This window comes from Trachypithecus francoisi, unplaced genomic scaffold (assembly GCF_009764315.1).
Source record: "Trachypithecus francoisi isolate TF-2019V2 unplaced genomic scaffold, Tfra_2.0 Lachesis_group4, whole genome shotgun sequence".
NCBI classification, from domain to species: domain Eukaryota; kingdom Metazoa; phylum Chordata; class Mammalia; order Primates; family Cercopithecidae; genus Trachypithecus; species Trachypithecus francoisi.
This window is the reverse complement of record NW_022681469.1, coordinates 16,922,530-16,994,618: the sequence shown is the minus strand read 5'-3', so window position 1 is coordinate 16,994,618 and position 72,089 is coordinate 16,922,530. Positions and strand designations below refer to the sequence as shown.

The 72,089-nt window shown below is 39.5% G+C and overlaps 3 protein-coding genes across 3 annotated transcripts; 2 read left to right on the top strand and 1 right to left on the bottom strand.

The window, feature by feature from the left end:
* Nucleotides 1-29,672: 29,672 nt before the first annotated feature.
* Nucleotides 29,673-30,750, top strand: LOC117073004 (putative olfactory receptor 9A1). The gene has a single exon (XM_033193491.1). The coding sequence runs from the start codon at nt 29,875-29,877 to the stop codon at nt 30,748-30,750; it is 876 nt and encodes a 291-aa protein (XP_033049382.1). The 5' UTR covers nt 29,673-29,874.
* Nucleotides 30,751-40,497: 9,747 nt separating this feature from the next.
* Nucleotides 40,498-41,429, top strand: LOC117073208 (olfactory receptor 9A4). The gene is given in 2 exon segments (XM_033193780.1): nt 40,498-41,092; nt 41,095-41,429. Coding segments are annotated over 2 exon segments (930 nt in total).
* A 1,453-nt stretch (nt 41,430-42,882) lies between these two features.
* Nucleotides 42,883-62,513, bottom strand: CLEC5A (C-type lectin domain containing 5A). The gene is made up of 7 exons (XM_033193214.1): nt 62,252-62,513; nt 61,637-61,735; nt 60,763-60,822; nt 59,320-59,388; nt 51,246-51,382; nt 47,222-47,328; nt 42,883-45,738 (listed from the first exon to the last, which is right to left on the bottom strand). The coding sequence occupies exons 2-7, from the start codon at nt 61,713-61,715 to the stop codon at nt 45,624-45,626; spliced, it is 567 nt and encodes a 188-aa protein (XP_033049105.1). The 5' UTR covers nt 61,716-61,735; nt 62,252-62,513; the 3' UTR covers nt 42,883-45,623.
* Between the last annotated feature and the right edge of the window lie 9,576 nt (nt 62,514-72,089).

The following is a 72,089-nucleotide window of genomic DNA, read 5'->3' as shown; positions in this document are numbered from 1 at the left end:
TAGTGGCTTATGCCTGTCTCAGCTACTTGGGAGGTGGAGGCACAAAAATCCCTTGAGTTCAGGAGTTTGAGGTTGCAGTGAGCTGTGATCACACCACTATGCTCCAGACTTGGTGAGAGAATGAGGCCCCATCTCTAAAAATAAATGAATAAATAAAATAAAAGTTGTTTTCTTTGTGTTTACCTAGGAGATTATGTTTTACATCCTCAATTTATAACACTATGGTTTGTATTGATACCCATTTAACTGGAATATCATGCACAAACTCTAGTCTATATAGCTCCAATCTCCTCTTTCATGTTGTTGTCATAAAGTATATCTTTGTCTATTGCATAAACAAGAAAATAGATTTATAATTATTTTTAATTCCTTTGTCTTGTAAATTTTGTATGAAATAAAAGGTGGAGTTACAACAACCAAAAATACAATGAAACATTTTTATATTCATCCATGTAGTTATCTTTAGTTGAGATCTTTATATACTCATTAACTTTAAGTTTCTGTCTAGGGTTCTTCCTCTTCAACCTGAAGGACTCCTTTTAGTATTTCATGGAGGGAAGATACTGGTACCAAACTCCCTTAACTTTCGTGTATCTGAGAATGTCTTAATTTCTTCCTGTTTTTTTGAAGGATGGTTTAGCTGAACACAGAATTCTTAGCTGAAAAATTTTTTTTCCTTTAAGCATTAAGTATACTACCTTACTACTTTTAGCCTACATAATTTCTGATAAAAAACTGACAGTTGATCTTATGAGAATCCCATGTATGTGACAAGGTGCTTCTCTTTTGCTGCTTTCAAGTTTCTCTCTTTGTTTTTTGACTGCTTATAATGTGCCTTTGTGTGGATCTCTAAGTTTCTCCAGTTTGAGTTCGTTGAGCTTCACTGATGTGTAGATTCATGTTTTCAACAAATTTGGGAAGTTTTAGGCCATTATTTCTTAAATACTTTTTACGCACATTTCTCTTTGTTTCTTCCTTCTGGGGTTTCCATTATGTGTATGTTCAAGTGCTTGATGGTGTCCCACAGGTACCTTAGTCTGTATTCACTTTTCTTCTTTCTTCTTTCTGCTCCTCAAACTGGATAATAGCAATTGTCGTGTCTTCAAGTTTGCTGATTATTTCTTCTAGCTTAAATATGCCATTGAACCTCTTTAATACATTTCCCACTTTATTAATTATTATACTCTTTAGCTCTAGAATTTCTGTTTGGTACCTTTTTTTCTATTAAATATTTTTCTCTAAACATTTTTTAAAACTTATTTATTGACATTCTCATTGTTTTCATACATCATTTTCCTGAGCGCCTTTACTTCTTTGTACCTATTTTTCTTTAGTTCTTTGAACATATTTAAGACAGTGATTTAACGCCTTTGTTTATTAAGTTCAATACTGGTCTTCCTCAGGGATGGTTTCTGTTGATGTTGATTTATTTTGTTCTTTTGAATGGACCATACTTTCTTATTTCTTTGAATACTTTGTGATTTTTTTGTTGAACCGTAGACATTTGGATATTATAGAGTCACAATTCTGTAAGTCAAATTATTTGTCTTCCCAAAAGTTTGTTGCTGTTTTTTTAATTGTTGAAGCCTTTTTTTAATTGTTGAAGTAGACATCCACTTGTTTAGTGATTTTTTAATACTAATTTTGTAAAGACTGTGTTCCTAGACATATATGGTCATTGAAGTCTCTGTTTCTTTAGCTGTGTTTAGCTAATGTTTTTGACAGAGATTTCACTGAATTCCTGGAACACAATACAAAAAAACAAAACAAAACAAAAGCTTCAAAAGCGAACAAACAACAAAAAAGTCAAAACACAAGTAAACAAGGAAACAAAAAATAGAACACCCAAACAATCTCCTTCATCTTAGTAGGTTGACTCTGTGCTGGTGTAGTTCTCCAGTACGTAACCAGGCTTAAACTGAACCTAGACGTCAGTCAAAAGTCAACGGTTAGGATCTTTTTTGATCTTTTCTGATAATGTATTTTGCCCCTAGATAAATGTGTGATTTTCTAAATTTCCCAGTATAGATTGTTTCTTTTGAGTTCCATAGTTTCCCAAAGAAACTTTCCCTGACATTTCCCCTGAGACTTTAGATAGTGTATTATATGTCTCAATAGTAATCTTTTGCCCTGCAGAATTTTTGTTTTACGATATTCTTACACAATGGCTGCCACTTTTTGCCATGAGTAGAATCTGTGTTAAGTGAAACAAAGATTAGCACATTGTTCCAGTCCTTCAGGTAGTCCAGACAGATTAGAATAGACATACATAATACTTTGTGAATGAGGTTTGCTCTGCACCCTCTGGAACCAGAGAGTGATACAGGGGATATAGGCTGTCATTTTCAAGACTGCTGGTGAGGTGGGGAGAGAGTGGGCAAAGGTAAGTAAAAACACCATGAGGCTTTCCTAATGTTTTTGAGTTGTGTTTTTTTCTTGTATCAGTGTTCACTTGGTTGCTAAAAAACTGAATATTTTCTGAAGTTCTAATAAAGTTGATTTTGGGAGTTTCGGGTTGTTTTTGTTCAGTTAAGAGTCAGGAGCTTGAAGCTGCCTATTCCACTATTTTTTGATGTTACTCATTCCTGGCCTACATCAGGTTTCTCTAGAGGAAGAGAGCCAATAGTATATGTGTATACACACATGCACATGCACACACACACATACACATACACATATGCTCCCTTTCATATGTATATGAAAGGCAATTTATTAGGGAGAATTGGCTCACATGATTACAAAGGTGAAGTCCCCAAATAGGTTACCTCCAAGGTGGGAAATGAGAAAAGCTGGTAGTGTAGCTCAGTCCCAGTTCAAAAGCCTCAAGACCAGGGAAGCTGACAGTATAGCTTCCAGTCTGAGGCAGGTTGCTGGTGCAAGTCCTAGAGTCCAAAGGCTGAAGAACCTGGGGTCTGATGTTCAAGAGCAGGAGGAAAAAAGACATCTCATTCTAAAAGGGAGAGAGAAAAAGAAAGAGAGAGGAACGTAAGAAAGCTGAATGTCCCCCTTCTGCAAACTTTATTCTAGCCTCACCCATGGCTAGAATAAAGCCTTCTCTTCCAGTCCACTGACCCACATGTCAGTCTCGCCTGGAAACACCCTCACAGACACTCCCAGAAACAATGCTTCCCTGTCCATCTAGGCATCTCTCAATCCAGTCAAGTTGACACCTGTGTTAACCATCACAGAGAGTGTAGTCTCTGTAGGGTTAAGTGGAATTAGAGAGATGCACATGAGAGAGTGCAGGACTGACTTGACCTGTTTATAACCAGGACTTAGAGCCTAGAGAAAGACAGCCTGGGTTTTGAGAAACTCTTGATGAGGGAGATTTCAAGTTTTCCCGTTACTCAAAACTTTTAAGAGTTCTCAAACCTGATTTGTCTCAGGAGACAAGAGCTGAAAGTTTCTTTGGTGTTTCCTTCACTGCATCCCCAGGGTTTCTCTGAACTAACTTTCCTTAGTGAATAATACTCCTTAGGGATGCATTGCAGAGTGAAAGAAGGAGGGAAAGAGAAAGAGGGAAACAGTGGGGCATCCCATGGCATTATGATTTCTAGACTTTCTCCTCAATGTTTGTGTGAAATCAGTTTTCTCTTTCACTGAGAGTGAAGAAGCAGCAGCTTCCTCTGGCCCACAGAGCAATCTCAGCACTAATCAGTCAGGAAGCAGCCTGGGTCGAGTCCTAGGCAGCCATTCAACTTTTTACTTCAGGGTATTTCTCTGGAGGTGAGTGTTTTCCAGGAGTTCTGCTCTGTGAAGGAGAAACTAGGAGAGGCTCAGGATGGGAAGTTCTGGGCTTGTTTGCCCTATAGGACGAGGATATTCAGATTTTAAAGAGTAATAGACTCATCTTCAAATTCTTCTTGCATAGCAGAAAGCACTTTCAAGGATTCTCTGACTCAGTGCTTGACATAGGCACAGGTCGTTGCTATTGTTAGAACCATCATCTCTCCTTTCTTTTCAGTGGGTCCCACGTAAGCAGAGATGGTGGAAATCAGACTGAGTTCTTCCATCAAGTGGGTCCTTGTTACCCAAATATCATTTTACAAGAGGTCTCACAGCCAGGTGCGGTGGCTCACACCTGTAATCCCAGCACTTTGGGAGGCTGAGGTTGGCAGATCACAAGGTCAGGAGATCGAGACCATCCTGGCTAACATGGTGAAACCCCGCCTCTACTAAAAATAATAATTAAAAAAATAGCCAGGCGCGGTGGCGGGCGCCTGTAGTCCCAGCTACTCAGGAGGCTGAGGCAGGAGAATGGCGTGAATCTGGGAGGCGGAGTTTGCAGTCAGCCGAGATTGCTCCGCTGTACTCCAGCCTGGGTGACAGAGCAAGACCCCATCTCAAAAAAAAAAAGTCTCAGAGAGAGTACTGAATGATGACTGGGCAGTGTCTCATTGAGGACAGAAGGGAGAGAAAGCAGCTGCCTTCAGCATTGACCGTAGCCAAGTGTGCCTAGGCTCTGATCATAGATTCATCCTTTAATTGATGAATTCATTCAGAAATAGTGCTAGATCGTGAGACACAATCAACAAGGATGGCAATCTTCTTGCTTTCATGGTGCTTACATTGTAAAATTAGTGACAGAAAGTAAACAAAAAGAAAACATATAATTTCAAGTGATGAAGGCTAAAGAGAAAAGTAGATCTTAGTGAGGAGATAGCGAGTGAAGGGTAGTATGTGTTTTTTTAGACAGAATGATGAGGACAGTTTACCTGAACTTGGACACTTAAGCAAAGACCTGAAGGAAGTAAGGGATGAAGCCCAGAAACTCTAAGATACTCAGGAGATGGGGTCTATTTTATGTTAGTGACAGCTGACTCTTTAATTTCTGGTATGATTTTGGGAGAAAAATGTGATTGTATAAGGAACATTGTAAAGTTGGTTCTGATAGTTTATGCTGTTTTCTTTTATTCCTCTGGAGGGACAGGAGCTTGGAGCTTTCTAGTCCAATATTCTGCTCACATCACTCACAGTTCCCTGCCCTGAGGATTTTTAATGTGTATCTTGGAAACTTTTATGGAGGCTTCTGCTTGTGAACAGCTTAGTCTTTGAAGGGCTAAATGGATTAAGAAAATGCATGTAAGAGAACATGGGGCTTACTCGAAGTGTTTGATACTAATCAGGACTCGTAGCATAGAGGAAGGCAGCGTGAGTGTTGATATACTCTTGACGAGGAAGATTTTAAATTCACTCAATATATAAAACTTTTAAGCATTCTAAGACTTGATTGGCCTCAGAATAGAAGAGCTGAAACTTTCCTTTTTCTCTCCTTAACTGTGTCCCCAGAGTTTCCCTGAACTAGCTTTCCTCAGTGAATAACATTCCTCAGGAACACAGAGTGAAGGGAAAGAGGAAGGGGGAGAGAAAGAGTCAAACAGTGCAGCATCCCATGGTGCTGTAATTCCTAGACACTTTCCTAAATGATTGTGTGAAGACAGTTTCCTTTTTCAATGAGGGTTAAGGCAGCAGCAGCTTCCTCTGACCCACGGAGCTGCCTCAGAACCTATCAGGCAGATCCAGAGGGCCATACAACATTTCACTTCAGTTTCTTTCTTGAATGTAAATGCCTTCCAGTAGATTTTCTCTGTGGAAGAAAGAGTGAGTTTCAGGACGGGATGGGATGTTCTGAGTCAGCATACCATCTAGAACAGGGACACCCAGATCCTGAATTGTGGGCTAGTGTAGCAGCAGAGTAGATGGGCTGAACTCCAAATCCCTCCTTCATAGCAGAGATCACTTTCATCTCTTCTGTGACCCAATGCCGGATATAGCACAGCTCCTTGCTGTTGTCAGAACCATTATCTCTCCTTTCTTTTCAGGTGGTTCTAGGTAAACAGAGATTGTGGAAATTGGACTGAGCTCTTTCATCAAGTTGGTCCTTGTTACCCGACTGTCATTTTATAAGAGGCCTCAGAGAGAGGACTAACAGATTACTGGGCATTGTCTCAGTGAAGACAGAAGGGCGAGAAAGCAGTTTCCTTCAGCATTAGCCATAACCAGGCCTGGAAAGGCTTTGTTTGTAGATTTTTTCTTTAATTGATCAATTCATTGATTAATTCAGAAATAGTACCACCTCATTCTGTATGAGATACAGTAAACAAGAACAAGAACAATACATTTCTTGTTTTCATGGTGCTTACACTGAAAAATGAGTGACAGAAAATAAACATAAGGTAAACAAATATTTTCTGGTGATGAAGGCTAAAATGATAAATATATTCTAATGAGAGTGAAGTATAGTATGCATTCTTTTAGAGAGAATAAAGAAGAAAGTCTCCCTGAGCTTGGACACTTGGGCAAAGACCTGAAAGAAGTAAGGAGTAAAGTCTACAAGTCCTAAGGTGTTCAGGATATGGGGTCTATTTCATGTCAGTGACAGCTGAATCTTAAATTTCTCATATGATGTTGAGAGAAAAATGTGTTTATAGAAAGAACATTGGCTTTGTGACTTCCCAAATTTTCTGTTAGCCTGAGATCAGAGCCGTCTGTATTTGAGACCTGGGCTGGACCCAGGTGTCACACTTGGTGGCTTTGCCTCCCTGATGGATCCAGGGCTTTGAGCACTCCTGGAGGCAGGAGATGTTGAAATTGAACCTAAAGTCTCTTGTTTGGCAGCCCCAGTGTGAGGTCAGTGTGGGACAGATAGAAGCTGAGGATAAAAGTCCCTCTTATGTATCCTGTCTGAATCTTTCTTCTCTCACAATGATGAAAAGAGTTGTCAGAGTCTTAAAGAGAGATGACCAGGCTCAAATCAGCCGAGGTGCTGGCTGCCTGCCTTCTGTGAGAAGACAACATTCACTGAGGACAGAGGCAAGGGAGGCTTTCATCCCCAAGACAGGGAGGAAGAAAGGAGTAATCCATCCTGGGAACCAACTGACTAACAGATTGAGAGATACTCAGTCCTTGCCCTCGAGAATTTTCAGAAATTTCTCTGGAGAGTTCCCTACTCTCACCAACACACAACAATGACGATGAAGGTAAAGCAAAAACTTTAAAATAAACATCCTGTAAATGGAACCTACATTCTGATGAACCAAAGAAACCAAGAATCCAGCTCAGAGGCATTGGCCAGGAAAGTTGTTGTATAGAACATGACACTGGAGCAGGAACTTACAGGACAGAAAATACGTGGCAAACGAGTAATTTCGGACATTTTAGATGGAAGGGAGTTAGTGGTAGAAGGGAACACACTGTGGTCTTGGAGGCTGACTGCTGGCTGTTCAGAGTGGAGCAGGAGGCAGGTGAACTGAGCATTGAGGGGTGCAGTGGTGCATGCTGGGATGGGGGACAAGATCTCATGTCTACGGTATGACACTGGGGACTGGGATCATCTTCGTGGCCAACACAATTTTTCTCACACATTGTGCATATTTAGAGAAAGTACCACTAACCATATACAGGGAATAGTAGAAGACGAATGCCTAACCATATACAGGACTAACCATATACAGGGAATAGTAGAAGACGAATGCCTACCCTTCTAGTCATGGTGTGCAGCCTGTGAGCAGGAGGGGGAATTCAGAACAGTTTCTACTTCTGTTGGGACAGGAAACCATATTAACTCTCTTTTGTTTTCTAGATTTCAGAAGGGAAAAGCACTCAGAAGTAAATATTGAGGAATTACTCTAGCACCGTTGATTTTTTTCTCTTAGGCTTCCCTGGCTCTCAAGAAGTACTCCGTATCCAGTAGCATCGCTGCTGGTTTTAGTGGTGGCCCCTTTTCTGAACCCTTTCATCTTCACCCTGTGGAATGACAAATTCATACAGGCCTTTGGAGATGGCATGAAACGCTGCTATCAACTCCTCAGAATTTAGCTCTGTCCTGGGGACAATCCTCATCGTGGACTTCAGTAATCTGAAGGTACTAATTTAAACCTAAAATGACAGTTCTCATCATCAAATAGTTTGTAATCTACAAGAGATATTTAGGGTATAGACAGTGCTTCAATTTATTATTGGGTGACTTCTATAAGGGAAATCAATTTATTCTTTTTAATGTATATAGATACATGTCCCAAAATAAATATGACAAGTATAAACATCTGAAATACACGAAGATTTTAGAACTCTCAGACTGTGAATGGAAAAACAAGAAATGTGTGATTTATCTGATGTCTGCTGTAGTAATCTGATTCTAGATGCCAGAATTATCTTCCCCTATATTGCCTTGTTGTTTCATGGTGTATTCTCATTGTGTAACCCTCACTATTGTGTCTCTCAGTGACTTGTGGTCCAGCCTCAAGCTTCGAACTTTCCTTGTAGTTCCTGCCTCAAATGTCCAATGGTGACAGTAACTTTCTATGGGTTTTCTGACTGGCAGTTGTGAGAGTGAACTCACTCCCCCACCCTGACTGCTTAGCAATCTTCAGGATGAATGTGTGTTGATACAGGTTTATCCCTATTTTGTGTACCTTCTTAGGCATAGATGAAAGGATTTGGAAATAAACTTTTTTTTAAACTAATGTCGCCAACATCATTATGGCAGCCTTAAATGAGGGAGCACGATGGAGGTATGTTCTGGAAGGCGATGTGATAAGGGATAGCTGGCTTTGCTGTGTCCTTGGGCTGAGGGTGGATTGGAGAGAGGGCAGAGGGACAGGTGGCCTGTGGCCTCTTTTCCTCTGTCTCACACATTCTTCACTCCTGATTTGGTACATTCACCCTCCGCGTTCCCTTTGCTATCCCACTTCCTGCTCAGTTTCTTTATTAATTTCATTTATTCTCTCTCTCTCTCTCTCTGTTAGTACCAGATTCATTTATTTGTTCCTTCCCCCCTTCATTTACTCACAAAAACTGAGTTTACCAAGCCACCTTCTAGCTCCACATTGAGTTCCCTTAATCCTTATATCTCAGTTTCTGTATTGCCCCATCATCTCCCTTGTTCCTGTCATATCCACTATTCTCAATTAATATTTCTGTATTGCATGACACAGATTTCTTCTGCATTCTTACACAAGTGATTACACATGTTTGGTGGCAACCCAAATGGACATCAAAAGGTGACTACTCATATAATTTATGGGACTTTCATCCAGTTGAACATTACATAACTGTAGGAAGAATGAAAAAGTTTTGTCATTAAAAGAAAGTTCTTCAGGGTACACTTTTGAGAAAGAAGAGCAAAGAGTAGACCAATTTGTTTATGTGTTACCTTTTTGTAAGAACAAAGCAAAACTGTTTATATTTCTATTTGGGTATAATTGCATGAAGAAATGCCTAGGAGGGAAACCAGGAAATCAGTTACCTTGGGGATGTGTTGGTGGGAATTGTATTCATGGGAATAGTCTGTGAGGCAGGCTGTTTATGATACAGCTGTGTACATTGCTGTCACTGCTGCTTCATAATAATGTGTTACCAACTCAAAGATAAAAGACATCATTCTGCTTCTAATTGCCAAGGAAAGTGTGCTTGCTTATCCAAATATCTGACTGTAACAAAGGACATATTTTGACAGAAGAATCTTTAGTAACTCTAGATAGTTTGTAATGTTTCCGCAGAGCTGAGTAGTGGTAATGGGAGAAGAATAAGGGAGAAGAGATGGAGCTTCACATTTCTCTCATTCTGAGGCCTTCACTACTTTTGTAAGAATATACTGTTTGAATATTGCGGGGGCTTCTTTTAATTATCTTATGTGTGTTGAAATTATCTTTGTCCAGTCTGTTTTTTGTTGAACTCTTTGCATCTTAATGAAATCGTCTGTCATATAGAGGTATTCATTTTGCTTTTGTCCAGTTAATTATTACTTTTATGATATATATTTCTGTAATCATTTAAAAAGTTTTTATCTGTTCAAATGATTTAACAAAAGTCCATTGTAATATTTACATGCCCTGACAGGGCAGACGTAATACAATAGTTTTTATTTTAATAAAGAGAATAATGGGAAAGCATGTGCAAAATTTAAAAAAATATTTTCAGTAATCATATTGATGGAGATAGTATTCCAGGATGGTTGTGAGTATAATGTGAAATAAAGGAAATGTGTCCTTTATTTCAAATAAATATGGAATATTCTATTTCTTAATATATTATGGAGGAGCTTAGGTAAATCTCTATACATGGGCAGACTCAGTGCATGTGCTCTCTCTCTTTCTCTGTCTCTTACTCCTGGCTCTTTTCATTGCCATAACTTAGCAACACTGGCCAATTCAATTACAATGAACATTCCTAGGCCCATATTGTAGTTTTGCAATACAATTTCCTGGTAAGAGAAATCAGGGCTTCTTGGAGAAATGACTGATTTCTCATCTAGGATGGAGAATCCACAAGATGAACTTGAAAAATCATATCATACCAGATATGAAAGATTACTAGGGTCATATTAGAATATTCAGGACTCAATTAGAGGAGACTTCTACTGGCCAAAGATGAAAGAAGTTGTGCTTCCAACATATCAACTATTTTTAAATGTATGAGTTCACAATATTTAAAAAAGTAATCACCTTCCAAAGATAATATTTATTATTCATCAGACCCAAGCTTCTGTGAACTTACCAACTTATAGAAAAATATGTAGAGAACAGGAATTGGGAAAATGCAGATTATAAGAATTCTACCATAAAAACACCTGAGTTTCTCAACAAATAGATTGGAAAGAGGTGAAAAGGCTATAGAGAGAATCTGAAGATTAGATGTCAAGAACGTGTCAAATTAAAAAATGTAGAAGACTAAGCTATACTGTGTGACAATTTAAACTGGAGTGATAAAATCTTTAAGGAATACAAATAAGTGATTACTTAAAGGTAAAGATTATCATTACTTCTGAGGATGTCATGAGTGAATTGGAATAGGACACATGAATGGGCTTCTGGGGTTGCTATAAAAGTTGTAGTTATTGATTCATGGGGTGGTTGCAAAATAATTTCTTAAGCTATACATGTGTTCAGTGTAGTGTTTCTATATACATGTTTCACTTTAAAATAAAATGATTTAACCTTCTCTATATATTCTAACAGTTTCAATTTCTGATTTTGATATTTATTTAAAAAATAGGTTATTATTTATTTTGAGATAGGTTAAAGGTTGATGACGACCTGGACCTCTAGAAATCACAGCCTTAGGCAAGGATTAAGGGCTAAAGGCTTATTTGTTGGGGGGATGCACTTCTACTATAGCAAAGGAAAATGAAGTGAGACAGGAAAGCATGGTAAAGAATGCAGTATGATGAATAACCATGTGACCATTGTTTCCTGATGATTAGCTGATGACATAATTGTCTATATAGAAAGCCTCTAAGATTCTACCAGAAAACTCCTGTAAGTGATAATATATTTTAGCAAGGTTGAAAGAGACAAGGTCAACATGCAAAAGAAATTACTCACAATGAACAATTGGAATTAAAATCTATAAAATAATATCATTTTTGATATCTCCAAAAAAGAGAAGTACTAGGTATGAATCTAACACATCCTGGATTGGATTCTCCATTCATGGATTGGAAGATACAAGATTGTTAATATGCTAATTATTTCCAATTTCATTAATGGATTCAGGGCAATCCCAACAAAATTTTAGCAAGCTTTAATGCAGATAGTAACAAAATAATTTTAAAATTTATAAAGAGAGGCAAAAGTTACAGAATGGCCCAAACAACATTGAAAAAGAAGAACAAAGAAGACTCACATTACACAATGTGAAGACTTTTAGTAACGTTACAATATCAAGACAGTGTGGTGTTGCAAAATGATAGGCATATAAGATTAATGAAAGAGAGTAGAGAGCCTAGAAATAGATCTAAACAACTGTCAACTTAATTTCTACAACATTGCAAAGGAAATTCAGTAAAGAAGGGGTAATTTTTCCAAAAAACAGTGTTAGAATAGTTCAATGTTTCTATGCAATATATATAAAATATGTATAAAAAAGAAAATATGCACCATGGAATATTACACAACCATAAAAAAGAATGAGATTATGTCCTTTGTTGCAAAATGGATGGAGCTGGAAGCCATTATCCTAACAAACCAACACAGGAACAGAGAACCAAATACTGTATGTTCTCACTTACAAGAGGGAGCTAAATGTTGAGTACATGTAGACAAAAAGAATGGAACAACAGTTATCAGGGCCTACTTGAGGGTGGAGGATGGAAGAAGGGTCCTCACCAAAAACTACCTATTGGGTACTATGCTGATTACCTGTGTGTTGAAATAGTCAATACACCAAACCCTCATGACATGCAATTTACCTGTGTAACAAACCTGCACAATGTACCCCGAGCCTAAAATAAAAGTTTTCTAAAAAAAAAAAAGAATTTCAGCATGTAAATTGTGACTTACCTAAAATTAGATAAAATGACTTTGATGTAAATGCAAGATTATGAAACATCTAGGAGAAAATCTACATGACCTTAAGTTTGGTGGCTAAGTTTTAGATAAAATACTAAAAACACAATGAATAAAAGAAAAACAACTGTCAAAATTGAAAACTTATGCTGTAGGAAAGTCACTATGAAGAGAACAAAAAGATAAGGCACTGGCTGGAAGTAAATATTTGAAAATCTCATATCTGATAATTTGTATCCAGTACATTCACACACACACACACACACACACCTGGAAACTCAATAATAAGAAAATGAACAGCTCAATAAAAAATTATGGAAAAGATCTAAATAGATATATCCTGAAGAAGATGTCAGGTGATATGTTTTCACATGAAAAGACACTCAATATCATTCGTCATTAGGGAAATGCAAATTAAAACAACAGTGAGATACCACTATAACCCTGTTAGAATAGCTAAAATAAAGAGACTACTGACAAATTCGAAATGCTGAGAAGGATGTGTAGCATCAGAAACTCTCATTTATTGCTGCTTGGAGTGCAAAATATTTAAACCACTGGAGAAGGCAGTTTTGATGTTTCTTGTATAGTTAAACACAGACTTCACATACAAGGCAGTAATTTTGCTTGCAAGGTATTTCCCCAAGGGAAGTGATAATTCAAATCAGTGCAAAAACTTGCACATGACTATTTATAGAAGATTTATTCATAATTGTCAACAATGCGAAGCAACCAAAATGTCCTTCAATAAGTGAATGGTTAAAGCAATTGTAATCCATTTATACAAAGGGAATACTATTCAGTGATAAAAAGGAGAGAGCTAATAATTTTCATTACAAAATGGATGAATCTCAAATGAATTTTACTAAGTAAACAAAGCTATAGCAAAAGGCAACATATTATATGATTCAATTCTAATGACAACCTATAACAAAGGAGAAAGTTATAGAGATGAGAAAAAGATAAGCAAATACTTTTGTCTTTGAGATATGTAAGGAAGAAGTATTTGACTAGAGAATTATAGAGGGATTTTGGGGTGATGGGATTAACTTATGTGATCATATATATTATGCATTTGCCAAGCTCATAAAATTTTACAGCAGAAAAATAAGCTTTGACGTATGGAAATATAAAAATATCAGAGGAAGCTGGGGATCTTAAGATAGAATGCAGACTGTGAAAGAATAATTTTTGTGTGATATAACATCACTGAAGACTGGGGGGGAAAATAGAACTGCCTTAATTAACTTTGGAAAAGAGTATTTTGATGAAAACTGTAAGGCAAAAAGTAGAAGAACTATACACCATCACTGTACTCTCATTACTAAAGTTGATTCTAACAGAGAAAAGTGTTAACAATTTTGAAATTTCTGTACATGTAAACTGGAGTTCAACAAGTACAAAAAGGGTTGCGGATGGCAATAACCCCACTAAGAAGAGAAAAGTTAAAGAGATGCAGGCAGAAAAGGGCAGAATGCACCATGTGGTACTGAATTAGAGTCAAAGACATCAGCTGGAGCTCATGTTTAGCTTGATATAGAGGCAGATGGATAGATATGAAAATTATTATAGATACATATATTTAGTTCCTAGATCTGTCTGCTGAGGAAACCTAGAAACAGTAATTATTTCTCTACCTTGTGTTGGGATCTGGTTTTGTAATAATACCCAATAACATAAACCAGGGCTCCTTGGAGATGTGGCTGATTCAGGGTCTCAACAAGAAAAATCAAGATAAGGCTGGAGCATCTACAGAAATGCTTTTCAAAACAAAACTGGCACAAGACAAGGATGTCCTCTCTCACTGCTTCTATTCAATATAGTGTCAGAAGTTCTGGCTAGGGCAATCAGGCAAGAGAAAGAAATAAAGGGTATTCAATTAGGAAAAGAGGAAGTCAAATTGTCTCTGTTTGCAGAAGACATGATTGTATATTTAGAAAACCCCATCGTCTCAGCCCAAAATCTCCTTAAGCTGATAAGCAACTTCAGCAAAGTTTCAGGATACAAAATCAATGTGCAAAAATTACAAGCATTCCTATACACCAATAATAGACAAATAGAGAGCCAAATCATGAGTAAACTCCCATTCACAATTACTACAAAGAGAATAAAATACCTACGAGTACAACTCACAAGGGATGTGAAGGACCTCTTTAAGGAGAACTACAAACCACTGCTAAACGAAATAAGAGGACACAAACAAATGGAAGAACATTCCATGCTCATGGATAGGAAGAATGAATATCATGAAAATGGCCATACCACCTAAGGTAATTTATAGATTCAATGCCATCCCCATCAAGCTACCACTAACTTTCTTCACAGAATTGGAAAAAACTACTTTAAAGTTCATTTGGAAACAAAAAAGAGCCCACATTGCCAAGATAATCCTAAGCCAAAAGAACAAAACTGGAAGCATCATGGCACCTGACTTCAAACTATACTACAAGGCTACAGTAACCAAAACAGCATCATACTGATACCAAAACAGATATATAGATCAGTGGAACAGAACAGAGGCCTCAGAAATAACACCACACATCTACAACCATCTGATCTTTGACAAACCTGACAAAAACAAGCAACGGGGAAAGGATTCCCTATTTAATAAATGGTGCTGGGAAAACTGGCTAGCCATATGTAGAAAGCTGAAACTGGATCTCTTCCTTATACCATATACAAAAATTAATTCAAGATGGATTAAATACTTAAATGTAAGACCTAACACCATAAAAATCCTAGAAGAAAACGTAGGCAATACCATTCAGGACATAGGCATGGGAAAGGACTTCATGACTAAAACACCAAAAGCAATGGCAACAAAAGCCAAAATAGACAAATGGGATCTAAGTAAACTAAAGAGCTTCTGTACAGCAAAAGAAACTATCATCAGAGTGAACAGGCAACCTACAGAATGGGAGAAACTTTACAATCTACCCATCTGACAAAGGGCTAATATCCAGAATCTACAAAGAACTCAAACAAATGTACAAGAAAAAAACAGTCCCATCAAAAAGTGGGCAAAGGATATGAACAGACACTTCTCAAAAGAAGACATTTATGCAGCCAACAAACATGAAAAAATGCTAATCATCACTGGTCATTAGAGCAATGCAAATCAAACCCACAATGAGATACCATCTCATGCCAGTTAGAATGGCGATCATTAAAAAGTCAGGAAACAACAGATGCTGTAGAGGATGTGGAGAAATAGGAACGCTTTTACACTGTTGGTGGGAGTGTAAATTAGTTCAACCATTGTGGAAGACAGTGTGGTGATTCCTCAAGGATCTAGAACTAGAAATACCATTTGACCCAGCCATCCCATTACTGGGTATATACCCAAAGACACATGCACATGTATGTTTGTTGCAGCACTGTTCACAATAGCAAAGACTTGGAACCAACCCAAATGCCCATCAATGATAGATTGGATTAAGAAAATGTGGGATATATACAACATGGAATACTATGCAGCCATAAAGAGGATGAGTTCCTGTCCTTTGCAGGGACATGGATGAAATTGGAAACCATCATTCTAAGCAAACTATCACAAGGACAGAAAACCAAACACTGCATGTTCTCACTCATAGGTTGGAGTTGAACAACAAGAACACATGGACACAGGGCGGAAAACATCACACACTGGGGCCTGTAGGGGGTGGGGGCCTGGGGGAGGGATAGCGTTAGGAGAAATGCCTAATGTAAATGATGAGTTGATGGGTGCAGCAAACCAATGTGGCACATGTATACCTATATAACAAATCTGCACATTGTGCACATGTACCCTAGAACTTAAAGTATAGTAAAAGAAAAAGAAAAAAAATTCACAATAAAAAAAAGAAATGCTTTTCAAAACAAAAGGTGGAGCATGTCAAAGGGGTACAGGACCCAACCTGAGTCTCAGTTTTAGTCCCTGTGGGATGCTATAATGGAATACTATAGACTGTATGGCTGATACATAATAGAAATGTACTTCTCACAGCACTTGAGGCTGAGAAATTCAAGATTAAAGCACTAGGACATGTGGTGTCTGGTGGTGGTAGAAGGGGCAAGGGAGGTCACTGGGGTATTTTTAATAGGGTCACTAATCACACTTATAAGGGTTCCTTCATCATGACCTAATCACCTTCCAAAAGTCCAACCTCTGAATGTCATCATCTTGGAGACTGTGTTTCAAGAATTTGGGGGGAACACAAACATTCAGTCTATAGCAGCTCCCAATGGCCAAAGCTAGAAAAATTTAGCAAATTAAATGATGCAGTTTGAATAACTTATAATATACTGATTTTTATAAATATGTAATATAAATGAATGAATGAATAAAGAAAGAATTTAAGAAATTACTTTTCTTTTTCAGAACTGCTTTTGCTATTCTCTAACCATTGCCTTTCCATGTAAATATTGAAATTGGTCTGTAGGTATCCACTAAAAACTTGCTGACATTTTGATTAGGAATGTATTGAAACCTTAGATCAAATTGTCTTAAAGCCTCACGGAATAGGATTCTTTCAATTCATGTGTCATTCTAAATGTTTACCCTGACCGCATGGTCGAATGGCAATCCTTTGGTGGTATGAAGTCAATCCCTAATTTTTTCTGTCTCCCATACATGTTCTAAGTCTTATTTTAATTTAGGCATATTTATCTCTTCTCCATGGCATCAGGCTTCCTCACAAGTCTTCCATCAGTGTGTGCCAGTGACTTTATGCTTAAATCTTATATCTTTCTATTGCCATGACAGCAGTGTACAAAACTATCTAACAGGTTTTACAACTCCTCAGAAGCCATGTTCATTTATCAGATCATTATTTTAGAATTGTCATCCATTTTGGTTCCTATAGCTTCAATCCAAAGAGTTAACATTGTTTTTGAATACCATGCCTGATGTCATCTTTTCCACTCAAGTACACTATCAGTGGTTAACAACTCTGAGCTTATTATAGACTCTGCATCAGAGGAGTCTACTAAACTTGGAGTCTCCCTCTTCAAAAGAACTGCCTAAACAGTTACTTTTATACTCACATACTCATTTTTATATGTAAATACTTATATTTTCTATTAATAACCCTTGGACTCCAAACTAAAAGGAAACAGCTGAAACCAAAGGGACACAAGAAAGTATCTGTATAGCTCATGTATAGTAAATCTACCTTCTGTACTATCTTCCTTTAGAAAATTATTTCCAGAATTTTCATTGTTCATTTTCTGTTTAGGTCATAATCTTCTATGCACCATGTCAAATGATCTTATATTAGCAAACAAGTAAGCAGAAGCTCCCAGTTTTTCAGATCACAATATGGACCTACATGGACAGTAAGTAGTCATAACATAGAACACGTTTTGATTACATGTATCTTTCACGTGTGTATCTGTGCTATTGTAGTAAATATAAACAGAAGTTTGTGTAAAAATAATGTTGAATTTGTGGTAGTTTTTGCCAAGAAAATGTTTTTAACTGTACTTTCATCATTAACTGTGATGTTTTAACTATATTTATATTTTTAATTTAAATATTTAAAAATCATAATCATATAGGCATAGATAAAAAGAATTTCAAGTAATTGTAAGTGATTGATATAGAAAAATGGCAGATTGTTTCTCTTTCCCATTTTTTTTTTTTTTTTTTTGAGACGGAGTCTCGCTCTGTCGCCCAGGCTGGAGTGCAGTGGCCGGATCTCAGCTCACTGCAAGCTCCGCCTCCCGGGTTTACGCCATTCTCCTGCCACAGCCTCCCGTGTAGCTGGGACTACAGGCGCCCGCCACCACGCCCGGCTAGTTTTTTGTATTTTTTAGTAGAGATGGGGTTTCACTGTGTTAGCCAGGATGGTCTCGATCTCCTGACCTCGTGATCCGCCCGTCTCAGCCTCCCAAAGTGCTGGGATTACAGGCTTGAGCCACCGCGCCCGGCCTCTCTTTCCCATTTTACTCATGATACTACTCTTCAGAGTCAAACACTTCCAACTATTTTTTTGGTACATATTTAGTAATAATATGCTTATATAAATATTTCTTAATTTATCAATTTTATTCTTTCTGTAATTAATAAGTTACTTATTAATTTTTAACTGCAATTCCTTCCCCCCTCCCCAAATAGTTCTACACACATCCTAAACTTAAACCTAACAAAGCTCTGGCTTTGTGTTCTGTAGGCCTGGTATAGAGCTCTTGTCCAGGGACATCCATTCACAGTTTTCATGCGATGGCTTTCGTTTTACCAACTTTTCTGTCTTCTTTTTTGGTTTGCTTCCAAGTTTTGATGAAGCAGAGCTTCTAGCATCTTTTTCTGTTGCTACTTTTAGGATCCTCTCTTTATCTTAGGTCTGCTACTGATTATAGTATGTCATGGGGTATCTCATTTGGATTGAATCTGATGCTTCATATCATATACTTAGATAGTTACATCTTTCTCTAGGTTTGGAAAGTTTTCTGCTATTGTTTCTTAAATACTATTTATACCCCTTTCACTTTCTATGCCTTCTTTTGAGTCCTGATGACCCATACTTTTGGTCTTTTGATATTATCCCATAAGATTTTAAAATTTCTTTTCATTCTGTTTTTTACTTGTGCTCTGTATTGTTAAATACTTTGAGTTCACACATTATTTCTTCTGTTTGACCAATTCTGCTGTTGATGTTATGTATTGTGATTTAAAACTTAGTTTATTATATATTTCAGCTTCAGGATTTCCTTTTTAATTTCTATTTATCTGTTAAGTTTCTCATTAATTTGTATATTGTTTTTCTATATTTTCTTGAGATTCTGTGAGCTTCATTAAAATAGAAACTTTGAATTCTTTGTTAGGCTGTTCTTCCAGCTCCATCTCTTTAGGTTCAGTCAGTGGCACCTTATTTTGTTCAATGGCACCTTATTTTGTTCAATGGCACCTTATTTTGTCTGCTTAGTGATGTCATGATTCTCTGATTTTTCTTGACCTTGTGGCTGTGTGTCGATGTTTGTACAGTGAAATACAGATTTAACGCAGTCTTCACAGTCTGCCTTTGTTTTCCCGTGTTCTTCAACAGTAAGCTAGTTTTGAGAGATTCAGGGCAGGTTTACTGGTAGAGTCCCTGTGCTTGTGATTGCTCCATCTGTTGCATCACTAGGGGGTGCTCTAAGGCCAGGCTGCCACAGAAGGAATCCCATGGCCGCTGAGGTTGATGTAGCCTTGGCTCTCACTGAAATCATATGGCCATTGAGATTTGTAGCACTGAGGCCTGACCAAGACCTGTGGCTTCTATGGCCTACCTTTTCTTAGGATTGCCTTGGCTATTCAGGATCTTTTTCTTGGTTCCCTATGAATTTTAAAGTAGTTTTTTTTCCAGTTCTGTGAAGAATGTCATTGGCAGTTTAGTAGGAATAACACTGAATCTATGCGTTGCTTTAGGCATTAAGGCCATTTTAATGATATTGATTCTTCCTATCCATAAGCATGTAATGTTTTTCCATTTGTTTGTATAACCTCTGATTTTTTTTAGCAGCGTTTTTCAGTTTTCTTTGCAGAGATCTTTCATTTTCCTGGTTAGCTGTATTCTTAGGGGTGTATGTGTGTGTGTGTGTGTGGCAATTGTGAAGAGAATTGCATTCCTCATTTTGGCTTTCAGATTGACTGTTGTTGTTGTATGGGAGTGCATCATGTCATCTGCAAACAGGTATAGTTTAATTTCTTCTCTTCCTACTTAGGTGTTTTACTTCTTTCTCTTGCCTGATTGCTCTGGCCAGGACTTCCAATATTATGTTAAATAGGAGTGGTGAGAGAGAGTTTCTTGTTTTGGCTTTCAAGGTGAATGCTTCTAGCTTTTGCCCATTCAGTATGATGTTACCTGTCAGTTTGTTATAGACGGCTCTTATTATTTTGAGGTATGTTCCTTCATTTATTGAGAGTTTATTGAGAGTTTTTAACATGATGGGGTTTTGAATATTATCCCAAACCTTTTCTCCCTCTGTTGAGATAATCGTGTGGTTTTTATGTTTAGTTCTGTTTATGTGATAAATCACATTTATTGATTTGCATTATTGAAACAACTTTGCATCCCAGGGATAAAGCCTACTTGACCGTGGAGGATTAGCGTTTAGATGTGTTGCTGGATTCAGTTGGCCAATATTTTGTTGAGAATTTTTGCATCTATCTTCATCAAGGATATTGGCTTGAAGTTTTCTTTTTTGTTTTGTTTCTGCCAAATTTTGGTATCAGGATAATGCTAGCCTCATAGAATGAGTTAGGGAGGAATTCCTCCTCTTCAGTTTTTTGGAATAGTTACATTAGGAATGGTACCAGCTCTTCTTTATACATCTAGTAGAATTCGGCTGCGAATCTGTCTGGTCCTGGAGATTTTCTGATTGGTAGGCCTTTTATTACTGATTCAATTTTGGAATTCATTATTAGTCTGTTCATAAATTTAATTTCTTTCTGGTACAATCCTGTTAGGCTGTATGTTTCCAGGAATTTAAATGTTTCTTCTAGGTTTTGTAGCTTGTGTGCACAGCAGTGTTCATAGTAGTCTCTGAGGGTTTTTTGTACTTCTGTGGGGTCAGTGGTAATATCTCCTTTGTCATTTCTGATTGTATTTGGATCTTCTCTCTTCTTGGATCTTTGGATCTTCTCTCTTCTACAGTGGTAGAGGCAGCAGGGTTCTGGAGTGTGGGGACCCCTGCTGGCAACTTTATACAGGGTTGCACTGGTGGTGGTGGTGGTAGCACAGTGGCAGGCAGCTGATAGGTGCAGGTCTGTGTGTGTTTTCTGTGTGCCACAGGCAAGAGTGGTAACTCAGGACGGGGGAGATTTCACTGTTCTCTGTGCCTAGTTTCACTTCTGTGGCAGTGTTGGCACAAAGGCAGGGTGCTGGCAGGAGCAGGACTGGCTGTGTGCCTACCAAGGCTTTGACTGCAATGGTGGTCTTATGGGGAAAGGGGGAGTGGAGTGTACTCCCATTGCAGCAGTGGCATTGTTGGGTGCATGCACACAGGCTTGCTGGCAGTGCAAGGAAGGCCAAACCTGCCTGTGCACAGTCATACCAGCAAGGCAATGTGAAGGGTTTCTGTGGGCCCTGAGAAAGCTACAGTGTGGGGAGGGAGCAGGCAGGCTGCTGAGTGGCCACGGGGGCTGCCTCAGTGGAGTTCTCTGCTAGCCAGGCACTGTCCATCAGCACAGGAGCTATGGTTTGGGTCCCCAAGACACCCAAGGCTGCCCTCTAAGCAGGTGCTACCAGACTGGGGCCCCAGGAGATGCCAGCAGACCCACGGGTGCTCAGTTCAGAGCAGTCCTATCTGATGGCCAAGACTGCCTTGCACAATTTAGGTCTGACCTTCCCCCTAGGGTTAAATTCTCTTATGGTAGCAAATCGAACTTGGACAGATGTACTTCCCTGGACATGCTCCGCTATAGACGCTCCCACACCAAACCTGGGCTCACCTTCAGCTAGTGTGCTGCCCCTACCACTTCTCTAAGTAGCATTCCCTGTCAACTCAGGTGTCCATGGTGGTCAATGTGTCTCCTGCCAGGATTGCAGAGTCCCATGGTGAGAACAGGTTGCTCCATGCCAGTTCAACTCACCTGTTTCCCTGGAGTCGTGTAGGACCAGAAGTCAGTCTCAATGCATGGTAGCTCTGTGCAGCTCCCAGCTTCCCAGCGTCCTTCCCCTTTAGCACAGCTTCTGCATCTTTCCTCTGTCCGCTCTCAGTGCTTTCCCTCTGAAGATCTGTAAGTAGGGCAGCAGTCATCTGGGTACCTCGTGGCAGCTGTTCCACCTGGCTGTGACTAGTTGACCATCTTGCTCTCTGAAACTGCTCTAGATTTTCTAATTTGTGTGCATAGAGGTGTTCATAATAATCTCTGAACATATTTTGTATTTCCATGGGATCAGTTGTAGTGTCATCTTTGTCATTTCTCATTGTACTTATTCGGCTCTTCTCTCTCTCTTTTGTTGGTAATCTAGCTAACAGTCTATCTCTCATTTATTCTTTCAAAAAACAAACTTCTGGTTTCAGTGATATTTTGTATGGATTTTTGCATCTTGATTCTGTTCAGTTCTTCTCCAATTTGAGTTATTTCTTTTCTTCTGCTAGCCTCAGGATTGGTTTGTTCTTTTTTTTCCCCTAGCTCCTCTAGGTGTGATAGCAGATTGTTAATTTGAGATGTTTGTAACTTCTTGGTGTAGGTGTTTAGCACTCTATTCATCAACACTGCTTTTGCTGCAGGCCAAACTTTTTGATGTGTTGCATGTCAATTTTCATTAACTTCAAATAATTTTTTGATTCTTTGAAGAATCAAAGAATCTTTCATGTCATCATTCATCATTTCATCATTCACCCAAAAGTTGTTCAGGAGCAAGTTGTTAAATTTCCATGAAGAGAAATCCTTGATATTCATTTCTATTTTTATTGCACTATCGTCTGAGGGTATGCTGGGTATAATTTAAATTTTTTGAATTTATTAAGACTTGTTTATTACTGAGCATGTTGTCAATCTTAGAATATGCTCCATGTGCAGGGGAGAAACATGTATATTATGTGGTTATTGAGCGGAATATTTTGTAGATGTCTAATTGGTTAAGTGTTAAGTTTTAAATCTAGAATTTCATAGTTTTTTACCTTGATGATTTGTCTAATGCTGCCAATAGGGTGTTGAGCTCTCCCAGTATTATTCTGTCACTGTCATTTAATAGGCCAAGAAGAACTTGTTTTAAAAGGCTGGGTGCTTCTATGTCGGGTGTATATATATTCAGGACAGCTCAGTCGTCTTGTTGAACTGAACCCTTTATTATTAGGTAATTCTTTTCTCCATTCTTCTTGATTGTTGTTGGTTTAAAGTCTATTTTATGTAATATAGGAATAATGGCCCATGCTTTTTGGTTTTTGTTTCCATGATCTATCTTTCCCCATATCTTTTTTTTTTTTTTTGAGACAGGGTCTCACTCTATCACCCAGGCTGGAGTGCAATGGTGCAATCTCAGCTCACTGCAACCTCTGCCTCCTGGGTTCAAGTGATTCTCCTGCCTCAGCCTCCCAAGTAGCTGCGATTACAGGCACTCGCCACCACACCCAGCTAATTTTTTGTATTTTTAGTAGAGATGGGGTTTCACCATGTTAGCCAGGATGGTCTTGATCTCTTGATCTCATGATCCGCCCACCTTGGCCTCCCAAAGTGCTAGGATTACAGGCGTGAGCCACCGCACCCGGCCCCCATATCTTTACCTTGAGCCTGTGAGTGTCTTTCCATGTGAGATCGGTCTCTTGAAGACGGCAGACAGTTGAGTCTTATTTTTTACTCTAACTTATCATTCTATACCTTACAAGTGGGTAATTTAGACCATTTATGTTGAAGACCATTTATATTAATATGGGAGATTTTCATCCTTTCATTGTTTTGTTAACTTGTTTTGTGGGCTTGAAGTAATTGCTTTATAGTGTCTGTGGCCTTTGTGCTTAAGTGTGTTTTTGTGGTAGCAGGTATCCTTTTGTTTCTATGTCAAGTACTCCCTTAAGCACCTCTTGTAAGACTTGTTTAGTGATTACAAATTCCCTTAGTGTTTGCTTGTCTGAAATGAATTTTGTTTCTCATTTGTTTATATAGCTTAGCTTGGTAGGATATTCTTAAAATTTTAAGAATGCTGAAAATAGGCTGACAACCTCTTCTGGCTTGTAAGATTTCTGGTGAGACATCTGCTGTTAACCTAATAGAGTTCCCTTTGTAAGTAACCTCACCTTTCTCTCTAGCTGCCTTGAAGATTTTTCTTTTTTATTTAGCTTGGTGAATCTGATGACTGTGTGTCTTGTGGATGATTGTCTTGTATAGTACCTTGCAGAGGTTTCTATATTTCTTGAATTTGCATGGCAACATCTCTACTGAGATTGGGGAAATTTTCAAGAATAATATCCTTAAATGTGTTTTCCAGGTTGCCTACTCACTCTCCTCTGTCATGAATACCAGTGTGTCATAGGTTTGGTCTCTTTACATATTCTCATATTTCTCAGAAATTTACTTCATATTTAAAAATTCTTTTTTCTTTATTTTTGTCTCACTGACTTTGTTTGAAAGACCTGTCTTCAAGGTCTCAGATTCTTTCCCCAGCTTGGTCTATTCTGTTGTTATTTTTCCAGATTGTATTTTGAATTTCCTGTAATGAATGTTTTAATATCAGAAGTTCTGTTTGGTAGTTTCTTAATATGGCCATTTCATCTTTCAACTCTTGCATCATTTTAATGGATTCATTGGATTGATTTAAACTTTTCCCTTTATCTTGGTGAGCTTCCTTACCATTCCAGTTCTGAATTCAATATCTGTCATTTCAATCTGTTTAAGAACCATTGCTGGGGAGCTAGTATGCTCATTTGGAGGTAAGGGGACTCTCTGACTTTCTGGATTGCCAGTGTTCTTGTGCTGGTTCTTTCTTGAGAGGGCTGGTGTCCCTTTGTCTTTTTGAATTTGCTTTCATTTGAATGGGGCTTTGAAAAATTCTTTATTTTTCTTGAGGGTTTAATTGTGATATAAGGTGAGTATAGTTGATTGGGTTTGCCTCTGAGTCCCTTCAGAGGGTCAAGCCTCTGCACAAGAGCTTTATTTGTCGCTAGATACTTACCCTGGGTTTTACAGGTGATGTATACTGGAACAACATTTTTGGTGTAGTAACTTGGGCTATGATCCAATAGATAACACTGAAGAGTAATAGCCAGCAGATAGGCTCTTACTCAACTGTATGGATCTTTTCTCTTTCAGTGCATTTGCAGCAGTATTCTGTGGTGGGGGGGTGGGAGAGAGATGACATCCTTGCCAGTTCCATTGCCAGGTTTTACGGGAGCCTCCTCCAATCACTGGCACCATGCCTGCATTTCATTTGTTTGGTGTTCCAAGCCGTGGGGTTCCCCTGGGCAAAACCTACATTTGACAGACAGGCCACACCCTTTCTAGACCTGCCCTGTGGAGAGAGGAATGCCCCACTGCCACACCTGCCCACGAGCCTGCGTCTTAGTCTTCTCAGTGTTCTGAGAGTAGGAGCTCTTGCCCTGCATAAGCACTAGCCAAAGATGTCAGTTTGGCACTCCTGAATTGTGTGCTGTTCCTTTTTGGGGTGTTGGGACCTGGCTTATAGCTTTGTCCTCTGACCTCTCAAGGTTGGGTGCTGGCTGTGTTAGGGGAGCCAAAGTGCTTCCAGGCCCCTGGGAAAGCATTCAGGTGGGGCTGCCAGCAAAGCACTTATGCTGGACAGTGAAGGCTGTGCTGTGTACATGCCCTTGTGGGAGCAGCCAGGCAGTTGACTTGGAAGGAGCTGGCAGATAAGGGGCATGCAGAACAGAAATGCCACAAGCACATAGGAAGCCCTGTTCTCCTCTGGTCCAGCATCCAGCTGGGGTTAGAGGTACTCAGAGGAAGATGAGAGCCTTGGAGAATGGGCACCTATGGTAGCATTTTGCTGCAGCTGCACAATGTGCAAAAATCTCCTAGACTCCACTAGGCTGGAGCTGTCTCTGCCTACTTTTTGGGATGATCTCTCTGCCGATTTAAATGTCTGTGGGGGTTGTGGGGTCTTTTGTACCTAGTATCCCAGAGGTCTGCAGCAAGAGTGAGTATCCATGCAATCAATTTATTCACCCCTTACTTAGGAGGTATTTAGGGCTGGTAACTAGTACTCGTGCTGAGAAACCTTGTACAGGATTTCGAGCTTCCTCCCTCTTCAGCTTAGGCATTTGCATAGCTTCTCTATAAACTCTGTTTTCTCTATGAAGATCTGTTTGAAATAAGTTGGTCTGCTTGATATTTTGAGCTCTCTCAGTGGGAGAGGTACTCCATGGCTGTGTGTAGTTGGCCATCATTTCTCCCACAGGTATATTTGAACTCCATAATTCCCCCCACCAAAAAAAAAAAAAAAACTTTCCCAAACATTTCCTGTGAGGCATTAGATGGTGGGTTACAGGTCTCAATAGTAATCTTTAGGTAACTGTAGGATTATTGTTGTTCTTATAATGTTCTTGAGCAATACTTGCCACTTTTCACCATGAGTGAGTTCTGCTATGTTGGGTGAACAAGGTGAGGACCTTGTGTGAGTCCTTCAGGTAGCCCCAGACCTATTTGAATAGACATACACAGTACTTTCTGATTAAGGCTTGTTCTGCTCCCTCTGGAAGCGGGGTCCAGAGTTCCGTAGTGGAGATACAGACTGCTGCTGAGCTGGAGATAGTGTAGGCATAGGTAAATAAAAACGTGATAAAGTTTTCCTAACATTTTAAAGTTGTCTTCTTCTTGAATCAGTGTTTGCTTGGTTCCTGAAAAACTTTGAATGTTTTCCAGAGTTCTGTCGAAGTTGGTTCTGACAGTTTCTGCTGTTTTCTTTTGTTTCTCTGGAGGGAAAGGAGCTTGGAGCTTCTTAGGCTAATATTTTGCTCACATCATGCACCATTCCCTGCCCTGAGGATTTTTGATGTGTGTCTGGGAAACTTCTGTGGAGTCTTCTGCTTGCTGATAACTTGGGCTTTGTAGGGCTAAGGGGAATTAGGGAAATAAACATAAGAGCACATTGGGAAGCCGAGGCAAACAGATCACGAGGTCAAGAGATCAAGACCATCCTGGCCAACATGTTAAAACCCTGTCTGTACTAAAAATACAAAAATTAGCCGGGCGTGGTGGTGCGTGCCTGTAGTCCCAGCTACTCAGGAGACTGAGGCAGGAGAATCGCTTGAACCGGGGAGGAGGAGGTTGCAGTGAGCCTAGATTGCAGCACTGCACTCCAGCCTGGGTGACAGTGAGACTCTGTCTCCAAAAAAAAAAAAAAAAAGGCACAGAGGCCTGACTTGAACAGTTTGATGCTAACCAGGATTCAAAGTGTAGAGAAAGGAAGCCTGGATGTTGGCAGACTCTTGATGAGGAAGATTTTAACTTTGCTCATTATACCAAACTTCTAGGAGTTCTAAATCTTGATTAGGCTCAGGAGGGAAGATCTGAAACTTTCTTTGTTTTCTCCTTCACTGCGTCCCTTGGGTTTTTCTGAACTAACTTTCCTCAATGAATAACATTCCTTAGAGACATGTTGTGGAGGAAAAGACAGAGGGAGAGAGAAAGAGGGAAACTGTGAGGCACTGTGATTTCCGGACCTTTTCCTAAATACATATGTGAAGACAGTTTTCTCTTCCACTGAGAGGGAAGAAGTAGTAGCTTCTTCTGGCCCACAGAGCAGTCTCAGCACTATCAGGCATGTTGTAGTCTAGGTTGAGACTTAGACTCATACGGGTTTTCACTTCAATTTCATTGAAGAAGTGAATTCCAGCAGTTTCCATCTGTGTAGAAAAGAGTGAGCGTGGTTCAGGATGGAAAGTTCTAGACCTGCCAACTTTCTAGAACAAGGACATTCAGACCCTAATGGGTAAGCTATGAGAGAGGAAAAGGAGATTGGCTCATCTCCAAGTTCCTCCTGTACAGCAGAGAGCACTTTCAGCTCTTCTCTGATTCATTGCTGGATGCAATACAACTCCTTGCTATTGTCAAAACCATCCTTGACATCATCTCTACTTTCTTTTCATTTGGTCCTGGGCAAAGAGAGATTGTGGAAATCACTCTACTGAGCTCTTCCATCAAGTCTGTCCTTGTTACCCAACTGCCATTTTATAAGGAGTCTCAGAGAGAGGACTGAATTATGAGTGAGCAATGTCTCAGTGAAGACAGAAGGGAAAGAAAGCAGTTTCTTTCAACATTGGCCATAGCCAGATTTGGAGGGGCTTTGTTCATAGATTCATTCTTTAACTGATCGATTCATTGATTCACTCAAATTAGTACCACCTCATTCTATATGAGTTATAGTGAACAAAAATGACAATCTTTTTGCTTTCATGGTGCTTACATTGTAAAGTGAGTCAGAAAATAAAAAGTAAACATAATTTCTCATGATGAGCACTAAAGAGATAAATATAGTCTAATGAGGTGATAGAGAGTGAAGGGTTGTGTGTGTTCTTTTAGACAGCATGAAGAGAAAACCTGAACTCAGATACTTGACCAAAAACCTGAAAGAAGTGAAAAATAAAGCCCAGGAATTCTAAGTTACTCAGGATGCAGGGTCTATTTCATATAAGTGATAGCAGAATCTTTAATTTCTAATACGATTTTCGGAGAAAAATGTATTCATAGAAGAAATATAGGCCCTGAGGTGACTTCCTAAATTTACTGTTAGACTGAGACAAGAGCCATCTGTATTTAGGGGGTGGCCTGAACCCAGATGTCACACTTGGTGGCTTTGGGCTCCTGGTGGATCCAGGGCTTTGGATTATCCTGAAGGAAGAGGATGTTGAAATTGGACTAAAGTCTCCTATTTGTCAGAGTCAGCATAAATTCAGTGTAGGACAGGCAGAGGCTGAGGATAAAAGTTCTTCCTCTGTATTTCGTCTGAAATTTCTTTCTCTAAGAACAGTGAAAAGAGTTGTCAGAGTCTTGGAGAGAGATGGTCAGGCTCAACTCAACCCAGGTGCTGGTTGCCTGCCTTCTGTGAGAAGACACATTTACTGAGGACAGGAGCAAGGGAGGCTTTCTTCCCAAGATAGGGAGGAAGAAAGGAGTAATCCATGCAGGGAACCAGCTGACCAGTAGATTGAGAGCTCCTCAGTCCTTGCCTTCGAGAATTTATAGAAACTCCTCAGGAGACTTCCCCATCCTCACTCTCACCAGCACATAGCAATGATGATGAAGGTAAAGCAGAAGCTTTAAAACAAACATCCTATAAATGGAACCTACATTCTGATGAAACAAAGAAATCAAGTAACCAGCTCAGGGGCGTTGGCCAGGAGAACTTTTGTATAGAACATGATACTGGAGCAGGAATTTACAGGACAGAAAATACTTGGCAGACAGAGTAGTTTAGGAGCTTCCAGGTGGAAGGGAGTTAGTGGCAGAAGGGAACACACCGTGGTCCTGGAGGCTGACTGCTGGCTGTTCAGAGCAGAGCAGGAGGCAGGTGAACTGAGCATTGAGGGTGCAATGGTGCATGCTGGGCAGGGTACAGGTTCTCATGTCTACAGTATGGCACTGGGGACTGGGATCATCAACGCAATTTTCTTGGCATATTGTGCATAGTTAGAAAAATTACCCCTAAACTGGGCGAGGTGGCTCATACCTATAATCCCAGTACTTTGGGAGACTAAGGAGGGTGGATCACCTGAGGGCAGGAGTTTGAGACTAGCCTGACCAACATGGTGAAACCCCATCTCTACTAATAATACAAAAAAATTAGCTGGGTGTGGTGGCACATGCCTGTAATCTCAGCTACCCAGGAGGCTGAGGCAGGAATATCTCTTGAACCTGGGAGGTGGAGGTTACAGTGAGTCAAGATTGTGCTATTGCACTCCAGCCTGGGTGACAAGAGTGAAACTCCATCTCAAAAAAAAAAAAAAAAAAGAAAAAGAAAAAGAAAAAGAAAAGAAAAAGAAAAATTGCCCCTGACCATATACAGGGAATAATAGAAGACGAATGCCTACCCTTCTAGTCATGGTGTGCAGCCTGTGAGCAGGAGGGGGATTTCAGAACAGTTTCTACTTCTGTTGGGATGGGAAGCCATATCAACTGTGTGTTTTTTTCCTCTAGATTTCAGAAGGGAAAAACACTCAGAAGTAAATGTTGGGGAATTGCTCTAGCACCACTGAATTTTTTCTCTTAGGCTTCCCTGGCTCCCAAGAAGTACGCCGCATCCTTTTTGCAACCTTCTTCTTCTTGTACACAGTGACAGTGATGGGAAACATGGTCATCATCATCACTGTCTGTGTTGATAAACGTCTGCAGTCCCTCATGTATTTTTTCCTGGGTCACCTCTCTGTCCTGGAGATCCTGATCACATCCACAGCTGTCCCTTTTATGCTCGGGGGTTTGCTGCTTCCAGGCACTCAGATCATATCTTTGACAGCCTGTGCTGCACAGCTATATTTATACCTTTCTTTGGGTACCTCGGAGTTGGCATTAATGGGAGTGATGGCTGTGGACCGTTATGTGGCTGTGTGTAACCCTTTGAGGTACAACATCATTATGAACAGCAACACCTGCATTTGGGTGGTAATTATGTCATGGGTTTTTGGGTCTCTTTCTGAAATCTGGCCAGTTTATGCCACTTTTCAGCTTACTTTCTGCAAATCAAATGTGTTAGACCATTTTTACTGTGACGGAGGACAATTGCTCAAAGTATCCTGTGAGAACACTCTTTTCACAGAGTTTATTCTTTTTCTAATGGCTGTTTTCATTATCATTGGTTCTTTGATCCCTACAATTGTCTCCTACACCTACATCATCTCCACCATCCTCAAGATCCCGTCAGCCTCTGGGCAGAGGAAATCCTTTTCCAATTGTGCCTCCCACTTCAGCTATGTTGTGATCGGCTATGGCAGCTGCTTGTTTCTCTACGTGAAACCCAAACAAACACAGGCAGCTGAGTATAACAGGGTAGCATCACTGCTGGTTTTAGTGGTGACCCCTTTTCTGAACCTTTCATCTTCACCCTGAGGAATGACAAATTCATACAGGCCTTTGGAGATGGCATGAAACACTGCAATCAACTCCTTAAAAATTAAGTCTGTGCTGAGTACAGTTCAAATCCTCATCATGAATTTGAGTAATCTGATAGTACTAATTGAAACAAAATGATCATTCTCAAAATCAAACAGCTCATGATCTACAGTGGGTATTTAAGCTATGACGTGGCTTCAATTTATATTAAATTCTTTTTCCATGGAAGATCACCTCATTATTTTTTAAGTAGATATCTAAATTTATTAGCCCTCCATACTTATAATGCATGTTGTAAAATCAATGTGAGAAGTGTAAACATCTGAAAGATATTCAGTGTTTTGAACCCTTGGACCTGATAATGGGAAAAACAAGAGAAGTGTGATATATTTTCTTTTTCTTTTTTCTTTTTTTTTGAGACAGAATCTTGCTCTGTCATCCAGGCTGAAGTGCAGTGGTTCGATCTTGGCTCACTGCAAGCTCTGCCTCCCGGTTTCACGCTATTCTCCTGTCTCAGCCTCCCAAGTAGCTGGAGCTACAGGCGACTGCCACTAGGCCCGGCTAATTTTTTTGTATTTTTTAGTAGAGATGGGGTTTCACCATGCCAGGATGGTCTCGATCTCCTGACCTTGTGATCCATCTGTCTTGGCCTCCCAAAGTGCTGGGATTACAGGCGTGAGCCACCACGTCCGGCAAGTGTGATATATTTTCTTACATCTGACATACATCAAATGATCCTAGGTGCTGAGATTATCTTGCTCTATATTGCCATGTGGTTTCAAGGTGTCGTCTTATTGTGTAAACTCACCAGTACTTCTCTGAGTAATCTCAAGACCAGCACAAGCTTCAAACTTTCCTTGTTGATTCCTGCTTGCAGTGTCCAATAGCGATAGTTCCTTTCTTTTGGTTTTTTGATTGGCATTTGTAAGAGTGAACTCACTCCCCTACCCTAACTGCCTAGCAATCTTAAGGCTGAATGTGTGCTCTTACAGGTGCGTCTCAAATTGGTGGACCTTCTTAGGTGTGGATGGAAGATCTTAGAGAGAAGCATTTTATCTAATGTCACCCACATCATTATGCCAGCTTCAAATGAGGAAGGAAATGGAGCTGTGTTCTGTCTGGGAGGTGATGTGATAAGGGCCAGCTGGGCTTTCTGTGTCTTTGAGCTGAGGGTGGAATGGAGACAGGGCAGAGGGAGCCCCTTTTCCTGTGTCTTACACATTCTTCCATCCTGAAATAGCACTTTTGTCTCAGTGCTCCCTTCGCTCTCCCACTTCCCGCTCACCAGTTTTTTTTTTTTTTTTTTTTTTTTTTTGAGACGGAGTCTTGCTCTGTCACAGGCTGGAGTGCAGTGGCCGGATCTCAGTCACTGCAAGCTCCGCCTCCTGGGTTTACGCCATTCTCCTGCCTCAGCCTCCGAGTAGCTGGGACTACAGGCGCCCGCCACCTCGCCCGGCTAGTTTTTTTTGTATTTTTTAGTAGAGATGGGGTTTCACCATGCCAGGATGGTCTCGATCTCCTGACCTTGTGATCCATCTGTCTTGGCCTCCCAAAGTGCTGGGATTACAGGCGTGAGCCACCACGTCCGGCCAAGTGTGATATATTTTCTTACATCTGACATACATCAAATGATCCTAGGTGCTGAGATTATCTTGCTCTATATTGCCATGTGGTTTCAAGGTGTCGTCTTATTGTGTAAACTCACCAGTACTTCTCTGAGTAATCTCAAGACCAGCACAAGCTTCAAACTTTCCTTGTTGATTCCTGCTTGGCAGTGTCCAATAGCGATAGTTCCTTTCTTTTGGTTTTTTGATTGGCATTTGTAAGAGTGAACTCACTCCCCTACCCTAACTGCTAGCAATCTTAAGGCTGAATGTGTGCTCTTACAGGTGCGTCTCAAATTGGTGGACCTTCTTAGGTGTGGATGGAAGATCTTAGAGAGAAGCATTTTATCTAATGTCACCCACATCATTATGCCAGCTTCAAATGAGGGAAGGAAATGGAGCTGTGTTCTGTCTGGGAGGTGATGTGATAAGGGCAGCTGGGCTTTCTGTGTCTTTGAGCTGAGGGTGGAATGGAGACAGGGCAGAGGGAGCCCCTTTTCCTGTGTCTTACACATTCTTCCATCCTGAAATAGCACTTTTGTTCTCAGTGCTCCCTTCGCTCTCCCACTTCCCGCTCAGTTTCTTTTTTTTTTTTTTTTTTTTTTTTTTGAGACGGAGTCTTGCTCTGTCACCCAGGCTGGAGTGCAGTGGCCGGATCTCAGCTCACTGCAAGCTCCGCTCCTGGGTTTACGCCATTCTCCTGCCTCAGCCTCCCGAGTAGCTGGGACTACAGGCGCCCGCCACCTCGCCGGCTAGTTTTTTTTGTATTTTTTAGTAGAGACGGGGTTTCACCGTATTCACCAGGATGGTCTCGAACTCCTGACCTCGTGATCCGCCCGTCTCGGCCTCCCAAAGTGCTGGGATTACAGGCTTGAGCCACCGCGCCCGGCCTCAGTTTCTTTCTTCATTCCTTTTTGCGTCTCTCTCTGTGACTACAAGATTCATTTGTTTGTTTCTTTTCCCCCTTGCTTTCTCGCAAAACCCAAGTTTACCAAGCTGCCTTCTAGCTCTACACTGAACTCCCTTAATTCCTGTATCTCAGTTCCTGTATTGTCCCATCCTCTCCCTAGTTCCTGTCATATTCACAATTTGCAATTAATATTTCTGTATTGCATGACACATTTTTCTGCATCATTACACAAGTGATTACACAAGTCTGGTGGCAACCCAAATGGACATCAAAAGATGACCACTTATATATTTTATGGGACTTTCATTCAGTTGCTGTTATATGAGGATTGGAAACATGAGGGTTTTCTGTATCAATAAAAAGCAACTGGGATTACAGTGGCTGTCATCCCAGCACTTTGGGAGGCTGAGTGGGCAGATCACAAGGTCAGGAGTTCGACATCAGCCTGACCAACATAATGAAACCCCGTCTCTACTAAAAATACAAAAATTAAAAATTTAAAAATTAGCCGGGCGTGGTGGCGTGCATCTGTAATCCCAGCTTCAGTATCACTTTGGGAGGCTGAGGCAGGAGAATCGCTTGAACCCGGGAGGCAGAGGTAACAGTGAGCTAAGATTGTGCCATTACGCTCTAGTCCGGGCGACAGAGTGAGACTCTGTCTCAGAAAAAAAAAAAAAAAAAAAAAAAAAAAAAAATCTCTCTCTCTCTCTCTCTCTCTCTCTCTCTCTCTCTCTCTCTCCAAAATACACTGTTGAGTAAGAAAAGTGAAGAAGAGAAAATGTTTATTGGTTTCCTTTTTGTAAGAACAAAGTACAACTTAATTTATATTCGTATTTGTATATAGTTGTGTAAAGAAACATCTGAGAGGGAAACCAGGAAATGGGTTACCTTGGGGATGTGTTTTTGGGAATGACATTTATGGGAATGGTCTGTGAAGGAAAACTGTTTATGGTACAGCTGTGTACATTGCTTTCACTTCTACTTCACAATAATGTCATACTATCTCAAAAATGAAAGACTTCATTCTGCTTCTAATTGCCAAGGAAAGTTTGCTTGTTTATCCACATAATTGATTGTAACAAAGGAGATATTTTGGCAGAAGGGTCTTTATTAACTCTGAATATTTTGTAAAGATTTCCTGGAGCTAAGTAGGATAAATGGAAGAATAATAAGGGAGAAGAGATGGAGCTTCACATTTTTCTTATCCTGAGGCCTTCACTACTTTTATAAAAATATACAGATATTCTTTAGACATTGCGGGTATTACTTTATATTATCTTATGTATGTTGAAAATATGTTGACTTTTTAGTTTTTAATGAAATCTTGTCATGTAAAAGTATTAATTTTCCTTTTGTCAAATTAGTAATTTCTTTTGTGATTTGTATGTGCATATATTGTTAACGAATTTTTTATTCAAAAGGTTAAAAAATTGTCTTTTAAAATATCTAGGGTTGAGCGCAGTGGCTCACGCCTGTAATCCCAGCACTTTGGGAGGCTGAAGCAGGCAGATCACTTGAGGTCAGGAGTTTGAGACCAGTGTGGCCAAAATGGTGAAACCCTGTCTCTCCTAAAAATTTTTAAAAATTAGCCAGGCGTGGTGGCATGTGCCTGTAATCCCACCTACTCAGGAGACCAAGGCATGAGAATCACTTGATCCTGGAAGGCGGAGGTTGCAGTGAGCCAAGATCACGCCACTGCACTCCGGCCTGAGTGACAGAGTTAGACTCTGTCTTAAAAAAAAACAAACTATGCAGTTTGACAATGTAGATGCAGTAGGACAATGTTTTTAAAAAGAGAAGAATGGGGATAGTATATGCAAATATATATTTTTTACTATATTTTATATTCTAGTGTACATGTGCACAACGTGCAGGTTTATTACATATGTATACATGTGTCATGTTGGTGTGCTGCACCCATCAACTCGTCATTTACATTAGGTATATCTCCTAATGCTATCCTTCCCCCCTCCCCTCACCCCACAACAGGCCCCAGTGTGTGATGCTCCCCCTCCTGTGTCCAAGTGATCTCATTGTTCAATTCCCACCTATGAGTGAGAACATGCGGTGTTTGGTTTTCTGTTCTTGTGATAGTTTGCTGAGACTGATGGTCTCCAGCTGCATCCATGTCCCTACAAAGGACATGAACTCATCCCTTTTTGTGGCTGCATAGTATTCCACAGTGTATATGTGCCACATTTTCTTAATCCAGTCTGTCACTGATGGACATTTGGGTTGGTTCCCAGTCTTTGCTATTGTGAATAGTGCCGCAATAAACATACGTGTGCATGTGTCTTTATAGCAGCATGATTTATAATCCTTTGGGTATATACCCAGTAATGGGATGACTGGGTCAAATGGTATTTCTAGTTCTAGATCCTGGAGGAATCACCACACTGTCTTCCACAGTGGTTGAACTAATTTCCAGTCCCACCAACAGTGTAAAAGTGTTCCTATTTCTCTACATCCTCTCCAGCGTCTGTTGTTTCCTGACTTTTTAATGATTGCCATTCTAACTGGTGTGATATGGTATCTCATTGTGGTTTTGGTTTGCATTTCTCTGATGGCTAGTGATGATGAGCAATTTTCATGTGTCTGTTGGCTGCATAAATGTCTTCTTTTGAGAAGTGTCTGTTCATATCCTTTGCCCACTTTTTGATGATGGGATTGTTTGTTTTTTTCTTGTAAATTTGTTTGAGTTCTTTGTAGGTTCTGGATATTAGCCCTTTGTCAGATGAGTAGATTGCAAAAATTTTCTCCCATTGTGTAGGTTGCCTGTTCACTCTGATGGTAGTTTCTTTTGCTGTGCAGAAGCTCTTTAGTTTAATTAGATCCCATTTCTCTTTGGCTTTTGGTTTTTGTTGCCATTGTTTTGGCTTTTGTTGCCATTGTTTTGATCCAACTCTGTCACTCAGGCTGGAGTGCAGTGGCGTGATCTTGGCTCACTGCAACCTCCGCCTCCCAGGATCATTGTTTTGCCATTGTTTTTGGTGTTTTAAACATGAAGTCCTTGCCCATGCCTATGTCCTGAATGGTATTGCCTATGTTTTCTTCTAGGGTTTTTATGGTTTTAGGTCTAGCATTTAAGTCTCTAATCCATCTTGAATTAATTTTTGTATAAGGAGTAAGGAAGGGATCCAGTTTCAGCTTTCTACTTATGACTAGCCAATTTCCCCAGCACCATTTATTAAATAGGGAATCCATTCCCCATTTCTTGTTTTTGTCAGGTTTGTCAAAGATCAGATGGTTGTAGTTGTGTGGTATTATTTCTGAGGGCTCTGTTCTGTTTCATTGGTCTATATATCTGTTTTGGTACCAGTACCATGCTGTTTTGGTTACTGTAGCTTTGTAGTATAGTTTGAAGTCAGGTAGCATGATGCCTCTGGCTTTGTTCTTTTGACTTAGGATTGTCTTGGCAATGTGGGCTGTTTTTTGGTTCCATAGAACTTTAAAGTAGTTTTTTCCAATTCTGTGAAGAAAGTCATTGGTAGCTTAATGGGGATGGCATTGAATCTATAAATTACCTTGGGCAGTATGCCCATTTTCAGGATATTGATTCTTCCTATCCATGAGCATGGAATGTTCTTCCATTTGTTTGTGTCCTCTTTTATTTCATTGAGCTGTGGTTTGTAGTTCTCCTTGAAGAGGTCCTTCACATCCCTTGTAAGTTGGATTCCTAGGTATTTTATTTTCTTTGAAGCAATTGTGAATGGGAGTTCATTCATGATTTGGCTCTCTGTTTGTCTGTTATTAGTGTATAGGAATGCTTGTGACTTTTGCACATTGATATTTTATCCTGAGACTTTGCTGAAGTTGCTTATCAGCTTAAGGAGATTTTGGGCTGAGACGATGGGGTTTTCTAAATACACAATCATGTCATCTGTAAACAGGGACAATTTGACTTCCTCTTTTCATAATTGAATACCCTTTATTTCTTTCTCTTGCCTGAGTGCCCTGGCCAGAACTTTCAACACTATGTTGAATAGAAGCAGTGAGAGAGGGCATCCCTGTCTTGTGCCAGTTTTTAAGGGTAATGCTTCCAGGTTTTGCCCATTCAGTATGATATTGGCTGTGGGTTTGTCATAAATAGCTCTTATTATTTTGAGATACGTTCCATCAATACCAAATTTATTGAGAGTTTTTAGCATGAAGGGCTGTTGAATTTTGTCAAAGGCCTTTGCTGCATCTATTGAGATAATCATGTGGTTTTTGTCTTTGGTTCTGTTTATATGCTAGATTAAGTTTATTGATTTGCATATGTTGAACCAGTCTTGCATCCCAGGAATGAAGCCCACTTGATCATGGTGGATAAGCTTTTTGATGTGCTGCTGGATTCGGTCTGCCAGTATTTTATTGAGGATTTTTGCATCGATGTTCTTCAGGGATATTGGTCTAAAATTCTCTTTTTTTGTTGTGTCTCTGCCAGGCTTTGGTATCAGGATGATGTTGGCCTCATAAAATGAGAGAGGATTCCCTCTTTTTCTATTGATTGGAATAATTTCAGAAGGAATGGTACCAGCTCCTCTTTGTACCTCTGGTAGAATTCGGCTGTGAATCCGTCTGGTCCTGGACTTTTTTTGGTTGGCAGGCTGTTAATTATTGCCTCAATTTCAGAACCTGTTATTGGTCCATTAAGGGATTCGACTTCTTCTTGGTTTAGTCTTGGGAGGGTGTATGTGTCCAGGAATTTCTCCATTTCTTCTAGATTTTCTAGTTTATTAGAGGTGTTTATAGTATTCTCTGATGGTAGTTTGTATTTCTGAGGGATCAGTGGTGATATCCTCTTTCTCACTTTTTAACGCATCTATTTGATTCTTTTCTCTTTTCTTCTGTATTAGTCTTGCTAGCAGTCTATCAATTTTGTTGATGTTGTCAAAAAGCCAGCTCCTGAATTCACTGATTTTTTGAAGGGATTTTTGTGTCTCCATCTCCTTCAGTTTTGCTCTGATCTTAGTTATTTCTTGCCTTCTGCTAGCTTTTGAATGTATTTGCTGTTGCTTCTCTAGTTCTTTTAGTTGTGATGTTAGGGTGTCAATTTTAGATCTTTCCTGCTTTCTCTTGTGGGCATTTAGTGCTATCAGTTTCCCTCTACACACTGCTTTAAATGTGTCCCAGAGATTCTGGTATGTTGTATCTTTGTTTTCATTGATTTCAAAGAACATCTTTATTTGTGCCTTCATTTCGTTATGTACCCAGTAGTCATTCAGGAGCAGGTGGTTCAGTTTCCATGTAGTTGAGCAGTTTTGATTGAGTTTCTTAGTCCTGAGTTCTAGTTTGATTGCACTGTGTTCTGAGAGACAGTTTGTTATAATTTCTGTTCTTTTACATTTGCTGAGGAGTGCTTTACTTCCAAATATGTGGTCAATTTTGGAATAAGTGTGATGTGGTGCTGAGCAGAATGTATATTCTATTGATTTGGGGTGGAGAGTTCTGTAAATGTCTATTAGGTCCACTTGGTGCAGAGTTGAGTTCAATTCCTGGATATCCTGTTAACTTTCTGTCTCATTGATCTGTCTAATGTTGACAGTGGGGTGTTAAAGTCTCCCATTATTATTGTGTGGGAGTCTAGATCTCTTTGTAAGTCTCTAAGGACTTGATTTATGAATCTGGATGCTCCTGTATTGGGTGCATATATATTTAGGATAGTTAGCTCTTCTTGTTGAATTGATCCCTTTACCATTATGTAATGGCCTTCTTTGTCTCTTTTGATCCTTGTTGGTTTAAAGTCTGTTTTATCAGAGACTAGGATTGCAACCCCTGCCTTTTTTTGTTTTCCATTTGCTTGGTAGATCTTCCTCCATCCCTTTATTTTGAGCCTATGTGTGTCTCTGCACGTGAGATGGGTCTCCTGAATACAGCATACTGATGGGTCTTGACTCTTTATCCAATTTACCAGTCTGTGTCTTTCCATTGGACCATTTAGCCCATTTGCATTTAAGGTTAATATTGTTATGTGTGAACTTGATCCTGTCATTATGATGTTAGCTGGTTATTTTGCTCGTTAGTTGATGCAGTTTCTTCCTAGCATCGATGGTCTTTACATTTTCGCATGTTTTAGTATATGCAAATATTTAAAAAATGTTTTCAGTAATTATATTCAGGAATATAGTATTCGTGTTTTATAACTGTTGCATGTGTAATGTCAGATAAAGCAAATGAATGTTTAGTGAATATTCTAATTTTAAATGTAATATAGAGGAGCTTAGGGAAAGTTGTTAGAGTCTTCTGTTTAAATTATATATATGATGGATTCATGGTTAATCTATCTACCTATCTACCACCCATTTACCTATTTACCTGCTGGCTTTGTCCACTCAAAATTCTAATAACATTGACCATTCCAATAAATATCATCATTCCTAGGTTCAGATTGTTGTATCGCAATAATTTTTCTTGATGTGAGAATCTAGGGCTTCTTGGAGAAATGACTGATTCCAGATTTAGAACAGGAAACCTATAAGAGGAGCTTGAAACAGATGAATATGTTCAATTGCCCCATGTGGATGAAATTAGCAAAACCCACATTATGGAAAACTCTACTGTCAAAATACCTGAGTTCTTCAACAAGTAGATTGGAGGAAAGTGAATGGGCTATACAGAGAATCTATCGATTAAAGTAGACTTAAAACATATAGAATTACAAAATGGACAACACTAAGTTATAATGTGTAACAATTCAAACTAGGATGATTAAACTGTTCAGGAAAGCAAAGCAGTAATTTCTTAAAGGTTGAGAATTGTAGTTTTTGCTGATGATGTGAGCATTGCAATTGTAATGGAACACACAAATGGATTTATGTGACTGCTATCAAACTTCTGTTTCTTCATCTTGGTAGTGATTGCAATTATTATGAAGTGGTTCACCTTGTAACAATTATACATCATGGAAGCAGACAGGGTGGCCGGTGAGAGCGGAGTTAGAGGCAGATGTCCAGTGTATTGAGAAAGAGTGCATGCTAGAGTGGGTGGGTTTTCATGTTTATTATTTGGTATTCATGACTGGATTTCATCTTCTTGAACATATACATTTATCTTCGTAAGATATATATTCTTCATGAAGTATTTGACATCAACCTTGTGTAGAATATAGTAGAGACAGGTTATGCAGTTGAGGAGCAGGAGAGGAATGTTTTTTCAACCTGAAATGTCCTTAATCTTTTTAGAATGAGAAGCAGTTATTCTCCCTCTTTTACTCTCTAGATTTCACAAGGAACAAGGGCTTAGAACTAAATGCTAATGAATTACTCTAGTGCCACTGAATTTTGTCTCCTTGGTTTCCCTGGCTCTGAAGAACTACATTATATCCTTTTTGCTATATTCTTCTTTTCCTACTTGGTGACATTAATGGGAAACACAGTCATCATCATGACTGTCTGTGTGGATAAACGTCTGCAGTCCCCCATGTATTTCCTCCTCGGCCACCTATCTGCCCTGGAGATCCTGGTCACCACCATAATCGTCCCCGGGATGCTTTTGGGATTGCTGTTCCCTGGGATGCAGACAGTATCTTTGTCTGCCTGTGTTGTCCAGCTCTTCCTGTACCTTTCTATGGGGACATTACTTGGATCAATGGCTGTGGACTGTTCTATGGCTGTGTGTAACCCTTTGAGGTGCAACATCATTATGAACAGACACACCTGCAACTTTGTGGTTCTTGTGTCATGGGTGTTTGGGTTTCTTTTTCAAATCTGGGCGGTCTACTTCACGCTTCAGCTTACTTACTACAAATCAAATGTGGTAAACAATTTTTTCTGTGACCAAGGGCAGTTGTTCAAATTATCCTGCAATAATACTTTTTTCACGGAATTTATCCTCTTCTTAACGGCTGTTTTGTTCTCTTTGGTTCTTTGATCCCTACAATTGTCTCCTACACCTACATCATCTCCACCATTCTCAAGATCCTGTCAGCCTCTGGCCAGAGGAAATCCTTCTCCACTCTTGCATCCCACTTCACCTGTGTTGTGATGGGCTACGGCAGCTGCTTGTTTCTCTACTTGAAACCCAAGCAAACACAGGCAGCTGATTACAATCGGGTAGTTTTCTTGATGGTTTCAGTAGTAACTCCTTTCCTCAATCCTTTCATCTTCACCCTCCGGAATGATAAAGTCATAGAGGCCCTTCGGGATGGGGTAAAATGCTGCTGTCAACTATTCAGGAATTAGCCTTGCTCTGAGGCATTTTACATGATGAAGCACTTAGTATGGATTCTAGAATAATCTGAAAAGAACTTGCTCGTCTTTGAACTGCATCAAAATTATTATCATTATCAAATAATTAGTGTGCAACAAAAGACTTTTAAGTTACAGCTACGGTTTTTAATATGGTTAGTTGTTACTTGAAACTCAGTTTATTATTTTTAAGACATGTCTTGCTATCTATCTATCATCTGCCTTTCTTAAGATATAATGATTTCACAATTAAGCTTTGAAAAATTAGATGTCAGAGATAGACTATCTATATAGTCTAGAAAGTAGACTAGTGGTTGCTTAGGGCTGAGGGGAAAGCAGACATAGGGTAGTGATAGCTAAGGGGTACAGACTTTCTTTTTGAGATGATGGCTGTAAATATCTATGAATATACCAAACACCATTGAACTGTACATTTTCAATGAGTTAATTTTATGGAATGTGAATTATATTTCAATAAAGCTATTGAAAATAGTATATTAGATGGTGAAGAAGTATTGTGAAGAAAAGTGAAAAAAGGGAATATCTCTTGTGGGAGTGTTGAAATTTCAAATAAGGTTTTCAGGGAAGGATTGAGAGAGGTAAGATTGAGAGAGGTAAGATGGTGATACATTTGGAAACCTGTTAAAGAACATTCCAGGCATAGTGAGTAATAAGTGGGAGATCCTAGGGAAGGCATAGCAAAGATGCTGAAATGGAGTGTGCAAAGGAGAAAGCAATTGCAGTCAGAGTGGTAACTGGAATGCAGACCATGTAGAGCCTTGTGAGCCTTTTTTTCCCCAGGTATGCAAAAGATAATATTATTTTACTTTTTTTTCTTTTTTTCTTATACTTTATGTTCTAGGGTACATGTGCACAACATGTGCCATGTTGGTGTGCTGCACCCATTAACTCGTCATTTATATTAGTTATTTTTCCTAATGCTATCCCTCCCCCCTCCCCACACCCCATGACAGGCCCTGGCGTGTGATGTTCCCTGCCCTGTGTCCAAATGTTCTCATTGTTCAATTTCCACCTATGAGTGAGAACATGTGGTGTTTGGTTTTCTGTCTTTGCAATAGTTTGCTGAGAATGATGGTTTCCAGCTTCATCCATGTCCCTACAAAGGACGTGAACTCATCCTTTTTTATGGCTGCATAGTATTCCATGGTGTATATGTGCTACATTTTCTTAATCCAGTCTATCACTGATGGACATTTGGGTTGGTTCCAAGTCTTTGCTATTGTGAATAGTGCCACAATAAACATACGTGTGCATGTGTCTTTATAGTAGAATGATTTATAATCCTTTGGGTATATACCCAGTATTGGGATCGCTGGATCAAATGGCATTTCTAGTTTTAGATCCTTAAGGAATTGCCACAGTGAGCCTTTTAAAGATGTTTGCTCTTTTCAGAAGCACATTGGAAAACCATCACAGGGGGCTGAAGAAGAGTGACAGAATCTGTTTAATGTTTTAACAAGATCATCCTGGTTGCTGGATGAACAATACATGAAAGGACAATAAAGGGAGAAGGATGAAGGCCAGGTGGAGATTGCATCAGTTAGATTTTGCTATATGAGACATAACCAGAAAACTCCAGTGGTATACAGTGATATAAGCTTTTATTTTCATGCTTAGAGTTTTTGCTGATCTAGGGTGGCTCTGCTGATCTCAGGTGGATTTGTTCGTGAATCTAAGGGTTGTATGGGGGTTGGCTGACCTAGGCTGGGCCCACATTTGAAGTCATGAACGGTGTGCCTTTGATCTCCATGTGGCTTGGCCACAACATTTTTGAGGCACCCTTCTCTGACTTGGGCAAATTGTTATTCGCATATTATAAATGAGTTAACAAGTTCTGAAAAATTAAGTGGCTTGCTTACATTAAGCTTCTAGCAAATTGAAAAGCTACTTCTTGGATGAAGATCTCAACTTCAAATCCTCCACAAAATGCTTCTCCTAATGTCTAATGCCATTGAGATACATAGAGGAATGTTATTTAATATGTGCAATACTTTTTTGAGATAGGTATTACTACCCCATTTTATCAATAAGGAAACTAAGACCAAGAAAGGGTAAGAAAACTGTACTGATTCACACAGCATATTAGAAGCAAAGTCAAAACTCAAATTCAAATTTCATTGCCTTTTTTTTTTTTAAAGCATGCCACTGCTATCTAATAAAGATCACATTTATCTAAGCTTGCAAGGATCCAGGAACTCTCCCAATGATAAACTTAAACCAAAGCCCACATTTTCCCTATCTACTCCCCACTCCCACCCCAGGCCACTGGGCTCCTTTTAGAACCTGCACAGAAGTGTCTCCTAATCTTGGGGGAAATTTAAACTGTCTACTAAAGAAATCACTAGATGTCTAAATTTCCTGATCTTAAAAGTTTGCAGTTATTCTGTCATGAAACAGGAAGTGAAGCAACTATAGTTCTCTCTTCTCAAAACAGAAGGATTAGGATTTCCTTTCTGTTGTCTGAGTTCTGGGGCTTGCCTTTGGCTAGAATTCTGTTGATTTTTCTCTCCACCTAGACTCAGCCTTACTTCCCTTCTCAATGGTAGCACTTATTCTTTGCCAACACAGTCAGAGAACTTGTATCTCCACAGGCTACTAGTATAATTCCAATTTCCACCCCATCCCAAACACAAATTACTTCTGGTGATTCTCTTTAAGCAAGTTCGGACACCTGATGTGTTATCTCATTTTAAAAATTGTAAGTGGCCATGCTAAGGAGCCCAAAATGATGAAACCTAGGAATGCAGAAACAGAACTTAGTGTTGTAATAAAAAATATGATTTACAACATCTTGTTTGGTATGCATATAGTGATATGTACAGTCATTACAGTGGTACGTTGTTATTAGACACAAAATGGTACACATTATACTTAGGCGACTATTATTTCCATCAGTTTTATACATGGTCTTCCTTATGGTTTACTTATTCTTACTCAAAACACACAAGGCATCTCTTTTCTCTTTCTCATGCACCAAGCAGGGTAAATAGCTGATGTCTTGTGAATGTAGAGAACAGCCAGGGTACGCCAAGACTTTTCTTCCCCTTTCTTGCCTTTCTTCCAGTATGGCCAAATGAAAGCTCTGTTTCCTGTCTCAGGTGATTTCCATTTGACCCTGATGTTCCCTTTCTACTGTGTGCTTATTCCTTGCCCCCAGCCAATGTTTCCCTGAGCAGCCCTCCTCTTTTTCTATTGCTTCATCAGCTGGACCTGTTCTAGATCAATGTGATGCCAACCAGTGCCAGGCTCCTTGGGTCAGTAGGCTGTGTCTGATATCAGGTTCTCTCTAGAACTGAAGGGACGAATATATTGTGATGATTGTTGCCTAAGAGACTATCCAAAATTTTAAAAATATACTCAACAAATACAGTCAGGTACTCAAAACCTTCAGAGCAAAGGAAGCCTGCTTACCTAAATTTTGGTTACAAAGGAGTTACATATGTTATAATGGAGTTTCAGAAATATGACAAGGGAATTTTTAGCTTAAGTGTCTCTTTAGGGCTTTGCTGAAGAACAGAAATCTAGTGTGTTTTGTTCCGTTGGCTGTCTGGTTTTCTTCAAAGGGGTCTCCAAGAAGGTTCCTATCCTGCCCAGACGTCTCTCCATTCCCATAAACAATGCTGCTGTCTGTGCTGCTCCAAGCTCAGCACGAGGAGCCCTCCCCAAGGCCCAGCCTTCGTTCAGACTGAGGAGAGCCTCTGCTACCCCAGCTTGTGGAGTTAGGAGGGGCATGTGAATGGGCTTCCCTTGAGAACAGAGATGAGGTCACAGGAGCTACGTTTATCCCTCTTCCACCATGGTAATCCCTAAATAGTGTTTATAATTGCTCACTCTACAGTTGCTCCCTGGTAGTACAGTAGATACTCTGAGGCTAAAATAAAACAAAGCCTGTCAACAGGCTAGGCCCTTTTGATCAGTCGGAAATGCTCAGTACTACAGAAGCAGACCTCATCTCTATACCAATTGAGTTGTTTCCATAAGACCGATCCTGTCTCCTGGAGATGGCTAGCATCCAGTCCCCCAGTGTAGGAGAAAGAAGCTCAGTTTCTCAAATGGGCAAGGACCGCTGCTGGTAGACAGATAGGTAAGTAAAAGAATCACTGGCCAGAAGACCTGTGTGGGTTCAAAAAGAGTTGCACATATGGTTCTTGTCACAGGGAACTGTGATCATTTGGCATCCTTCTCACAGATCCTGCGGTACCTGATGTCACATGATGCAGCATCAAATGTCTTTGTTAGGCCAATGGTCGCACAGTTGAAATTCTGATTCTGATTGGTAACACTAAATGAGAAAACAAAACAAAACAAAACAAACAAAAAACAAAGCATGGTAATGGCCCATAATTGTAGCCCAGGCTCTTCCTGATTCCAGAGGGAGAGTCTTGCAGGAATTTTACCTGGAGGGGCAGCAGACTACCAGGCCCACACAGGTCTCCATTTGGCTCAGATCCCTCTCCTAATCCAGCTCCACAAATGCAGCTGTAAACCGACCCTTTCCTGTCAGCTCTTCTGCGAGCTTGTAAGGATTCACAGTCTTGGACTAACTAACTCACTGTGGCGTTCGGTTAGAAGCATCTCATGGGCTGTCTCATCTTACAAAAGTACTGTTTAGGACAGTACATGTGTTCACAGTGGGAGGACAGGAAGGAAAAGGAGAGAGGTTGTGCATCCCTTTCCAGACCATAGTGGCTTCAGAAAAACTTGGTGGAGGTATTTGTTGGCTCTCCCACCTCTTTTTCTGTCATTCAGTCTGTTTCAGTCTGACTGAAAAGACTCTGGTTTCAGAGAAATGTCATGTGTTTTGGACTAGCTGTATGATATTTAACACATTTCTAAGTTTTGCTTGTCCTCAGTTCAACTGTCTGTGAAATGGGGAGTGATAAAAGCTTTTCATGTAGCATCATGGGGAGTATTTCAGGAAACAACATATGCAAAGTGTTTAGCATAGTGCTGGCATTAAAAGACACTGAATAACTATCAATTTCCTCCTCTCTGTAGGGAAGCCCAGTTACAAGCTGGGGGACTGACTTGACCTCTGTTTGAATCACTACTTTCGTATAAACACTGGGAAAATTATTGGTGTTCTCACCAATCCTAATCTCCATGGAACAATTCACAGGAGACAGCTCTTGGGGGTCAAAAGTTCATAGCTTTGAGGCATAGACAAGTTGCTTATAATAACCTTTATTTAGATAAAGAAGGCACATCTGGGGAAACTTGTAGGTACTTTGTAATAAAATGTGATCTATGGGTTAAAAGATGAAGCCCTTTTGATCAGTCAGAAATGCTAGGTGTTATAGAAACAGATCTCATCTCTATACCAACTGGGTTGCCTCCATAAAACTGACCGTGTCTCCTTGAGATAGCTAGCATCCAGTCTAGACTCATATCTAGTCTGTTTGAAGTCAAGAAACTAAGCTTTTTTGATCAGTCAGAAATGCTCAGTGCTATACAAACTAGCATCTATAGAGAGCTGCGAGATACATCAAATAAGTGCTATGTATGTGGATTTGTTTGGATCCTGACTTGAATAAAATAATTTGCTATATGAATACTCTTCTCTCTCCTTATGAAAGTTTGATCTCTTTCATAAGAAAAAGTTTATTAAAATATGTCTCAGGGAATAGATGGGTTGGAAGAAAGGAGAAGAACAGAATAGAGTCAAGTGTCAGCGTTTGAGCTATTCCAGAGTGAACCCACCAATCTCAGGTTTGGTCTTTTGAAGCAAACCAAGATCCCCAGGAAACTGTGGGATGTTCACGTACTTGCCATTGAACACAGAGTTGTTGATCCAACGCCATCTTTTCTCTTCACGGTTGTAAATTAAGCCAATAAAATACTTCTCTGTATCAGCTATGTCCTGAAGAAACTTCTAGAAATTAAAAAAAAAATTTCAACAGTGACTCTTTTAATGATGCCTCTCTTGAGCCAATGTGCCCATGATTGTATCTGTTCCTGGGAATAAGGAAGGCTGGTAGGGAACTCTGAGACCGTCTATAGCTGGGACTCACCACTAACCCTAAAGAAGTTGTCAGGCTTCACAGGGAATCTGGAAAGCCTGAGGTCTTGTTAAAACAGATTGCTGGGCTCCTGGTTAAGTAGGTCTAGTGAAGGGAACCAATAATTTACTTTTATACAAAATGCCCAAGTGATACTGATGTTTCTGTCCAGGGACCACACTGTGAGAATGAAGGGGAAGGGGTACTATACAATTGGAAATAGTGTCATTTAAAGAAAAATATGTCATGCTTCTATCCATAGGATTGTTTTTGTTGCCAGAAATTTTGTATGCTAAGTAAGGCTGAATCAAGTGTTAACAAAATGTGTTTCTATTTATTGAATACTTAGGAAAGGAAAACAGTGAGATTTAAAAGTATATTGCTTTTAGAAGTGTAATCCAAGAAGAAATAAGCAAGTGCTTGTTGAATATTTGCTAATTTGACACTAGTCCTAGACATCTTTGTTCTGTATTTAATTGATAAGTTACAAATCATTTCAGCCAGAAGTGTTTCCTATACCTCCCATAATCAGTGGGTATCCAAGTCTTATTCTTTCCATCCCCATGGCTATTTCCTTAGTTTCTCCCTTTTCAATGTTCTCCTTTTCTGAAATATCTTATTTCAATAATAACTTCTTAATTAATTACTGAATGTTCTCATTTACCAAACATCTTTTGAGTGTCTATTATGTGCCATGCATTGTGTTAGGCTGAGGATATGGAAGCAAATATATTTCTCCTCAAAGAAATTACGATCAAGAGGGTTGGCAAACTACAGCCAGCGGGCCAAATCCAGACTTCATCCTGTTTTGGTAAATGTTTTACTGGAATGCACCCATGCCCATTGCTTACATATTATCTATGGCTGCTTTCAAGTTACAACAGCAGAGACCAATGCCCTGAAAAGCTTAAAATGTATCTTATCTGACCCTTTTAAAAAAAAGTTTTCTGACCCATAGTCTAAAACCAGAATCCTTAATGCTAAACTCTCATACTGGAAGCCATGGATGGTTTCCCAGGAAAACTATGAAACCACTGGAATATTATGAAAAATATTTTGCTTATGTAATGTTTCTGGGAAGAAGTACATAGATTTTATCACCATTTTAAAAAAGTCAGTGGTCTTTGAACCACTGATTCCAGAGTGAGAGTCTGTTTGAAGAACCAGAGGTTTAATGAGGGAAGACAACCAACTTAACTAGCATAATGAGGTATCTCAGGTGTAGTCCTAGGGAATTATATATTAGATCTGGAAGAGGCAGAAAGGAGGAAGTGATCATTCTACATAGATCTGAAGTTTTTCTAGAATGATAGATGAGGTGATACCTGAGATGAATTTTAGGAGATAGCTAAGTTTGTCAGACAAACTGTCGGGGAGAGTATGGACTTCTGGAAGACGGCATGGATTATAGGCAGGCGGGGAAGCAGCCTGGAGCATTTGAGGAAACTGCAAGATGCTCAGTATAGTTAGTGCAGAGGTGGCAGGGAGGTGGTTTGAGAGACAAGGCTGGAGAGAAGGCAGAGGCGACACTGTGCAAGGCCTGATACGAGGTAAGGTACATGGATGTGCTTTGGTCGAGGAGTAGAACGAGGCAGACATACGGGCCAAAGTGACTCAGTAAGTTTAGGGAGTATATATATATATATATATATATATGCTTGCTATATAACCTGTTTGTGTAAGCTCATGCTTAGCTGAGAGCCACTGTTGTTTGAAAAAGGTACAATTGACCTGCCGATGTTGTGCACGCAGCTTGGCTCGGCTCAGTGTGTCTTGACATGGTACAGGCGTTGGTGCCCAGAGAAAGAGAGAGCGAACCAAGGCTGTCCATCTTGCAGATGGACAGAGGGGAGCCAGGACACAGCTCAGCATGCACTGATGTCCAGAGGGAGAAAGAGTTAAGCTGCTGACCCTGAACACAAGGGAGAGGTGGCTGTGCAGCTGTGCATGGGAGCGGCCGGATCAAGCAGCCAGCCAGACAGTGCGAGAAAGCTGCTGATGAAAGAGTTGCTGAATAAAACTACATTTCACCTGCTTATGGCCCCCCGAGTGTTCTTTCAGCTATCTGCCACCCAGGCAGGACCTGAGCATGGGCTGGAAGCTGACCATGAGTGTGACATTTGGCGTGGTCATGAACCTAACATATGCCATGCTAGGAGAACTGGGGTTTAACCCATTTTAATTTGGAAAATGGCACAGTTTAGAGCCTTAGAGGTATTATGATGTCAGTTCTGAGGGGAATAGCTAGAAAGAGTGCAAAACAGGAGGCAAGGAGATGGATTAGAAGAATTCTGAAGAAATCCAGGCAAGAACTGAACTATTTGTTTTGAGCATAGAGAGAAAAGGACTTGGTTAACAAATAATTGAGGAGGAAAAGACAAGATAAAGTCCCAGAAAACTCTTAGCCTTCAATCTTGGGTGACATGAGTACTCACCAGTATTTGGAATGTAAAAGGAGTAGCGGTGGGGTCAAATATAATTGACTCAGTTTTGAACATAGTGAGTTTGTGGGACTCTTGAAACATCAAAGTGCAATTTGATATACCTGTTTGGAGGAGAAGGATGAGCTGGAGATACAGACTTGAGAGTCACCAGCAAACCATTGGCATGATGACCTTTGTCTTTTCCTTTTCCTTTTTTTTTTTCAAGGCAGAGCCTTGCTCTGTTGCCCAGGCTGGAGTGTAGTGGCACAATCATGGCTCACTGCAGCCTCTGCCTCCTGAGTTCAAGCAATTCTTGTGCCTCAGCCACTTAAGTAGCTGGGATTTCAGGTGTGCACCACCTCACCTGACTAATTTTTAGTAGAGACATGGTTTCACCATGTTGGCCAGGCTGGCCATGATGACTTTTTCATCACCAAGGATGCAAATTGGGATCCACAAAACTTAATGGGTGTGGCAGACTTGTCACACTTGCTTCTTCCCTTTGCCTTCCCTCCTTTCCTCTTTTCATTCCCCTGTCTTGCTCCTGTTTTTCTACCTTAGGACATTTTCCCTTGCTACCTGGTACTTAGCCCTAGAGGGTCTGTAGCATCCAGATCCCTTGGTCATCTGTTACCAAGTTTCAGAAAGGAGATTATCTTACAAGTTCTTCTAAATCACAGGAGGACTTTGTAGAGGAGGAATAAAGGGATAGAAGTGAGAGAAGCAAGAGTATAGTGTACGTAGCACAGATTAGAGTATGGGTTTCGGAGTCAGAGAGATCTGAATTCAATTCTGTGTTTTGTTATTTGACCTTGGGCCAATTACTTTTCTGTGCCCTAGTTGCCAGTTATAAAATATGGATAGTAATACATCTTCATGATTATTATCATGATCATCTACTGCAAATTCAGTTCTGTGACCTGATTCTCAGTTTTTCACATTACTAATTTTGTCAATTCACATCTTCCTTGTTTACTACGCAGACTGGGATGGCATATTGACATCACATCTATGAGGTATTCTTTTAGTTGTTAAACAACTTTTACACACATCATCTCATTTGGTCATTTGCTTCACTTTAAATATCTCGGCCCAACCCCAGGATATCAGCTCATTACTGCGCCCTGTAGAAAAAACCACAAGGTGTGAATTTCTGTGGTTAAATGAAACTGAAAAACATGCTGCTTCACTGCTACTTAGAAGAGTCTCCTAACCCCCAGTCCAGAACAAATAGCTGCAGTTTTTCAGCCAGCCACCTCTCCATTCCTCACTCAACCCCATCCCCGCTTCCCCACATTTCCACCCCATCCCACCCACTGAGGCTGTGTAGAGTGTGTGGCTTTACTGTACCATTCCAGTGTCCTCACCAGTTTCCCTGGCGTGTTGACAATTGCCAGTGTGGATCCTTTTCTTTTGCAAAAGTCCCTGCTTTCATTCCAAGATGATTCAGAAGTAGGTAAGAGAAAACATCTTTCTTGATAAAATTCCCAGTCTTTGGGGCAGACTGAAGAGGTCCAAGAAAGGAGAGTATGAGTTTACTGGTTTGGGATATAAATCCTGGAATTAAGTGATGAAACAGCGATACATATTTTTGTTTTAACGATTATATTGGTAAAAATTATTCTCCATCCAGGAAGAAATTCCACCCAGTCTAGTCTGGTTCCCTGACAATAATCTAAAGAGAATAAGGAGAAGAGCACAATGGTTGAATAGAAGTTTCCATTAGTCATCCTCCTACAGGAACACCAAATGTGACAACTATCTACACATAAAAAAGCACATACACATACATGAGAACAAAAAATCAGATGAACACGCAGTTCCTGGGTAGCTGAAAGAGGCACTGCAGAGGGTAGGAAAGACAGTCTTGAATTACTGACACCGGCCCTGCCCTATCCCTGCTGCAGTGACAGCATGGCATGGTAAAGTCTGTGTGCATGGGAGAGGGAGTGTGCAGGGATCGTGAGACTTTACATTGGACTCAGTGCTGCCCTCTCACAGTGGAGGGCAAAATGGACCGAACTCAGCTGATGCCCACCCATGGAGGAAGCATTTAGATGAGTGCTAGCCAGAGGGGAATAACCCACCCAGTGGTTGAAACTTGAGTTCTGGCAAGCCTTGCCCACTGTGAGCTGAATGGCTTTGGGGCCCTAAATAAACTTGAAAGGTATTCTAGGCCACAAGGACTACAACTCCTAGGCAAGTCCTTGTGCTGAGCTGGGCTTTGAGCCAGTGGAATTAGAGGGCACCTACTGAGATACCAGCCAGGGTGACCAAGGGAATGCTTGTGCCATTGCTCTCCCAACCCCAGGGAGCACAACTTGCAGCTCCAGAAAAGACCCTTGCTTTCTGCTTGAGAAGAGGAGAGGGAAGAGTAAAGAGCACTTTGTCTTGCATCTTGGATGCAAGCCACAGTAGAATAGGGCACTAGTCAGAGTCGTGAGGTCCCCATTCCAAACTCTAGTTCCTGAAAGACATTTGTAGATACACCTGGACATACCCTGGGCCAAAAGTGAATCCTCTGTCTTGAAGATAAATACACAGTTCTGACAGGACCCCTCACCTGCTGATGAAAGAATTCTTGGCCCCTGAATAATAAGCAGCAATCCCTAGGTAGCATGTTATGGGCCTTGGGTGAGACTGAGATGTCTCGGGTTTCAAATGAAACCCAGCACATTCTTCTGCTAGAGAAAAGAAGAGAGAAAAGTAAAGGGGGCTTTGTCTTGCACCTTATGTAAGAGCTTGGCCACAGAGAAGTAAAGGTCAGCTCTTGGGGTCCAAGATTCCAGGCCTTGACTCTTGAATAGCATTTCTGGACCTGCCCTGGACCAGATGGAAGCCCATAGACATAAAGAGTGGGTTTCTAGGCCTGGCAGCATTTGTGGCAAGCTGACCAAAGAGCCCTTGTACCTTAAACAAAAATCAGTGGTATTCTGGCAGTGACCCTGTGGGCCTGTGATGGTAGTGGTCATAGGGTGAAGCTCCACTGCCTGCGGAAAGGGGAGGGAAGAGTGGAAAGAACTATGTCTCATGATTCGAGTTTCGGCTCAGCCACAGGAGGATAGAACACCAGGTAGATTTATAAGGTTTTTGACTCCAGTCCTTGGTTCTAAGACAGCATCTCTGGACCTATTTAAGGCCTGGTGGAACTCACTGCCCTGAAGGGAAGGTCACAGGCTTGGCTAGCTTCACCATATGCTGATTATAGAGCCGTAGGATCTTGACAAAACATAAACAGTACCCAGGTAGTGGTTGTAGTGGGCCTTGAGTGAGACTCAGTGCTGTGCTGGCTTCAGGTCTGACCCAATGCAGTCCCAGTGCTGGTGGTCACAGGGATGCTTGTGTCACCCCACTCCCAGCTCTGGGCAGCTCAGCACAGAGAAAGAGATTCTGTTTGGGAAAAAGTAAGGAAAAAGAACAAGAGTCTCTGTCTGGTACTCCAGATAAATCTTTCAGATCTTATCCGAGACCAAGCAGGTGGGTACCTGTACGAGTCTGCAAGACCCACAGCGTTACTGGGCTTGAGATGTCCCCCATGCAGATAGAGCTTAGGTCACAACACCCGAGTCCTTTTGAATACCTGGAAAGCCTTCCCAAAAGCGACAGATATAAACAAACCCAGATCGTGAAAGCTACAATAAATACCTCTCTTCTATGCCCAGACACTGATGAACATCTACAAATATCAAGACCATTCAGAAAAACATGACCTCACCAATTGAGGTAAATAAGACACCAGGGACCAATCCTGGAGAAACAGAAATATGTGACCTGTTAGACAGAGAATCCAAAATAGCTGTGTTGAGGAAACTCAAATAAATTCAAGATAACACAGAGAAGAAATTTAGAATTCTATCAGATAAACTAAGAGATTGAAATAATTAAAAAGGATCAAGCAGAAATTCTGGAGTTAAAAAATGAAATTCGCATACTGAGGAATACATCAGAATATTGTAATAACAGAACCAGAGGGGTCACAGATGTCAAAGGAGACAAAAGAAAAAAGAATAAGAAACAATGAAACACATTCGTAAGGTCTAAAAAATTGCCTCAGAAGGGCAAATGTAAGAGTTACTGGCCTTAAAGAGGAAGTAGAGAAATAGATAGGGGTAGAAAGTTTATTCAAAGGGATAATAACAGAGAACTTCCCAAACCTAGAGAAGGATATCAATATCCACGTGCAAGAAGGTTATAGAACACCAAGTAGATTTAACCCAAAGAAGCCTACCTTAAGGCACTTAATAATCAAACTCCCAAAGGTCAAAGATAGTGAAAAGATCCTAAAACCAGCAAGAGAAAAGAAACAAATAATGTACAATGGAGCTCCAATATATCTGGTAGCAGACCCACATTGTTACTAGGCTTGGGATGTCCCCCAAGTGGAAATCTTACAGGCCAGGAGATTTAATATGCATGGCATATTTACGTTGCTGAAGGAAAAAACCCTTTACCCTAGAATACCATATCTGATGAAAATATCCTTCAAACATGAAGAAGAAATACTTTCCCAGACAAATAAAAGCTGAGGGATTTAATTAACAGCACAACAATCCTATAAGAAATGCTAAAAATAGCTCTTTAATCTGAAAGTAAAGGACATTAATGAGCAATAAGAAATCATCTGAGTATATGAAATTCACTGATTATAGTAGGCACATGTTAAAACACAATAATCATAACAGTGTAACTGTGGTATGTAAAGTACTCTTAAGTAGAAAGACTAAAAGATGAACCAATAAAAATGATAACTGCAACAAATTTTCAAGGCATAGACAGTAAAAACAAAGTTATAAATGGAAACAACAAAAAGTTAAAAAGTGAGAGACAAAGTTAAAATGTAGAATCTTTATTAGTTTTCTTTTTTTGCTTACTTGTTTGTTTATGTAAGCAGAGTTAAGTTGTTATCAGCTTACAATAATGGGTTATAAGATAGTATTTGCAAGCCTCATAGTAACCTTGAATAAAAAAATATACAGTAGATATATGAAAAACAAAACACAGGAAATTAAATCATACCACCAGAGAAAATCACCTTCACTAAAAGGAAGACAGGAAGGAAAGAAAGAAGGAAAAGAAGACCAAAAAACAACCAGAAAGCAAATAACAAAATGGCAGAAGTAAGTGCTTACTTATTAATAATAATATTGAATGTAAATGGATTACACTTTCCAATCAAAGTATGTAGAGTGGCTGAATGGATGAAAAAACAAGACCTAATGATCTATTTTCCACAAGAAACATACTCCGCTCCACCTATAAAGATACATACAGACTGAAAATGAAGGGATAAAAAGAGACATTTCATCCCAATGGAAACCAAAAAAGAGCAACAGTAGCTATACTTATATCAGACAAAATAGATTTTGAGACAAAAACTGTAAGAAGAGACAAAGAAGGTCACTATATAATGACAAAGGGGTCAATTCAGCAAGAGGATATAACAATTGTAAGTATATATGCACCCAATACTGGCACACCCAGATATGTAAGGCAAATATTATTAGAGCTAAAGAAATAGATAGCCTCCAATACAACAATAGCTGGAGAGTTTAACCCTCCGCTTTCAGCATTGGGCTCATCTTTCAGATGGAAAATCAATAAAGTAACATTGGACTTAATCTATACTATAGACCAAATGAACATAATAGATATTTATAGAACATTCTATTCATCAGCTACAGAATACACATTCTTTTCTTCAGCCCATGGATCATTCTCAAGGATAGACCATATGTTAGGTAACAAAACAAGCCTTGAAACATTCAAAAAATGGAAATGATATTAAGCATCTTCTCTGACCACAATGGAATTAAATAGAAGTCAATAATAAGAGGAAACTTGGAAACTGTACAAATACATGGAAATTAAACAATATGCTCCTGGATGACCAATAAGTCAATAAAGAAATTAAGAAGGGAATTGAAAAATTTCTTGAAACAAATAATAATGAAAACACAGCATACTGAAACCTATAGGATATTAAGATGGAAGTTTATACCTATAAGTGCCTACATCCAAAAAAAAAAAAAAAGGAAAAACTTCAAACAAAACATCTGATGACAAATCTTAAAGAACTAAAAAAGCAAGCACAAATTAAACCCAAAATTAGTAGAACAAAAAAAAAAAATAAAGATCAAAGCAGAAATAAATTGAAATGAAGAAAACAATACAAAACATCAATGCAAAGAAATTTGGCTTTTTGAAAAGATAAATAAAATCAATAAACCGTTAGCCAGACCAAAAAAAAAAAAAAAGAGAGAGATGACCCAAATTAATAAAATCAGAGATGAAAAAGGAGACATTAGAGACATTATAATGGACAGCACAGAAATTCAAAGGATCATTAGTGACTACTGTGAGCAACTATATGCCAATAAATCGCAAAGTCTAGAAGAAATGGGCAAATTCCTAGACACGTACAACCTATCAAGATTAAACCACAAAGAAATCCAAAACCTGAACAGATCAATAACAAGTGATGAGATGAAAGCCATGATAAAAATTCTCCCAGTAAAGAAAAGCCCAGGATCCAATGGCTTCACTGCTGAATTATGCCAAGTATTTAAAGAAGAGCTAATACCAATCCTACTCAAACTGTTCTGAAAAATAGAGAAAGAGGGAATACTTCCGAATTTCTTCTATGAAGCCTACATTACCCTGATACCAAAAACAGGCTAAGACACATCAAAAAATGAAACTACAGGCAAATATACCAATCAATATTGGTGCAAAACACCTCAACAAAATACTAGCAAGCTGAATTCAACAACATATTAAAAAGATCATTCATCATGACCAAGTGAGATTTATCCCAGGGATGCAAGGGTGGTTCAATATATGCAAATTAATCAGTGTAATACATTATACCAACAGAATGAAGGACAAAAACCATATGACCATTTCAATTGATGCTGAGAAATTATTTGAAAAAGTCAACATCCCTTCATGATTAAAACTCTCAAAAAGCAGGGTATCGAAGGAACATCCTCAACAAAATAAAAGCCATATATGACAGACCTACAGCCAGCATATATTGAATGGGGAAAAAAATGAAAGCCTTTCCTGCAAGATCTGGAACATGGCAAGGCTGCACACCCTTTCATCACTCTTTTTCTACATAGTACTGGAAGGCTTAGCTAGAGCAGTCAGACAAGAGAAAGAGATAAAGGGCATCCAAATTGGAAAGGATGAAGACAAATTATCCTTGTTTGCAGATGATATGACCTTATATTTGTAAAAACCTAAAGATTCCACCAAAAAACTATTAGAACTGATAAACAAATTCAGTAAAGCTCCAGGATACAAAATCAACAGACAAAAATTAGTACCATTTCTACATGCCAACAGTGAACACTCTGAAAAGAAATTAAGAGACTAACCCCATTTATAATAGCTACAAATAAAATAAAATACCTAGGAATTAATTTAACCAAAGAAGTGAAAGTTCTATACAATGAAAACTATAAAACATGGATGAAAGAAATTGACAAGGACACCAAAAAAAAGGAAAAATATTCCATGTTTGTGGATTGGAAGAATCAATATTGTTAAAATGTCCACTCTACTCAAAGCAATCTACAGATTTAATGCAATCTTTGTCAATAATCCAATGACATTATTCACATAAATAGAAAAAATTATCCTAAAATGTACATGGAACCACAGAAGACCCAGACTATCCAAAGCTATCCTAAGCAAAATAATAACAAAACTGGAGGAATCACATTACCTGATTTCAAATTACACTACAGAGCTTTAGTTACCAAAATGCCATGGTACTGGCATAACAACAGACATATAGACCAGAACAGAAGAGAGAACTCATAAATAATTCTATACATCTACAGTAAACTCATTGTTGACAATGGTACCAAGCACATGCATTGAGGAAGGGACAGTGTCTTCAATAAATGGTGCTGGGAAAACTGGATATTCATACGCAGAAGAATAAAATGAGACCCTTATCTCTTGACATATACAAAAACTAAATCAAAATGGATTAAAGACTGAAATCTAAAATCTCAAGCTATGACAATACAAGAAAACCTTCTGGAAACTCTGTAGGACATTGAAGTGAGCATAGATTTCTTGAGTAATATCCCACAAGCACAGGCAACCAAAGGAAATATAGAAAAATGAGATCATATTAAGTTAAAAAAGCTTCTGCCCAGCAAAGGAAACAATCAATGAAGTGAAGAGACAACCCACAGAATGGAAGAAAATGTTTGAAAACTACCCATTTGACAAGGGATTAATAAGCAAAATATGTAAGGAGCCCAAACAACTGTATAGGAAAAAAAAAATCTAATAATCTAGTTAAAAAATGGGCAAAAGATCTGAATAGACATTTCTCTAAAGAAGCAGTACAAATGGTGAACAGAAATATAAAAAGGTGCTCAACACCATTCCTCATTATAGAATTTCAAATCAAAACTACCATGAGATATCATCTCAACCCAGTTAAAATGGTTTTTATCCAAAAGGCTGGCAATACCAATACTGGAAAGGATTTGGAGAAAAGGGAGCCCTCATACACTGTTGGTGGGAAGGTAAACTAGCCCACCTATGGAGAAGAGTTTGGAATTCCTCAAAAAACTGTAAATAGAGCTACCACATGGCCCAGCAATTCCACTCCTAAGTATAGACCCAAAAGAAAGGAAATCAGTGTATTGAAGAGACATCTGCACTCCTATTTTTATCGCAACACTATTCACAATAGCCAACCTATGTGTCCATCAACAGATGGATGGATAAAGAAATGTGGTCATATACACAATGGAGTATTATTTGTGCATAAAAAAATCAGATCCTGTCATTTGCAACATGAATGGAACTGGAGGTCATTATGTTACATGAAATAAGCCAGGCAGAGAAAGACAAACTTCACATGTTTTCACTTATTTGCAGGAGCTAAAATTGGAAACAATTGAACTCATGGAGATACAGCGTGGAAGGATGGTTACCAGAGGCTGGAAAGGGTAGTGGGTGGGGAGGTATGGGGGAGAAGTGGGACTTGTTAATGGGTACTAAAAAATAGAAAGACTAAATAAGACCTAGTATTTGCTGGCACAACAGGGTGACTATAGTCAAACATAGTTTAATTGCAGATTTAAACATAACTAAGAGTATAATTGGATTATTTGTAATACAAAAGATAAATGCTTGAGGTGATGGATACTCCATTTACCCTGATCTAATTGTTACATATTGCATGCCTTTATCAATATATATTGTGTAACCTATAAATATATATACCTACTATGTACTCAGAAAATTTTTACAAAGCCAAAATAATGTATGTAAAGAGAATGAACTGGAAGGTCTTTATGGTCCCTTTGAGAAAAAAAATTCCATAAGAATAACGACAATGGGAGAAGTCTCTAAGAATTCAGTGCATGAGAACCTAGGGGATGGAGAGTAGGTGGTAACCTTGCACTTTACCTGTTCCATAGCTTCTTGTGGGAATGAAGCCGTTGGGACTTGGGGAACTGCTCCCAAAAATCTGTGAGACTTAAGTGAAAAGAAAACCTGAAGGTTATAGTATGACAAATACAACACAGAAACAGAAACATCAGAGTATGGGCTGTGTGACTATCTGAATCACGGAGATGACGAGAAGCTCTTGGCTACTCTGAGCTAGAACATTTCAGACAATTTCTTTCTTTGAGCCTTCCATCTAACTACTGCCATTATTTGTCATGCTCGACACCCAAATCCTATTTCATGTCTCCTTTTTTTTCTGATGTAGCGGTAGGCATCAAATCCGGAGAAAAAGAACAGAAAAAAGGAAAAGTAATGGAGGAATTTAGTTATCAGAGAGACACTCTCACACTCTTATCTTGTATAAACCTTTGACAGTGTTTTCTCCAAAGGACTGTTTGGAGTACTTCTCCCCCAGGCTCCACACAGCATCTTTGCTGTTCTTTCTATTTCTGGAGTCCCAGATTCAATAGGAAAATTCATAATCCTGGGCAACTCTGGGACCCTTTTCTCATTAGCACTGTATTAGCTCTAAGGATTGAGGCTAATTGGAACAAAATTTCAGGACCAAGGGGATATTAGCAGACAAGGAAGCAAGTGAACTTTAGGGAGATTTTCTATAAGCAGGGAAGGGTCCATTCATTTCTAGAAATCCATATAGGGGCCTCATTTTCCTGGGAACAGTGACTGTCTGAGCAGGCAGCTGCAGTGACTTCAGAGGCTGGTCAAACATCTCATCGGGGCGCCAGTTATTTGTCCATTGTGGTTGAAGACCATTTTACTCTGACATCAAATTAGTTACTTACATTTATCTTCGTGAAACAAATTGGCATTCACTTTTTATTTAGTTTATAGACTCTAAGATGTAATAGCCTGGTTTTCATCAGAAACTACTTTGAGATTATAACTTAAGGACTCAATAAGTATTTTATGGGTATTTTTTCCATACAGCTCACTGTATTGGGTTGCCTCTGTTGATACTAAGATAAATGAGAAGTGGTCTTTCTCCTAACGATGTCAATAGTAATAGGTGTCTTAACAGGAAGTGAGAGGATGTTGTTGGGAAAGGCTTCAGGAGGAAGCTGGTTTAACAGGGACAGGAGAACCATGCCCCACTCATCTCTCTATCTCCCATAGCTCCTGGCTATTAAACACTTTCACATTCTATTATAATGATTAGATATAAATCATCCCCATATCCAGAAGAAAACTTGACGATCAGAAATTTCCCTCAGTCTGCTCTTGGTTTTCTCATATGTAAAAGAAAGGGAATTAATTAGAGGATCTTTATAGACCATTGTACAAAAGAATTTCTTGGGAAAGGAGGCTGTGTGGAAGGTCTCTAGAAATTCAGCATAGAAATAGCGGGAGGAGGGGGAGAAGATTTACCACCATGCAGATTACCTGTTCCATAGCTCCTGGTGGTGGTGAAACCATCGTTACTTTTGTTAAAAATCTGTGGAACTGAAAAGAAAATCAGCTGTTGGCTCAGCCCCAAATGTGACTGCACGATGAATATGGCAAAAACGTATCAGCACAGCGGCTGCTAGGGTACTGTGACTACTAGTGGGAAATACTGAACTCTCTGACTCAGTGAAGATGCATAAATGTGGTTTTGTGACTACGTTCACTTATTCCTATTTCTTTCCTGCTTCTGACATGACAGGAATTGCACCTTCAGATTGCATCATGGGGAAGACACCTCTTAGCTAACTACTGCCTCCTACTCACATTTCCTTCCTCATTTATTTTCCCTACTGGATTTCTGGGGCTGGAGAAGATTCTAGTTTCTGATTGCAGTAAAATCCTTTCCTAGGAGGCTTCTTTTACTAGGCATTTGGATGAATTAATTTATATGTACACAGAGAGAAATTTCTTTCTCAGTTAAATCCTGTTACATTATAATTCAGCTCTCACCACGGCCTTATCATTGGGTTGAACTGGAGCTGTATTTTTAGATTTTGGCAACAATAACAAGCACTGCCAAGTACTTCAGCTGAGATCACCCAACTAATACTCCACCAGCAAAAGCTTTGCATGGGGGTCTAACCATCAGAGACTGTTAAGTTCTATATCTCCAAGGTAGACCAAGGAGCCTGGCCCACTGTGTGTGCTGGGGAGTGAGAAAGGCATTGCCAATTGACATCAGATTGGGCCAGTTAGTCTAAGATGGAAAGACTTGGGTATGAAACCTGTATACACAACCTTGCCTTCTAAGAGAAGAGTCAATGAGCCAAACAACGTGGAGGTTAGGGCAAGAGGTTGCCCAAATACTCACAATAAAGTAGAAAGAAAGTCATTCCGACAACTTTAAGCACCACCACAATAAGCCCAGAGATGATCATGTGCCAGTTCATGGTGAAGGAGCTGCAGGGGCCTGTGAAGATTAGAGCACGGCAGCATCAGAATTTGGGAACAAGGCTGCTTTTCACCAGGACATATTCCAGCCTCTCGCTCAGAGTACCCAAAGCAAGACAGACTTGGAAGACAGGCATGACATTGATAGGTACCAGGAGGTGACCCAGCATGGGCCCAGAACAGAGAAAGAAACAGGTATTGATTAGAGCCTTGGAACAGGCATGCTGCCTCTCCTTCTGGACAGCAATCTAGGGTCTAGAAGTAATTCCCTACTCTGGGCCTCAGCCTTGCCCTATTTGTGGCCTCCTAAATTCTGTCTAATAATTAAACCCTCTCCTGTATTTTGAGAACACTTATCCTTGAAATGACCCTTGTTCCCAAGGACCTTAGTTTGTAGCCTTCACCATACTGACTTAAGTTGTCAGAAGCCTCAATCTTCCAAGTACCAGGGGCAGGACACAGACAGGACAGGCATCCCTGAAGGTCTTGGCATTGCTCAACAGTCCACGCAGCCGGGACAGACAGACAGACTCACCTCTTTCTCCCTGGAAGGCTAGGCTGGATTGCAGATGGGGGTCTTCCTGGTGGCCCAATGCTTGGTGTGGCAGGCAGGGGCCCCGTCTCCTGAGAATATGCTCCTTCTGCCCAAGCAACGTTCTTCCTTCTTCACAGTCTCTGCCTTGGTGGCATCCCCGCGAAATACTTCCTGTTCAGTGTTCTTGGCAAAGGGAGCAGGCGGGGCAAAGAAGGGAAGAGAGTCTCTAGTCCTAGTGGTGGCAAGAACAGAGTTCCTGCCAGGGGAGTTCTAATACAGAGGAACATTTTAAGAACAATTTGGAGAACGAAATACGTCAACACAGACTCACCCTTCCTCTGTGTCTAAATCTTGAAATACAGTGGGGAGAGAAATGTAGTAAAGTTTTAACAAACGTTGAATCTGGATAAAAGGTAGCTGGAAGTTATTTGTACTTTCCTTACAACATTTCTGCAAGTCTGAAATTATGTCAAGTTAAAAATGTTAAGAAAAGAAATCCAGTTGAAGACACTAATATTAATGAGTAGGTCCTTGCTGTTCCATTTGCTCCATTTGCTGCAGCTCTGCTCAGTCCCCTTTATCATGGACTCCTCTCTGGCACCACCTGCTTACCTTCCAGAAGTGTTTCTTGAGCATGGCACTCTGCTGGATACAGCAGTGGGCTAGGGTGAACAATACTCAAGTCCTATTATCAAGGAGTTTTAAATTGCATATTAAATTTGAAAATTTGCTTTTATTTTCCCTGCTATGAAAGCTACATGTACTCATGACAAAAAAAAAAAAAAAAAAGTGGCTGGAAAATATTAAAAAGGAAAATTGAGAAAACAAAAAACATTTATAACCTTATACATTTAGTTATAGGCATTACTAGCACCTCAGGGTGTATCCTTTCTAAATGAGTAGGCAGATAGAAAGAGGGATGGATGGATAGGTAGATAGAGAGATAGATAGATAGATAGATAGATAGATAGATAGATAGATAGATAGACAGAAAATCACTGGTTCACATAGAACAACAGGAACATATTGTACAAATTGTTTTGTAATCTATCCGCTCAAGATTAAGCTAACACTATGTTATATATATATCTTTTGATGTCAAAATACAGATTTTGATAATGTATTATTTAATATGTGCATAGCATTCAGGGGTAAAAGTATATGATTTATTTATTCAGGTGTAAAAGTATATTATTTATTTAACAATTGCATAACCACAAATCTTCTAGTAAAGTGTGGTGGACAAGAACAAAGTTTTAGAAATCAGTCCTGGTTTTGATTCCTGGATCTCACCTTCACTAGCTGAACATCCTTGATTAAGTTACAGAGTCTCTTTAACTTCCATTTCTTTATCTATAAATTGGAGTAATTATAGTAAATACCACATAGGATTGTTCTGAGAAATGAGCAAGGTAATGCTTATAATTTCAATAGCGTGATACTCAGCATCTTAACATATATCCTTAGTATTCTAACTATTTTCTAAAACACCCAATGCACAGTGAACAGCTAAGTGCATGCATCCTTTTACATGTCCGTAAGAATTTTCTTGGGCTAAGTTATCAGAAATGTAAATGCTGGATCAAAAAACATGTACATTTGGAGGGCTTTGGAACATTAAAGTTGTGTTTTGTTTTACTTGGATAATCCTCTGAGTTTTTGAAAAATCTCATTGAACCTGATTTATCTGGTCACAAGGTAATTACTTCTAGACCCTAGATTGCTGTCCAGAAGGATCCACATATTTGTCGGACAAGAAATATGGCCAATTATCCCAACTACGTTAGGAAGTATGGGATTCAGGAGACTTGTTATTATTTAGAAACTTTTCAACGGAGACTTTCTGAATAAATAAAATCTATACACTTGGATAGCAAGTGAATCTTTTATAACAAAAAGGTATAAGAGATCTTTCAAATACCATCAAAAGAGGAGAAAATGTCGTAGTATAAAAGGATGTACACAGAAGTTTAGGGGATAGTGCTCTAACTGATGTATAGTGGGACACCTCTGCTCTGCTAGAAAATCTAAAGAAAAATCTAAATTCTTATTCAAGGCTTTGGACTCCAATGCTTTCCTTAAACTTGACATTATCAGAAACCTTGCTAAAAAAAAGCCAATACCTGCAATGGCTAATGCCACTGAGGGGTTACTAGAGATGCAGTCAATAGCGCTGGGGGCCCATGCCCATTGCCTTGGGAAAATAATAAGAAAGGGACTTCTAGTCACACAGTTGTAAGGAAATACCCACACATTTTTTTGGGGGGAAAACATGAGATCACTAATTTTTAATCAGTTGTTATGGACTGGGATAATACATTCTCTGCTTAGTGAGTCAAATTAGATTTTTTCCACTAGGCTGAGTCCCAAAAATAAAGAAAAAAAGTTTTATTAAAGAGTAAAACTGGAATTTAACTTTGGCAATCTTCATGTGACATTAAGTTGGAAATACTGTCTGTAGGGACTGTATTATGCAATATTATAGTTGCCTGAGCAGACAATGGAGTCAGCTCTACGTTATAATTACCAAAGAGATAAGACCGTGCCCACAATTATAGGGAATTTGGAAGGCACACAGTGTACGGCTAAACAAGGCTTCTGGGTATATCGTGTGTGTGTTGTGGGGGAAAAAGGCAGTGTGTGTGAGTGTGTGTGTGTGTTTGTGTGTGTATTGACATGGATAATCATTAAGAGCTCTCCTATCCTAATAAGAGCAAAAAGAGGATCTATAAAGTTTTCTTACTCCAGCTCCCAGGATCACCTGTTGATGCTGATAGGGTATGGCACCGCACAGCTGGACTGCTATTTTCAGAATGCTTACCGTATGGTGACAGTGGCAGCAACAATACCAGCTTGGTGGACTGACCAGACTTTGTCAAAGTAGGAACTGTAACTGCCACATTTGGATTAGGTGTCCATGGGGTGTCAAGAAAGGAAACCAAAAAAAGAAAGGACATCCTATGATTCATTAATTGGAGTTTCAAAATGATATCAACATGAATATTTACAGACATAACTTTATTTTGTATCTCAAGACAATAAAGACTAGTACTGTCTCTTGAGCCTCATTTGTAGGCATATACATATATGTAAATATATGTATATTTCCTTAAATGTATATTGCAGGAATTATGTCAGGCAGTTTAGTGAGAAAACCTGAAAATTTGAAAGAGACCTGTTGTTTCCCCTTATCTTCACAGTCAGAATTTTGTCAGTTTTCAGAGCCCCCTCTTCCCCACCTCCCGCTTTCTCCTCAGCTCATGCCAGTCTGAGTTCCACTATGACCACATCACTAAGTGCTGACTCCTACTCGATGAATTAAATAGGCTTCTTTCAGTCTTTATGCCACTTGTGGCAGGAGCCTACATTAGCCTACATTGTATAGTCTTTTTCTCGATCTCCATAATTTTACATTCTCCTGGCTTTCTTCCCTTCTTCCTGGCCTCTCCATTTATTATTTTCTCCTCTGCCTATTTGTCAAATTCTGTGGTTATCCCCCCTCTCTTCATCTCACGGTTTAATCACCATGTTCATGAAGCTGATTGCTAAATCTTTATCAGCGAGCTTCAGATCTATCTATCTCTGACTAGTTACATTTTTTATTGAGGTGCTTCACAGACACCCCAGAGTCACCATTTCCCAAAATGTATTAATTGCTATACCATGGCCAAAACATGTTCATTCTCTTAAGTTTCATGTCTCTGAATGTAAAGACCATTTGTTTAGTTGCCTGAATCATGAAGTGTGGGTATTATCCTTGGTTTCTCTCATTCCATGCCATCTATGATGGTTAATATTGAATGTCAACTTGATTGGATTGGAGAAGGCCAACTATTGTTCCTGGGTGTGTCCGTGAGGGTGTTGCCAAAGGAGATTAACATTTGAGTCAGTGGGCTGGGAGAGGCAGACCTACCCTCTATTTGGGTGGGCACCATCTAATCAGCTGCCAGAGCAGCTAGGATAAAAGCAGGCAGAGGAATGTAGAAGGACTAGACCAGTTGAGTCTTCTGGCCTTCATCTTTCTCCTGTGCTGGAGGCTTCCTGCCCTCAAACATCGGACTTCAAGTCCTTCAGCTTTTGGACTCTTGGACTTAAACCAGTGGTTTGCCAGCGGCCCTCGGACTGTCGACCACAGATGATGGCTGCACTGTCAGCTTCCCTACATTTGAGGTTTTGGGACTCCGACTGGCTTCCTTGTTCCTCAGCTTGCAGACAGCCTATTGCGGGACTTCACCTTGTGATAGTATGAGTCAATACTTCTTAATGAACTCCCCTTCATATATACATCTATCCTATTAGTTCTGTCCCTCTAGAGAACCCCAATACAGCATCTAATAAAACTCCAAGTCATGGTGACTTTACCTCCTCAGAGTCTGTAAAATCTATCCTCTTTACTGCTTTGTCTCTGCTACCCCTTGGCTCTCTCCTTGACTCCTTCAGTAACCTCCAAAGAAACATTTCTGCCATAATCTTGCCTTTAATAGTTCTCCACTCATTAGTCAGAATGATCTAACTGCAAACTTGATTATATAATTCCCATGGTTAAACATTTTAGTAACTTTCTGTTGCACTTAGGATAAGGCTTGGGCCCCTTAACATGGTCTTTAAGTCTTTGCGTGTTCGTTCTTTCTGCAAACGTTGCTGAGTGCTACCATGAACCAGATACTCTTCTGGGCAATGAGGACCGTGTGCTGGTTCTTCTGTACCTCTCATGGCACCACATCTACCCTACCATTGTCTGTTAGTGACATGAAACTTCTAGTCTTTTATGCACTCTCTCCTGGATCCAACTCTTCAAATATGTATCTGACACTGGTTTATTGAGCACATAAAATGTGCAAAGCACTAACGGCACCACCTGCTGTCTTCCAAGCACACACATATAATTCTATATCCTCTTTGACTAAATAATTCTGACGCATCTTTCAGGTCTGAACTCATTCTTCAGGTCTCATCTTTTCAGAAAAACTTTCTTGCCACTTCTCTTTCCCTGGCCCAGTTGGGTTTAGTGACTGTTATCTTTGCTGTCCCATAATATCATGTATTTTTTTCCTTGGGAGCACTTATTGCATGATAATGCACTTGTTTGCTTCCTCTACTAGACTCTATAAAGTCAGGAATGCAGGGCTGAGTCTGTCTTCTTCACTGTTGAAGCTCCAGCATATCCACAGTGCTCAGAACACTGCACCATGGAGTTAGGCTTTTAGCCTTGTAATCTAAACCTTTATTTGTGAGAGCATGGTAAGGCCTAAAAAATATTTCTAACCAATCAAAAAGTTGTGCAATATTCTTTATGCTGATAGACAAATTTGCTGTCATAGTTTTCAAGAATGATCATTTAAGTGCCAGACCATCTCCAAAAGTATTCATTCCTAATTAAATTTTTCTATCTCAAATAACCACCTTGGACTATGCATTGTGATTGTAGTACTTTAAATAATAATGAACCATCCCCTAGTTTGTAAATAGAGTTAACTTATATTCAGCCTTACCATATTAATAATACTATATATTTTAAAGTAAATTGCTGCTCAGATAATACAACACACCAGAATTCATACAATCCACAGAAAAAGGCTGCTTTGGGAATAATGAGAAGGAACCTCTAGTAAAACTATTATATACACCTGAATCTGATGTGTCAGAGCTTTGAGGTGAGGGGAGGCTGTGGGGCCTGCAGACAGGATGATTTAGAGCTTGCAGGAAGGCTGTATGGTTCTGGAGCCTACCAGCAGCAGAGACACACTTGGCTTCTACTTTGTACAGTGACTCCTTAAATGAATTGGAAGTCCTATTGCAGAGAACTATCATTCCAGTTGGATGATGATGACATTACCCCATTAATATAAGGTTGCCCCAGCACCAAGCAAAAGAAACACTATGCTCAGTGGTCAAACTTCCTGCTCAGTTCGTCTCTAGCCTGGCAACACAGAACTAGAGTAAATATAAAACTTCCCCCATTTTCCTTGATCAAATCCTCTAAGATTTGGTATTTGCAATATCTATCAGAACCCATCACTAGGCTTTAGAACTTTGAATATGGGCAAAACTCTCTCATTTTTCACTTCAAAGTTTAACACATGGAAAAAACAATGGGAATGCGAGAATACTCAAAATGAGATGAGCATTGTGAAGGAAGAGATCCAATGTCCGTCTGTGAAACAAAATAATTACAAGACATAGGAAATGTTACAAAACACCTCATATGTTTTTATTAAGATTTTAGAGAACACTAATTCTATGAAAGACATATGACTTAATATAATGAAATGGACCGACAAATGCTTTGAGGTTTAATTGCTGGCTTAAAAAAAACAATGAAGTGAAGGGCTCTGAATAGCTGACTGGATACAATAGAAAGAAAATAGGTAAATCAGAAGATATGAAATATTAATTTGGAATTTAGAGAAAAAGTGAAAAAGAAATACAAGTAGAGGATAAAGAAAGAGAGATATTTATATTAGATCTAACAGATCCTTATACATGCTGTGGCTTGCAAAAGAGAAAGCATGAAAATATAACATGTAAGAACAGCAATAATCAAAGTAATTGTGAAAGAAAATATAAGTGAGAAAGCTGAAAATTAGGCAAAATCAATGAAAGGAAATCTAAACCTAGACACTGGTGATTTCTTTAAAAAAGAAATATTCTGGAAGCTTCTGAGCAGAAAAATCTGTGAAGAAATAAAATATTAACTGTCTTTAAAATATTTGTTGAAATATTCTAAATCCTAGATGATCATAGATAAACATCTAGGGTTTTGATAGTGAAACGTTGTGACTCAGAAACCAATAATAAAAGTAAAGTACAATCCAGATTTAACTTAAAATTGCTCAGGGATGTGGCTGTTAGAATTTGTGATTTATAGCCCAACTTCCACTCCCTCTAACGCAGTTTTCAGAGCCCTGTGGTCTAATGGGATGCCTGGTAAGAGGAAAGGGTCTGTCCTCTCTAGTCTAGACGTTTGACTTTCTTCAGAAGAATTCCACAGAAAAATGACACCAGAATACAACAATCTATCATTATATTCTGGTTATTCAACCTAAATAGCATCATTTTTATTTATTCATTTAGTTTTTTGAGATAGTCTCATTCTGTCATCCAAGCTGGAGTACAGTGGCACAATCTTGGCTCACTGCAACCTCTGCATCCTAGGTTCAAGTGATTCTCGTGCCTCAGTCGTCTGAGTAGCTGGGATTACAGGCATGCACTACCACATCCAGCTAATTTTTGTATTTTCAGTAGAGGCAGGGTTTTACCATGTTGGCCAGGCTGGTTTCAAACTCCTGACCTTGGGTGATCTGCCCAATTTGGCCTCCCAAAGTGCTGGGATTACAGGCGTGAGTCACCATGCTCCGCCAAAATTGCATCTTTTAAAGAGTTTATTTCCCAGTTCTCTGTCTCAGTTCCTTATCCCTTGTAAGCAAGTGCTCGAAAGCAGAAACACACTCCCACACCCCATTGGAGAGAGGCTGCAAACTGGTGGCCCATAGATTGCACTCAGTATGCAGCTGTATTTTGTTTGACCTGTTCAGTGTTTTAAAAAATTTGGATTAACATATTGAAATTTAGATTTCAACAAATATCCCATTACTTAGGAGATCTCACACTATGGAGAACACATTTGCATAGGCCAGTGGTCAGCTGGAGCAGGAGTCAGGCCTCATCAATTCTGTCTCCAGTCTCACCACCCCTGTGGAAGGAATCCAGTTGCCAGCCATTGTCATGCATGCAAAGCTGTTTTTTCCTTAGAGTGAGAATGGTTTACAGTCATACATCTATTGAAAGAGGGAAAACAAAAGATAGAATGAAGAGACCACAGGCTATGGAGTGAGTGAGAAATACTGTTGCTGAGAATAGTGACCATACCTGAAGACTTATTGGAGAAAAATGAAATGTTCTGTGGTATTTTATATTACAGCTGATGAAAACGAAGATATAAATAATAATTCTAAGCAGCTAGTGATATTTACTAGTGGTACTGATGAAAAATTTTATGCAACCAATGAATTCATTAAAAGGGTACCTATGATACATAAAATATCAAGGAATGACATTTTTGTGTGCCAAGAAAATCCTTGATATTCTACTGTAGAGAAGTCAAATTAGTAAGCATGACTCTACAGAAATTCTGTGATGACACATCTAAGACAGACTTATTCGTCAATTTAAAACCACTGTGGCAACATTTTGCAATGGCAAGGAACTGAAGTCTGTTTATTGCATCATTCATCAGGAAACACGTTGTACTAATGTATTTATAGATGTGGTAGTTAACGTAGTATACCAGACATGCTTGAATGTCTAGGACCATAAAATATTCAGTGCTTTGTGTAATGAATTGGATTCATAACATGATAATCTGTTGTATTCCACATGTGTACTAAAAAACATAAATGAACAAAAGAAATATAGGTACGCAGAGATTTAAAAGAGTACTACATTGCATTGACTCTGCACATTATTATTATTTATTTGTTTTTTAATTATACTTTAAGTTCTAGGGTACATGTGCACAACGTGCAGGTTTGTTACATATGTATACATGTGCCATGTTGCATATTATTTTTAATACCATCTCTGAATTTGGGATATATCTTAGTCAATGATAAGAAGGCACTGTGAAGTATTTTAATAGGCAGATTTTAATTTTTCTTTCTTAGTGATATATAAAATTATGGTGCATCTTGTGATTGACATTATCTGAAATTCTGTGAAATATGATAATAAGAGAATGCCACAAATTTAAGCCATTGCAATTTTAAACTTTAAAAAATAGATAAATAGCCATATAAATAGAATTTAACAAAATTGACTTGAGAAATAGAAGTTTTGAAGTGCCCTAGCTAAAAGATGGCGCTACGATTTTGGAAGAATTGTAAAGCATAAGCTGACAGAAAATATCATTTGAAAGCAGCAATTTCTGTGATAAGATTAAATTTGAAATCACTTTTGAGGACTGCTAGTCTTTGAATTTAGGAAATATTTTGAATTACACAGACACACAATTATAAAGGTAAGACTTACAAATTTTGTGATTATGGCTGGGGCTGGTCGTATTAGTCTGTTCTCACGCTGCTAATAAAAACATACCTGGCTGAGCGCAGTGGCTCATGCCTGTAGTCCCAGCACTTTGGGAGGCCAAGGCAGGTGGATCACCTGAGGTCAGGAGTTCAAGACCAGTCTGACCAACATGGTGAAACCCTGTCTCTACTAAAAATACAAAAATTAGCTGGAAGTGGTGGCAGGCAGCTGTAATCCCAGCTACTCAGGAGGCTGAGGCAGGGGAATTGCTTGAACCCAGGAGGCAGAGGTGGCAGTGAGCAGAGATCGCACCATTGTACTCCAGCCTGGGTGACAGAGCAAGGCAAAACTCCCTCAAAACAACAACAACAACAACAACAACAAAAGCCCACATACCTGAGACTGGGTAATTTATAAAGGAAAGATGTTTAATGGAATCGGTTTCACAGTTCCACATGGCTAGGGAAGCCTCACAATCATGGTGGAAGGCAAAGGAGAAGCAAAAGCATGGCTTACAGGGTGGCAGGCAGAAGAGATTGTGTAGGGGAACTCTCATTTGTGAAACCATCAGGTCTCATGAGACCATCAGAACAGTATGGGGGAAACTGCCCCATGATTCATTTCTCTCCACCTGGCCCCGCCCTTGAGACATGGGGATTATTGCAATTCAAAGTGAGATTTGGGTGGGGACACAGTGAAACCATAAACGGTGAATTGACTATTATGAAGGTACATCAAGCTAAAGGTTCATTATTTTGTTTGGTGATGGATAGTGCATATAATTCTGCCAAAGCAAGATCTCTTTATATGTTTT

Coding starts and splice junctions, on each gene's coding strand:
- LOC117073004 (XM_033193491.1), top strand. CDS start 29,875: ATGTTGGGGAATTGCTCTAGCACCACTGAATTTTTTCTCTTAGGCTTC.
- CLEC5A (XM_033193214.1), bottom strand. CDS start 61,715: ATGAACTGGCACATGATCATCTCTGGGCTTATTGTGGTGGTGCTTAAA. Junction 60,823..61,636: donor GACTTTCTTTCTACTTTATT/GTGAGTATTTGG, acceptor TTTTCTTTTCAG/TTCCACAGATTTTTAACAAA. Junction 45,739..47,221: donor AACTCTGTGTTCAATGGCAA/GTACGTGAACAT, acceptor TTTCTCATTTAG/TGTTACCAATCAGAATCAGA.